The sequence below is a fragment of the Brachyhypopomus gauderio genome, unplaced genomic scaffold (assembly GCF_052324685.1).
Source record: "Brachyhypopomus gauderio isolate BG-103 unplaced genomic scaffold, BGAUD_0.2 sc84, whole genome shotgun sequence".
In the NCBI taxonomy this organism is placed as follows: domain Eukaryota; kingdom Metazoa; phylum Chordata; class Actinopteri; order Gymnotiformes; family Hypopomidae; genus Brachyhypopomus; species Brachyhypopomus gauderio.
The window spans coordinates 290,756-362,844 of record NW_027506905.1 but is presented as its reverse complement, the minus strand read 5'-3'; the positions used below and the strand labels follow the sequence as shown (position 1 = coordinate 362,844).

Genomic DNA, 72,089 nt, shown 5'->3' with positions numbered 1-72,089 from the left:
ACTGGTGAAGTGGGCATTTACTCTTGTGGCTGCTGCTTGTTGCGAGCGTCCCTGCAGTTTGGCTTCCGGTGCCAGTAACCTTTGTTTAGCGGACTCAAGGGTCTCGTTTATGGGCCATACAATGCATTTCCTCCGTAGCCAGGCACCAGTCTTTGATGTTTGTGCCCTTCTGGAGATCTGTTTGGTTTGCTTCCATCCGAGAAGTCTTCATCTTGGTTTCCAGCCTTTGTTTCTAAGGGGGAGAGGCCTGTGACTTCCATTTTGTAGACTAGGGTCAAGCATTACTGCTGGATTACACCAACGTGTTGGTTTCAGTTATACTGGTAGTTGGAATTGTGCTTAATACTGCATTCTGCAATACTACATACTGTTATCTGCTAGTATAATGGCTCATGGTAGCCACTCCAACCATTCTCTTCTCAACACAAAATAAAGTCAAATTATTCATTTTGAAATAAGACATTATTTATGACTTTCATGAAGATCATGTCACATTTTAGAAGCCACTCAAATCTAGATAATTCCAAAGAGTTCATATTTTTTATGCAACTACTAGGTTATGATGTTTACAAGGGAATAAAGTTGTAATCTATATTGGCTGTGTTCTCATGAGGTTGTACTGGAGTAAAAACAGTTCCGCATTCACATCAGCATGCCCCAACACTGACCTGGGACCTGTCGGACACACTGATGCTGCGGTTACACAGTTTAATAAAGTTTTGTTGCTACTGCTTCTGAGGCATAGGTATTTACACTGAGTGGAGATGTTTGTGATATTTTTGTTAGATTTTTTTAAAGTTTTTGTTTTGTTTTTTTGCTGCACTTGTGAAAGTAACTGAGAGTGCGAGGACTGTGTGACCCACGCACACTGAACGGCTTAGTGTGGAAGTGAAGGTAAACATCCAGAGTGAACACGAAGTTCCTGACGCTTGTAAAAGTGTTCACAGAAGAGAAAGCAGGAAAGGTTTGAAAAGTTCTGACCTGTATTCATAAGAAGTGCGTTCCATTAAAAATATCAGTAGCTGATTCTCTTCCTGCTCCCACAGTCCTTATGGAACAAAAACGGTCACAGCCATGTGTGATTCACAGCCTCTAGAAGCCATCACCAAAAACACCGTTTCACTTTTACAAAACGTTTTTTTCCTATTATTTTAGACACTGTATCTTTATCCATTTTTACAAATACAAATTTGTCTATATATGCATAAGTGATATATAGTAGATATTTTAAAGAAGAAAAAAATCCCCCCCACCCCTTTTTTTTGTAAGTGCCGGATGTAATCTCTTGTTTTTACTCATCTACTGCCTAATCAGAGGTATAACAACATCTATGACATTTGTGTTCCTTTGGTTCCCAAGAGCTCCTAGCCATAGCACCAGCTGGAAACATCTGTTCACCAGTCAAGCATGAAAGCACTGAACCCCGAGTTTAAAGCGCTCTCCTCTTGTTTAACTGGCAATCCCCAACTCACAGCCATCCTGGCACTTCCCCTCACTCACATGCCCAGGACAACACCTCCCCCCGTGACCGCTGATGACCACTGCATGTCCTGGGTTTGGTTCTTCTTAGCTCCAGGTCTCTTATTGCGGACGTGCCGCTATGAGGCCGAAAGCTTAATGCGCAAAGCCGAGCACTTTCAGCCCAGCGCTCACGCTTTCTAGAAACGGAGAGGACAATGCAGCGAGCTGGAGAGAATTAAAAAACTTCTTAACAGTTCACTTATTTAAAAAAGAAAGAAAGTAAAAAGATAAAATATACAAAAAGGGATGCATGTGGGGTGGGGGCGGGGGGAGGGTCTTTAAATGTGAAAGACAGCTGAGTGCATCCTCCGAATCTGTATGAAACAGACTTATATTGCGTAGTGATATGAAAGAGAGGTAACTGAGTGGTACTGTAGCTTATCTGAGGTTGAAGTCTTTCCTGGTTTCTATATTACTATTAACATTCAGCAGCTAGTTTTGGAGTATGGAAATGTGTCGGGGGGCTTATTAGGAAAAATTAAATACAAATTAACAAACGGCATTGCTTTCGTTTTTGTTTTTCCACGTGCCACCATCTCATCTCTTATCTAAACATTAAAGTCACTTAATGCAACTGCTAATTAAATGTCTTGACCTGAAAAGTTAATGATTTTTTAGGCCTATCGACTAATTGCAAACATAAGAATTTATCACAAGCCAAGTTGGCACTTTATCAAACAAACACATTAGGAATCTGATTCTAGATCAGACCTGAGGGGGCCCTAACAAAAACAGAACCCGTTTTTTCGAGCCTAGCTACATCTGGGGAGGGGCAGCCCCCAGATCAGGATTAAGATTGTCTCAAGGCAAAAGAACAGAGGACTGCAATCTCCTCTTTTTCCCATAATCACCATCTGGCACAGAGAAGTTTGGCAACTTTAACGTTATTTGACCAAATCATAACATCTCTTTTTTTTTTGTCCTGAATTCTGAAGCTTCACTGTTAAGTTGTACAAAAATATAAAAACTGTAACATATATAAAAGACAGGAAAGGCAAATAAACAAACAGAAAATTACTGCATCCAGTGGTGTGTGAGGTTGTTGGAGTGTGGCTTGTCTTCATTTGTTGACATAACGGTTCAGTTTGTAAAGTGAAGGTAGATGTGGTTTAAAGCGCAGACATTATTCATAAATACCTAAGGAACACTAGCATTCTCTAGTTTTCTAGCATCCTGTTCTTTGCATTTGTTTTGTCATCTTATATCTTTATAGCTGAAGAGAAAAAAAGGCCCATGATTTACTAAAGTATTGGGCCAAATTCTGCTGATCCTCCCCCTTTTTGATTTCGTTTTTGATTTTTTTCTTTTTATATATATAAATCCTGTTTGTTATTCACCAACAGCAGCTTTCCAAAGAGCCAGAGAGCCTTGGCTTCATCGCCTGTTTTGACGCCCTCCGCACGTGCTCAGTGTGAACAGTGAGGCTCGAGGACGTCAACCCCAGATCCCTTTTTTAATCTCCGCCCCCCCACTGTCCAACCGCACGCTCCATATCGAAACCTCACCTGGCCCTTCAGTCGGGCCCAGTGGTAGACACGGACGGTTGAATGCCTTCCCCGAAGGACGACGCCCCTCCGCCTCGGCTGCCCGCCCCGTTGCCCTCTGCCTCCTCCTGGGTGGGCGAGCCATCTTCGTTGGGGCCTCCGCGGGACGTGACGGTGGTGGTGGTGGTCTCGGGCGAGGCGCTGTGGGACACGTCCTGGGGCGCACAGCCCGGATGGTTCTTGCGGAAGTGCTGGTTGAGGATGGCCTGGAAGGGGAAGCTCTTGCCGCAGACGTGACAGTGGAAGGGCTTGTTGCCCGTGTGCTTGCGGATGTGGTACTCCAGCTGGTCCTTGCGCGTGTACTTCTTACCGCACATGCGGCACACAAAGGGTGTGATGCCCATGTGCAGACGCATGTGTCGGTCCAGGCTGCCCTTCTGGTTGAACGACTTGCAGCAGTAGATGCAGGTGAGGCGAGGGTTGTAGCGGAACCAGCGGTCACCCACCTGCTCCCGCAGGTACTCCTCGTAACCGCCCATGTCAAACACGGCAGGTTCTTCCCCCTGGCCGGGAGAAACAGCCAGAACCAAGAGTGTCACTTTTGCATCTGCTTATAATAATATTACTAATATACTGTTTGCCGAGGATCCAGACTGCTAGTGGTGATGGGCCAGTCATGGTCTGGTGGTAGGGAACTGGTCTTGTGACCGGAGGGTCACAGGTTCGATTCCCAGACCTGAGGCCATGACTGAGGTGCCCCTGAGCAAGGCCCTAACCCTCAATTGCTCACTTGTATAAAAATGAGATAAAAATGTAAGTCGCTCTGGATAAGGGCGTCTGCTAAATGCCATAAATGTAAATGTGATGGAATATTTTCAACATCACTATCTTAACCAGGAATTAGGTTGTGCAGTTCAATGAATGCCACGCTTTGGAACTACATGCCATGCTGAGACCCATCAAAACACTGCTCACTCACTCAGTTTAACCTTTCCACCACAGTGGTCAGATCATCATATCCAATACTTAGAACTTAGTGCCAATGAGCAAAAACCACCAGCTCTAAAAAAGGAATCCCTTCATCAGAACTTGTTTAGCTTCTAGTGAGTTCATAGAGTCACAGGAAGATGGGCACAAATATTTTTCTTACAGTTACAGAGAAATGGGATAGACGAGACTGACAAACATGGTGCAAGTAGACAACATAAAAACATGTGATTGCACTGTTGCTAACAGCAGTCATAGGAAGGCTCTGTTACCCAATGTGGTGTTTCATGTGTTTAAAAGAGCAGAGGGGGTAAAAGCTAAAATGAATTCACTGGAGGCCATGACAGCTCGGAAGCAGGTACCAATTACCAGAGTGCCTTCCCTAATTGCAAAAAACAAACAAACAAACAAACAAAAAAGTGCCAAAGATATGATCACACAGCATGTGCAGATTATAACATGTGCAGTTTAGGGATAGGGAGATTCACTGATTCACATCGGTGATTCGGTACACATGTCTGCGATTTGACTGCACCGGTAGATTCAACGTGCATCGGGTTTAATTTGCGGGCGAATTTACGGTGCATCTCCTCTAGCCTTTTTGCATCGGCAAATACCATGGTTAAATCGGGTGTTTTGTTTTCCAGTATCTATTCCTTATTCTAACATATTTACAGAGGCAACATACTTTTTATTGATTTCTTTTTTTTTGAGGCAACATAAATGCACCATCGTGTCCTCAGGTACTGACGCAAACACGCAGACGTACACAACAAAGATGGAGGGAAACGAGAGCATTAGCAACGACAAAGATATTTAATGCACCAAAAAAGACACACAAATCAAACGTGTGGCAATATTTCGGATTTTTTAAGCAATGTGGTCAACTTGACAAGACGCACGCAATCTACAAACAATGCCGTGGGGCTATCAAATACGTTAGTAGCACAACGAACCTGGCGATACACATGAAAAGACGGCACGGTGAGGACATCTCTGCAGTCGCTACCCCCTCATAAGTCTAGCAGACAGTAGTGTTGCAGATCATAATTTTCACTATGTTAATACAGTACTTTTAAAAACTGTTCATCTTATGTTTTAAACGTTTTGTATAAATATAGATGGAGAAAATAACTGAATAATTCACTTGAATAAATTAATGCTCTGTCTGAATATACTGAATTGTGAATTTTTTATATTATGTATTGGTTTTGCTCCATTGAAAACACCAGGGGTGAGTTTCCCGAAACGTTCTTAGCGCTAAGTACTTCTTAACCTCATATGTTTCATACAAGGTTACGAAGCGCTATGAACATTTCAGGAAACCCACCCCAGATGCATACATCCCTTAAATTGTTAGAGAGTAAAGTAGAATTGTGCTATTGAGTTAAGAAAACTGATGGGTTAGGCCAATACATCCTCAAACCTCAACTAACTGTATCGAATGATCATTTATCAAACCGAATCCTCATATAATAAGTCATATCGTTATCAAATCATTTTGAATCGCATCATATCGTGAACAGGAGTGATTTGTATCGCATCGTATCGACAAGGGGTTTCAGAGTATCGCAGTTATATCGTTTCGGTGACAGTGTATCGAGATGTGTATCGAATCTACCTTAGTGGTGAAGATATACATCCTTAGTGCAGTTATATCGGCTCCGACAAACATTTGTGAAACAATGGGTCGCTCTCAGGAGCTCAGTGAATTCCAGTGTGGTAGGATATCACCTGTGTATTAAGTCCTGTCGTGAAATTTCCTGGCTTCTAAACAGAGGTGGGTAGAGTATTCAACAATTTTACTCAAGTAAAAGTACAGTTACTTGAACCAAATGTTACTCAAGTAAAAGTAAAAGTATGCATCCCAAAAATTTACTTGAGTAAAATTTTAAAAAGTATTTTGATTAAAAGCTACTCAAGTAGTGAGTAAATGCATGAGTACTGTCTCGTGTCAGTAAATTACATCATGGGAAATTGAATTACGGGAAACAATGACTTTTAATGATAAAAATAATTTATTATAAATAAATATATATATAAATTATTTATTATAAATAATATGTATTTTTGTTTGTTCCTAATTAGGCCTATGTAACTTTAATGTGTTCCACAAAGGCACTAACTGATGAGACTGTCAGCCAATACGTGTAGCTACAACTTGACACCAACTGAATCAATTTGTAGCAGACTTAATCATCCTATATTGCTAGTGTGTACAATCAGTGTGAGAACTGGTTTTTAGTATTGCACTGCGTTACATTTAATAATTACATCATACAAACGTTATGCCTCAGAGATATAGCATTACACAAAATTATACATACAGCAAACTTATCGCATTGTGTTTCCTCATATTTGATGTTGAGTTCTTGTAGGCTGAAATGTCCACACGTTTGCAGACACAATTGGCAGCGCATTGAGCATTGAGCGTGAGACACACGCATTTGACCGTCTTCACACGCTTACACGCCACACATCCGATTTCTCATGCTGAAAAAAATCTAGTTTATTTACCTCTGATCCATATCTATGATTCAATGAGTTACTAGTTCGCTCTGGCGATCGATCGATCGCGATATAATACTTAATTTGTGTCCATTTTACACCCCCCCCTCAACAATTTACGTTCACCACCCCCACCCCCACCCCGGTTTAAATCTCACTAAATGATCTTGAAAACTTGGCAACCCTGCAGCGCATTATATAACTGTCCTTTTACACGTTTGTAATGTAAACATTGGCTGTATGAGGTCAGGGATGCTCGGTAGGTTTTTCTGTCACTTTCTTGCTACGGTGGAGAAAGTTTGCTTATGTGATCACGTGATTGACCGGCTTCATTTGATTGGTCACTCGTACTCGGGTGACGAGAGGTTGGTCAGTCTTCTCACTGAAAAGACGAATTATTTACAAAACGAAAGTAACGGTAGCGCGCGGCACAAATCCGATTGTAACGGAGTAAAAGTCGCGTTTTTCTCACCACATATTTACTCAAGTAAAAGTAGAAGTCTTTCATATTAAAACTACTCCTACAAGTACATTTTTGTCCAAAAAGCTACTTGAGTAAATGTAACGGAGTAAATGTAACGCGTTCCTACCCACCTCTGCTTCTAAATATTCCAGTCAGCCGTCAGTGGTATTATAACAAAGTGGAAGTGATTGTGAATGACTAACTCATTGCTGAAGTGGTTGGACACGTGAAACGACAGAGCAGAGTCAGCAGATGAGGCACATTGTGCACAGTGGACTCCAAGATCAATCACTACGGACCTCCAAACTTCATGTGGCCTTCAGATTAGCAAGAACTGTGCATAGAGAGCTTCATGGAATGAGTTTCCATGGCTGAGCAGCTGCATCCAAGCACAAAACACAGTGCTGGATGTAATGGCGACACTGGACTCTAGAGCAATGGAGACCTGTTCTCTGGAGTGACCAATCACGCTTCTCCGTCTGGCAATCCGATGGAAGAGTCTGGGTTTGGCATTGCCAGGAGAACGGAATTTGTCTGACTGCATTGTGCCAAGTGTAAAGATTGTTGGGCTTGGCCCCTAGTTCCAGTGAAATGAACTCTTAGCATACCAAAAGATTTTGGATAATTTCATGCTCCCAACTTTGTGGGAACAGTTTGTGGATGGTCCATTCCTATTCCAACATGACATGGACAAGCAAGGTCCATAAAGACATGGATGAGTGAGTTTAGTGTGGAAGAACTTGACCGGTCTGCACAGTCCTGACATCAACCCAACAGAACACCTTTGGGATGAATTCGAGTGGAGACTGCAAGTGAGGCCTTCTCGTTCAGCATCAGTGCCTCACAAATACACTTCTGGAAGAATGGTCAAAAATCCCCATAAACACACTCCTAAACCTTGTGGAAAGCCTTCCCAGAAGAGTTGAAGCTGTTATAGCTGCAAAGGGTCGACATCATATTAAACCCTATGAATTAAGAATGGGATGGCACTCAAGTTCATAGAGGAGCAAATACCTATGGCAATACAGTGTATCTTGTGGGGATAATGTCAGTGCATGAAGCAGAATCTACCTTGCCGGCTTCCGTGAGCTTAGGAGAGACTATGCTGAACTGTAAGCTGTGTTGCTTGACCAAACCAAACAAAATTGTTAGCAAGAGAAAGACCTTCTGGTGGAGGGTATGTGCTCTTGGCAGAATATGGATACCACAGTCATCAGACAGCTAGAACCCATCAGACAGCTAGAACCCATCAGACAGCTAGAACCCAGGGAAAGACGACAGAGCAAAAGTAGCTACCTGTCTCTGGAAAGAAAGTAAGTAGCTAACTTACACTGAAAAAAGTTTGAGGTTTAAATTAAGGAACTCGAGAGCCAGGGCAATAATTGAGGGGTAATAAAATTATTGGGGGTATTACACAGGGTAGCTCGTAAGATCATGCCTTCCATAATAATTTAAAGATAGAGATATCCTCAGCTTCTGCAAGGATGAGACTAGCTGGGTTAAAACAAAGACATCTTGCTGAATAAAGAATGGGATATTGGACAAAGAGGCGACTGCTCAAAAATCACTTTAAGGCCAGTTTTTAGACTGAGCTGTAACAGGCTGTGCAAAGTCTCACTGACAAAAGAACTTTACTGTTTCAGACTTCCAACAGTCCACACAATACAGGCCTACCAACAGGCATTTGGCCGTGTGATTTTAAGAGATTTCAGTACACAGCCCAACAACACTAAGGGTCGAAGGGGTAAAGATGGAGCATTATCGGAGACACAGACTCTCGGTCTAAGTAAAGCATATATTTAGTCACTGAACACCAGTGTCAAAATGTACACAGAAACAGAATGAAACTCTATAGAAGAAAGGGCAAGAATTCAGACAGTAAAGACACTTTGAAAGACTAAGACTAAAATAAAATGTTTGAAAGCTACATTATATTGCTGAAAGTATTCGCTCACCTTCCTTGATTCACATATGAGCTTAAGTGACATCCCATTCCTAATCCACAGGGTTCAATATGACATTGGTCCACCCTTTGCAGCTAGAACAACTTCAATTTTTTCTGGGAAGGCTGTCCACAAGGTTTAGGAGTGTGTTTATGGGGATTTTTGTCCATTCTTCCAGAAGCGAATTTGTGAGGACACATAATGATATTGAACAAGAAGGCCTGACTCTCAGCCTCCATTCTAATTCATCCCAAAGGTGTTCTATCGGGTTGAGGTCAGGACTCTGTGCAGGCCAGTAAAGTTCATCCACACTAGACTCTGCCATCCATGTCTTTATGGACCTTGCTTTGTGCACTGGTGCACAGTCATGTTGGAAGAGGAAAGGGCCAGCTCCAAACTGTTACCACAAAGTTGGGAGCATGGAATTGTTCAAAATGTCTTGGTATGCTGAAGCATTCAGAGTTCCTCTCACTGGAACTAAGGGGCCAAGCCCAGCTCCTGAAAAACAACCCCACACCATAATCCCCCATCCACCAAACTTTACAATTGGCACAATGCAGACAAGTACCGTTCTCCTGGCAATCAGCAAACCCAGACTCGTCCATCAGATTGCCAGATGGAGAAGGACAATCAGTCACTCCAGAGAACGTATCTCCACTGGTCTAGAGTCCAGTGGCAGTGTGCTTTACACCACTGTATACGACGCTTTGCACTGCACTTGGTGATGTATGGCTTGGATGCAGTTGCTTGACCATGAAAACCCATTCCATGAAGCTCTCTGCACACTGTTCTTGAGCTAATCTGAAGGCCACATGAAGTTTGGATGTCTGTATTGATTGACTTCACACTATGTGCTTCAACATCTGCTGACTCCGCTCCGTCAGTTTACATGACCTACCACTTCGTGTCTGAGTTGTTGTTGTTCCCCAACACTTCCATTTTCTTATAATACAGCTGACAGTTGACTGTGGAATATTTAGGAGAGGAGAAATTTCACGACTGGATTTGTTGCACAGGTGGCGTCCTATCACAGTTCCACACTGGAATTCACTGAGCTCCTGAGAGCGACCCATTCCATCACAAATGTTTGTAAAAACAAGTCTGCATGCCTAAGTGCTTACACCTGGCTTTATACACCTGGAAGGCCATGGAAGTGATCAAAACAACAGATTCTGATAATTATGAATTATGCACTGCCAGAAACACCCTAGTGGATGCTAGTGCTTTGATAAGCTTCTTGTTCCACAAGATTTTATTTCTGTATATGCATTAAAATCTTTGAAAATGATAAGCACATTCCTGTAAATGTATTTATGCTGAGCACTAAAATGCACATTTGCTGGCCAATTTGCAAGCAGAGCACAGGTTTATTTCAGAATCTTCAACCCTGTGAAAGGTGTAGCCTGTGGGCAGAGCTTAGACAACACTCATAACTGAGCAAGCAAATTCTAACAAACCTCTCCATCTCTGAATGTTGGTACCAATCCCTTATCACATCCCAAACAATGTCCACTCACCCTGACATTAGCATACATTTCCTTTTTATCTGAATGCTATTCACTTGCAGTTTTCAAGCTGCACATAACAGATCCCACATTGTTTGACAGCTGCTATCACAGCCCACAGCAACTAGCAGGTCAGTTCTACACTAAGACACATTTAAACACCACCACCAAAAACAAACGTATATCTCAAGGTAGATTTTTACTGTTAGATCCCTGTTTCTAAACCTTTCCTACATAACAGGTTATCAAGAGCACTTTTCTACTAAACACTGTGAACAGTCACCTTAAAACAAGGGAAACTGACTTTGTCGGCAGTTTGCAACACTATTAGTTTCATTTGGACCTTAAACATGAGCAGTGTTGTGACAGTACAAGACTAGATTACCCTCATCAGTGTTCATTGTGATACTATGACAAAATACATCACCAAGTCCTGACCAACACTCTTGATTTTATTTGGTGTCGTTTGTCTTGTGGAGTCGGTGTACCTGAGAAGTCGGGTGCCTTTGGTCGTCCACCCTTCCTGGAGACTCACTTTTGGCCCGTGGTCGCTCGGCCATCACCACTACACTTCCTGTTGGGCTGAACCTGCCAGACATGCAGAAAAAAACACCAGCTGGAACTTCTTAAGTGTCTCAAATTTCAGTCAATCACACCATTAGACTTAATATCATGGACAAAACATCACCTTTTCACACTTAAAGGATCAACAACATTCATAATTTATCACTAATGAATTTATGTAATATTCTACAAGCAACCAATTTTTTTTTTGTTTACTAGAGAGTAGTTTTTCCACTTCCTCAACACAAAGCCACTTGTAACATGCCAACTAACTGAACGCTAGCTTGTTTTCATATTTCATTAAGTGCTTTAAGTGCTTTTAAACCATCTCTCCCCTGAGCACGCACCTCTCGGACTCGCTGAAGCTGCTGGAGGGTTGAGAGCTCTTTGCTCTGGAAGCCCTCGTGACAAAGCCCTCCTGCACCAGAGTGCTGCGTCCTGAGGTGTCAATCATCACAGTAGGCCCTTCCTCCGCCCCACTCCCCTCCTCCGCTGATGCCTGAGTCTCCGCCCCCATCCACTCCTCCATGCGTTCGGTCTTGATCCGCAGACTCTCCACCACGCGCACCGTCTCCTCCCCTCCCCTCTCCGCCTCAGGCCCCGCCTCCACGTACCACTGGCCCGCCCGGTTGATGCGCAGTATGGGCTCTTTTCCCGAGCCCACCACCTCAGAACCCAGTCCGCTGTGCTCCACGATCTGCGGGCTCATGGACTCCTCCGGTGGACTGACCTCACGGACCTCTCGCACGTCCATGACCCCCCCCGCACCACCATGGGGCGTGATCACCCTGGAACCGCCGTGTCTGGGGCTGAGGGGGCGGGGCCCTCCCAGCACAGCCCCGCCCCGTTCGGCCTCCATGGTTCGGCTCATGCCCCTGTGGGCCTGCCCTCCCGCCAGCTCCTCTTCCACATCCGCCAGGCTTATCTTAAAGTGAATGCCCTCCAAAATCTGGGTGCACCGGTCGATAATGTGCTGCATCTGAAGGAAGCTAGCAGCCGTCAGATAGCTAATGATGTCAGCCAGCTGCAGACACAGGCGACCGGTGTAGCAGAAAGACAGGAGCTGCTCAAACACACAAGGGTTCCTGATTACCGTGAGTGACACCGTGCTCATCTCGCTGAGTGACATGTGGTCCCTGAAATATGGGGAACTGGCGGCCAGGACCACTTTGTGAGCGCGGAAACTCTGTCCCTGTACGTTAACCACAATATCGCACAGGCGGCCCTGCATGCGCAACTGGTTCAGGTGGGACAGAACGGAGTTGCTGAAGTCCGGAATATCAAGCTGGATGTTTCCTGCTCGGTCCATGCGGACTGACTTATCGCTGCCGCTGAAAGCTGGAGAGGAGAAAACCTCGTGAAGGTCCAACAGTTAAGCATAAATAGTCTATATAATACAGTTATTAACATATATTTAACAAAATGACGAATGAAAACGATAACAGTATGCATAAAGTTTTTAAAGTGTAAAATCCTTCGCTTTTTAACATTTTTTAAATCAGGATCTGACATGACCAACAATTCACTCCACTTACCTTTTTAATATCACAAATCGCGCCCCTAATGTTCGGCACTTGTTTATGGCTACAATAGGCAGTTCGCTGCCAAAACGGTTACAAGATTATTTGCGACTAAAGTTACCATTCTCGGTTGCATAGATTAATTTAAGTGAAAAGCGATATCGGGCTACTTCGAGACGCCTATGTGAGCGTGTGCCATGGTAGTGGGCGAGGGCGCTGTAGTGCGGCAGCAGCGTGGCACCGTGTCGGCCACTGGAACACTGCAGCGCGGTGATGGAGCCTACAGCCCGGCGGTGTTAGCTACAGGGAGGTGCCTTGCCCGGTCACCGTAAAATAATACGAAAATTGACACGACAAAACACACTTTCTTCTCCCTTTGACGAACAACATTTATCGAGTTGCATCAACGTTTCTCCATTAAGTATTTACTGCTCAACAATTTCACTTAATCGCCCGTTGTTTCTTCCCATTTCTTCGCCGCTCTCATATTCCCCATGTATGAAATGAGCCAATGTACAGAAAACACTGGGCATTCTGGGAAGTGGAGTTCTACACACACCTCCTGTGGCAGCGCTAGACAGAGCGGCTGACAAACGAGGACTTATATTCCCATAATGCTTTGTATCGATGTCACAGTTGGGTAAGGGGCTGTAGTTTGGTTGCATTTTTTTGCTATAACCCTTGTTCATTTTTGCTTCTCTGGCCGTATTTATTAGATATAGTATACAAATACAGTTTTAAATATACTGACATGTATTTGCCCATAAGCATTTAGATTTAAATTATCCACCAATGAATAATTTGACCAACAGCAATATTGAACATTAGTACTGTTGTTAAAACCATTAATAATTTAAAACAAGAAAATTAACATGCATTGGGCTAACCATGCCGAAGGTAGTCTTTTTAAATAAAGTTTTTATAAGCTAAGGTAAATAGTGACGTGTAAATTTTAAAAGCTTTGCTTTGTATTTCACTCAGGTATTCGGCTACAGTTAAAATTACGATCTTTGCAAAAGTGCATGCTCACTTTTATTACACGTATTTTTTCCACACTTGTTTACTTCTTCCTAATTACTTCCCTTTTCACTCGTTTCCTCTTCATAAATTATGACAAGACACTAACAAAAGTTCATAATGACCGCCTCTTAGGTTTATTCTTGCTTTGCTTTAAATGGCGAATAGTCCCGGAGCCTTTGACAGAACTCATTTGAAATTAAGTCATCATGGCTTCAAGTTGTTATTCATTTTGCACACAGGCACACAACCTTTTTATCTCCTCATCTTATTTGTCATCGGGACACGAGTATAATGCTCAGATGTAGCCTTGATGAATCTAGTGGTTCTGCTGAGTTCTGCTGTGATGGTTGGGACACAGCTACACTAGTAGTAGGATAGAGCAAATCTAAGTGGTTGTGTGCAAAATTCATAAGAAAATGTCATTCCTGCCTCACCATGTTTATGCAATTTCTTTGTTCCTATTCGCAGGTTTCTGCTCAATTAAATATTGCCCATATTAATTAATAACTGATAAAAAAAAAAAGTTATTGGCATGTATGACTGAATACAGGGTCAAATGCAGGTTTTTTCAATTTTCTCTTTAACTATTGTTTATACTTTAACAGTTCTTCTTAACGTGCCACTGACAGCAAAACAATTCTTTTCACAATTATGACATTTCCAAATAATAAGTATGCAGTATTAAAAGATGTTTATTATTTGACACATCACAAAACACACAAACCAAAGATCGCAAGTGATTAGATAAACACATAAGCTTTGACAGCATTCAGTAATACTGATCTGTTTAGTACTGAAATGTTTAGTTAATTCCACATAAATTATGTTTAAACTATAAATATGTACAAATTAATGACAAAATCAAAATGGTGAATGTAATTAAATACTATTAAATGCTATAATTTAAATGATATTATTTATTTGTAGGAAAAGCCATAATACTTTATGCATGTGTGCATGATTGTGCTTTTAAAAACACTTTCCACACTTCTTTAACTAAAATAATAAAAAGATCTTCAACAGATTCAAAGTATCTAGACTCTGTCTGGACTCTAGAGCAGTGGAAATGTGTTCTCTGGAGTGACGAATCGCACTTCTCTGGCAATCCGATGGACGAGTTTGGGTTTGGCGGTTGCCAGGAGAACGGTACTTGTCTGACTGCATTGTGCCAAGTATAAAGTTTGGTGGAGGGGGGATTATGGTGTGGGGTTGTTTTTCAGGAGCTGGGCTTGGCCCCTTAGTTCCAGTGAAAGGATCTCTAAATGCTTCAGCATACCAATGACATTTTGGACAATTCCATGCTCCCAACTTTGTGAGAGCAGTTTGGAGCTGGCCCCTTCCTCTTCTAACATGACAACATGACTGTGCACCAGTGCACAAAGCAAGGTCCATAAAGACATGGATGGCAGAGTCTGGTGTGGATGAACTGACCTCAACCTGATAAAATACCTTTGGGATTAATTCGAGTGGATACTGAGACCCAAGCCTTCTCGTCCAACGTTAGTATGTGACCTCAAAAATCCCCATAAACACACTCCTAAACCTTGTGGACAGTCTTCCCAGAAGAGTTGCAGCTGCAAAGGGTGGACCAACGTCATATTAAACCCTATGGGTTAGGAATTGGATGTCACTTAAGCTCATTTGTGAGTCAAGGAAGGTGTGCAAATACTTTTGGCAATATATTGTAGATTATTTTAGTCATGTTTGAATACTATGATAGGTGTGTTTCACATATCGTCCACAAAGTGGTGCTCTTTATAAGAATATGAATAAGGGTTCAGTTGGACTATGGACTAAAATGCATGTGCCGATGTTAGTGATGATTGTGAGTAAACAATACTGGTAAACAAATTTACTGTGACTTTATCTGCAGTTTTTATTTCCATGTAGCCGCTCCCACAAGCCGCAAAAAAACAGGCAGTTCATTTGATGATCATACATTACAAGCTTTGGAGGTTACATTTCTGCAGAAATTATTTATTGACAAACTAACACAAAACATACAAATGTTACAATGTGCAAAAACAGACCACAGGGACAAGGTAGGCTCAAGGTCAACTTAGTTGTCAGCATTATTATTCCCATAGGAGGAGAGATCAAAGTGATGTATACCCAAATTTACATTCCACCGTACATCCACCAAGATACTGTGCTAAAAGATGGGAGGAGGCAAATGTCGGAAAGTCTACGATCTTTTGCAACATCCAACTACAGTGAAAGACTCACGCTCCTCGAAGATCTCAGCCACTCACACTGACACTCCTCGTAGATCTGAGCCACACTACATTGCAAATGCAAAGCCCTTCCTATTGTGTGAAGTACATCACACCAGAGAGACCAAAATAACAGACAACGTGCTTTAGCTACCAGGACACATCTGAGCCCTCTCAAAGGAGCAGTAAAAAAATACAACAAAGTCATTTTTGTCTTTTGCCCTTTAACCCTAATCCAAGTCACAAGTTTATTGAACTACCTTAAAGATAAATTAATACTGGGAACTACTGTTGTACAAGTATCTTCTACAACCAGATGAAACATGAGCTCAAACAAATGATCAAAATACATTCTCCATCAGGGGCAGGATAAATCTCACTAAAACCATTGTGTTAAGTCAAAGAAAGACAAGTACCTTTTTGCCTTAATTCTTTAATTTCCATGAAATAGTACGAATGAACAAAACTTTATTTTCTTTATACCAGTCCATTATAAGGAAAGTCAGTAAGGCTTAGCAAGACTCTTGAAAGAGCACTTTCACAACAAGTGCTACTCTAAATGTTTCTCACATTCAAACGTTGTGTGTTTCCATGGGACAGAAGAAAAGCACTATGGGTAATACTGATTAATCACATTTACAGAGCTCAGTTTGTTAAGTGCTTCCTTGGTTTTGTATCGAAATTGGAGGAAGACATTTCAGTGCTGCGTGTACTTCAGAAGTGGCAAAATAAAAGTCTCATAAAAGAGCAGCACTTTCCAGTTCAAGTGAGGGCTTTTAGATCTCGTGATTCAGTCAGTTTATCTCATTTTAGCCCTTTTCTGGTGGCATTTTCATACCTTTCGATGAAGTCCTGTTTAGAAACATTTCAAGCACTTGTAAGACTAATACAAACACACACACACACACACACACACACACACACACACACACACAGATGCTCACTCTTATGCACAATCATTTTACATTCACTACTTAAGAGAGGGGGCGAAAATGAAGAGCAGTCCCTTTAGGAAGAGGAGGTGATGTTGCCCGAGGAGACGATGGTCTCCCTGGGTGAGTACTCGGGCTCGTCCTTGTTCGGGTGTGATGAGTTGTCTGACTTGCTCCGGCTAAACTCGGCTCCCACGATGGGCCTGGAGATCTTGCCGGCCGGCCTAGCGCAGGCACTGCACAGCAACGTCTTGACGAAGGCGCGTCTCATCTCGTTGCTGGTCAGCGTGTAGATGAGCGGGTTCATGGCCGAGTTGAGCACGGCCAGCGCCAGGAACCACTCGGCCTTGTAGAGGACGGGGCAAGTGAGGGTCTCGCACGCCACGTCCAGCAGCAGGAGGATGAAGAGCGGTGCCCAGCAGGCGATGAAACAGCTCAGCACGATGATGACCGTCTTCAGCAGCGCCATGGACTTCTCCGAGCTCTTGCTGGCCCCGCTGCGGCCGTTTGACACCTTGCGGAAGACCAGTTTGCGACTGCGTGTGCGCACCAGGGTGTAGATGCGGGCATAGAGCACCACGATGGCCATGAGGATGACGCTGAAGACGGTGGTGCAGAAGAGGATGTAGGCCTTGTGGTAGAGCGGAAGGACCGTGGAGCACCTGGGCATGTTACGGATGCAGTTCCAGCCCATGACGGGCAGGCCGCCCAAGATGGCGGCGATGAGCCACACCGTGCTGATCAGCATGAAGACACGGCATGTGTTGCCGCTGTTGTGAAGCTTCATCTTCAGCATGGTGAGGTGGCGCTCGATGGCGATGGCCAGGAGGCTGAAGACTGAAGCGGCCAGCGCCACGAACATGCTGCCCTCCCTGAAAAACCATTGGGTGGGGCTCAGTTTATATGTGTTATGTCCTGAGAGCAAGATGTTTGCAGTGTACACCATGCCTGCCAGTAGGTCTGACAGGGCCAAATTCCCAATGAAGTAATACATCGGCTTGTGGAACTTCTTCGTTCTCCAGATGGTGAGAAGGACCAGAACATTCTCCAGAATGATGAAGCAGCACACGATGATGAAGACAACAGAGTCGGCCTTGAGTCCAGGGTCTTTGTCCGCTTTGCGCAATTTCCCTGTGAAGTTGTAGTGCTTGGCTATCAGGTCCGAGTACATTGAGTCAGCCATGGTCCCGCTTTGAGATTTCAAACTCAAGCAATCCACCCTTTAATCCACTGAGGGGCGCTGGCGGACCGAGGACGCGTGGTACCCGACTCCAGTTCGTCAGACGTCACATGTAAGTCCAAGAACCGCATCGTGAAAATCTGCGGAAAATAAATATTAGAATGAGTAAAATATACAATAATATACATTAGGTTACACAAAATGAACATTACCGACACTGAAAATGTGTGTATTTTAGATAACTTCATTAGATTGTTATGTCGTCAGGTTTTTTTTTTTTTGCACAATTTCACAATTTAAACCACTTGAAATACTTGACTAGATCACATTTCGAAATGTAGTAGCAAAAACCCTAACCCTAACCTTAAAAAAATATATAGGCCTATATAAAAATTAAGTTGCTAATTGTTATTAATTTATCATTTATATTATAAATGTGTGTGTGTTCGCACAATGTCTGACAAATAACAAGTAAGAGGCTTTGGACCGTACCTGCTTCTGTCTCACGGCTTCTCCTCAAAGTCATAATTTTACCACATAAATTAAATGAAAACTGAGTTGTAAGGTTGGAAAACACAATTTTCCAAAGCATCTATGTCCCGCTATCTTTGCGTGTATGGACATACCTTATAGTAAAACGTATAGCCCGAGACATTGACATTGAGACTTTAATCATGCGCAGGTGAACACGAGGTCTTAGGTTATATGTGGAATATCACATTTCTTTTTCTTTTTGAGCTACTTATTAGACTTTACAAACTAAGTCGTCTTATCTACATTAGATTTACAAGTATTTTAAATATATGCTTTAAGCTGTTTCATTATATCCATTTTAAGCCACAGAAAGAAGGCTTACCTTACTATGAAAAAGAATCCAATGAAGCCGATTGATTCCGCATAGATGTCGCTTGAAATGTCTGCTGTGTTCGTTGTATCCTGATTGAGTTTCTTGCTTTAGAACAGTCACCGATCCTGAGGGTATGAGACTCTGGTCCCCTGTACAGCTCAGCCCTCCAGTTTAATAGCCCTCCCCTTTACTTTCATCGCTCCTTCATTATCCCGCAATCCATACACACATTCCAAGAAAGATAGTATGCAAAATTCAAGGTTACTTTAAAAAAGACTAAAAACTAAAAATGAGAACGTTGTCAAGAATTGTTTGTTAACGTTTAATTTGGTTATTTTTACGTTTGAGTTGTTTTCGAGAAATCAAAATTCATTTGTAGCCTATAGCGCTTTTTACAACAGTTGTTAAAGCAACTTTATAAGTGTCCGAGTCCAAACCCCCAGTGAGCAAGCCAAGGGCGACAGTGGCAAAGAAAAACCCCCTAAGAGTATGAGGAAGAAACCTTGAGAGGAACCAAGACTCTGAGGGGGGGCATCCTCCTCTGGCCGACGCTGGTCACCATAACAATTAGAGAGATAGCCTACATAAACAAAGAAAAGATGGGAAGGATAAATAATTCTCATCTTTGTCTGTATTTAAATACATGAGTTCTCTATGTAATTCCTATTCAGTCCTAAACTTCTTGATGGTTGGTAATAATAGAAATAGACTCATTTGACTCCATCAGGAATTACATAAATGGTACAGAATGTAATAATGTCAGGAATTAACGAATAAAAGCATAAATGAATAACGTCATTATCATCATCACTGGTAACATCAGTATCTCTATCAGTATCATTGTAGTTATTGTTTATAATTGATTATTTTTGGTGGTGGTATTGAGGTACTGTGTTAATGGTAGTATTGATCCTATAGTTCCTCTCTGGGAATGCCCCAGCTGAGGAGTGACCCCATGCCCCAAACCCCAACACCCTACGGTAGGTCAGCATAATTTGCCCCGCACCTCTTTGCTCCAGTTTCTTCTGCACATTAATCACATGACCTGGCAAGTGTCTCTCGCACCACTGCCCCTCCACCCCAGGGGCAGTAGTGGTGGGCAAATATGGGACTCTGACTGCCATAGATAGTTTGGAGTAGATGGGGGTGGTGGGGGGGGGGGTTGGGGGGGGGGGGGGGGGGTTGGTTGAGGTGTTGCCAAGTTTGAGACGAACACTGCCAGGAACATATAAATGGTTGACCTGGGACAGTGTAGTCATTATATTTAAATTCATATTAATAAACTATTCAACCATTTGCACATTTTTCCCAGGTGCCTTAACCACAGTTATCCCATTCTCTAAACAGCCAACACAGACTGTGAAACAATAACATATCACAAAACACCTCATTCTCTCTGTAAAACAGTAAAATGCGGTAAAACGCAGTATATCTCACTCAAACAGTAATATACAACAGTTCAGCAGTAAACACATACATTTATTCATGAACCACTTACAGGAAAACATGCAATACATGAATCACAAGGACAGAAAAAAAATCACCATTACTCAAAAAAAAAAAAATGCAAGAATGAGAAAGAATGCCTTTATTAGGCATCATACAACATAGTACTGTAAAGCAAAGCAGGTGTATGCAAACTACAAACAGCCACAAGTATGGTATATTATGTAATCTAAAAAAACAAGATTTGCCTTTTGGTCTGTCTGATCCTGACCCTGATGGGGCCACGTGTGATCATATATATTACATTATATTTTGCCTGGTAATAATCTAACCACATGCTCCACATTGGTAATCCTGCTGTGATATCCCTACATGTGTCAGTCTTAGTGTCTAAGAGTGGTAATTGGACAGAGAATGGGGTAATATGCTTGACATCTCCAAGCAAAAACGAGTTCCTCAGTAGGATTGAGTAGAAATATGGAGGTAGACACACAGACATGCCTGGATGAGCCCAAAACCAGTTCCTCACTGCAGACGTGATGGAGCAGACCATGGTCCCATGTGACGGCATAACACCGAGCCATTGACACCGGGCCATTGACACCGGGCCATTGACCAGCAGTGTTGTTGATTGATTTAGAGTTAGAGTCGCAGTCAGCGGTTAAGGAATTACAGGTCAAGCTCAATTTGAGGAAGTGTTTGGTATTAGTAGTTGGCATCTGCAGCCATTGTGGTGTGATTGGTTTGATCAGACACTTTCATGTGATTTTTGTGCTTCCAAATGATCACAAGGAATGAAAAAGTGCAAAAATATTTGCTGCATTGTTCTGTATTTTGAATTGACAACATGCACTGATGGCTTGGCCAGTGTAGTTTAACACCTGAGAAAAAGTGTAATATTTACAGTACATTGACATACGTGGATCTTAATGGAAAATTCTAGCAATCCTAATCCATGGAAATTATTTAGTTTCAATAGTGTTCAATTTAGTTTTAGAAATAACTCAGTTGTTGAATTCTGTCAGTCCAACTCAATCCAAAAAACTTAATTCATGACTAAATGAATTTAGTTTTTTAATTGATTCAATGAAAAAAAATTCGTGTGATTGATTAATTTAATTTTTTTACATTGAGCCAATGCTTTATTTTTTTCAGTGTGTACACCACTTCATCCAGCCACACCCGCCGTCCACCCGCCGCCCGTAACAGCAAGATATGGTGCAGTACGTTCAGGAATCCGTGAGACACAAACGAGACCCTGAGTCCTCGTCCGATAAACCTGCTGCAGCCATCATCTGTGTTTCCCGGCTCAGTGGCCAGAATGGCAGACCACCCCGAGTAGAAATCCAAGTGAGAGAGACTCTGAAGAATGCTTTCTCCTGGAAGCAATGAACCACAGGATCACCCTCATCTGAAGTTACGTCTAGAGGTCAAGGTCACAAAGGTCACATGTCACTGCTTTGGCTTGCCATGTGAGACCACAAGTAGTTGAAAAAAATGTTTTTGAAGGGTTGGGCACTAACTTCCCTGCTGATAAAGGAGTTTAAAGGGGTATAAACACAGAGTAAAAATGGGTATGGAGGACAGAGCAGGAAGGGGAGAGAGACCTGGTTTTTTTGTTGTGGTTGTATTTTCTAAATACCCCCTGCCTTCACATACACTCATGAGTCTGAGAGAGGGTTAGGGGGGGAGACAATGTGGCCATCAGGACACAAGAAGACTGCTGATCTCTCCACACATCCACTGTAAAAATTCTCTCTCTCTCCACTCTCTGTCTCTCCTCTCTTTCTCTCCTTCTCTGTCTCTCCTTCTGTCTCTCTTTCTCTGTCTCTCCTCTCACTGTGTCAATCCTCTCTCTGTCTCTCCTCTTTCTTCTCTCTCTCCTGTCTCTCTCTCTCTCTCTCTACACAGACCATCCTTGCTGCTGCCTGTGTCTCCACATGGCATGTGTTTCCTGTCAGCTCGTGTCCCCTGAGCAACGCTCACACGCTCTGTGTCCATTAAAATGGACCATTACAGAAACATGCAGGGTTCCGGAGCCAAAAGGCGCCGCCTGAGATTCACACATAAATCGGTCAGTGCTAAAATCACAGCAGCCTCCTCGGTAGTAGTTGAAAGTGAAAAAATGTGACGGCAAAGCCCATTTGCAGCACTAATAACATGATCGTGTCTGATAGGACTCCCTGCAGCTGGAACCCCAGTAGAAATAACATGGGAAACATGGCCTGGTCATATTCATAGCAGTATACTGCCTGCAGGACCACAGAGGCAATTCTATTATTGTGATAATATATATAAGAAGTTATTGTTTATTATCAGATTTTTAGACAGCATGACATTATTGTGACTTGGAGTTATGAAAGAGAAGTGGTTACTATTTATGTCTGACCCTGATCATCGTCCTAGACGCTGTGGTCAGTGTTGCAGATTCAGGGATAATATTTGTTTCTCCACCACTGAGACAGACACACACACACCCCCATGCTGATAATTCAAAGGTGAGACATAATGGACAAAACTGACTGAAAAAACGTTCTAGGAAGAAAGATGAAGTGCACACTGTGTTTTCACTGAGTGAGACAGAAAGAAAGAGAGGTGGTGAGACAGAGAGAGAACGAGAGAAGGAAAGAGACAGAGACAGAAAGTCAGAGTGCATTGACCTCAGCAGCTGTATTTGATTTGTGAATTCAGATGATTCCTGAGAGGGCACACTCACACACGGCGTGCTTGTTTGATACTTCAAATAGCTAAATAAACAGCCTCAGGACCTCAAACATCAGGTGGCCAAAAGGTCGACCAAGGAGCAGGAAACTGAGGCCCTCAACCCTCTCGAACCCCCCAGTGCCTCCAAAAAGCCCCTCCGCCATTTGGATATGGTTCCCATCAACAACAGCTCCTCCCAGCAACCATGCCAAACAACTGCCACACATGAATCTCAAGAAGGGTAAAGATGTTCTTACAATACTGCCAGGACACTCAGATATTCACAATATTTAGCAACCTAATCAATAATCCATAAAGAAAAAGAACAGCTGACGTGATACTTTAGCTTTCTGGACAGAGATTCCATCTTTCTTGAACAGACCAGCTGTATATTACAACCTGAGACAAATTCAGGCTTATGACAGGGCTCACTTGGCCATTATCCTGATTAGTGGTTTCTGTCAGACGTGCTGAAGCTACCACTGGCCGCTCTGTTCACTTGCTGCGTTAAATTCCTCTGTGCTAATCAGCACCATATGGCCAGCTGTGGACACCCTGGAATGTGGATTTTCCTTATTCCCAATAGCCATTGTTTTCCAAACTCTGGACAAGGTTCCCATGCCTGATGAGGACAAATTCCCAATCACTCGTCAGGGCCCGATTACAGAGTGACTATTTTCCTGCTGTCTGACCCACGGCATAAGCTGAAGGTTTAAAACCAACAAGCTACCTTTGAAACTCTGATTGTCCATGACATTCATTTATGCATCTTCATTCAAGGGCACTTCACACTCATTTTGGTCATTGGTTATTTATTAATCTGAATCAGAATGACATCATTACACAACAGGTAGGTCCAACTCTGGATATCATAAAGCAGGTTGCTCGGTCGTGTCATCCCGTGATTACACTGTGACATACGTGGCTGAGCTGTGCAGAATGAGAATGGGCGATGAGTCCCCTGCCTTTTGTGGTCCCAGTGAGGTGTGACTCAGCCAGGCGTAAGCCGTCTTGTGCTGCCCGTTTTACTAAAAAGGCTTTACAGACTCCCAAACAATGGAGGACTTTGTGTTTTAAACACAAGGGAAAATAACCACACACACATGGTCTGAGTATTATGTAAGGAGATTTTGGGCCGCAGTCATTTTGAAGAAGAGAGAAAAAGACAGGAAGGATAGAGGTTGAATCTAGCACTGGACTGTAGTTCTGTCCTGGATCTTTAAAGATAGAGATTTTTAAAAGCCAAAAGCAAATATATACTGAAATAATACTCTTATTAAAAAACCTCAAACAACCATGTTTATTTTGGCACTTGATCTGTCAGTGCAGAAAATGTTCTTTATATGACTAAAGAAGACACATGCATACACAAACACACAGACAGCATGTGGTGTAGCCACACAAGTCCACATGTACAGGCAGGGTGCTCAGTGTTATTCTTCCCAGCCTCACTCCTGGACTCTTCATTCACTGCACATTTCAGTGGTCACATGTAGTGCTCTAACAAACCCATTTTAACAGCATGAAGGGCTCATTAATTAGATAATTAATTGAGTCAGGTGTATTGGGAGCAGGAGAACCCCTACCATGCCCTATATTGTAGTCCTGCAGAGCCCTGGTTGGAAAATACTGATTACAGTATTCATTTCCACAATCAACTGATTACAGCCTGTTTATCAAGTGTGCGCAGTGTTGCTGGCAGACTGGTGTGCTAATATTAAAGCTGACAGAACCGCTCGACGGTCATCAAATAGGAAGCTATCTAAATGAATTCCACAATGGGTGTTGAAACAGCTGACTCACTCAATTCATTGTATCAGCCACCTATCTGCCGGGCGACCGTGCCGAACAAACAGAACGGGCCGACGTATTAGGAGCAGCTGTAGGGCTGTGAGGGTCTCAGTGTAGGCTCGTGATTATCACCGCCACTGATATGTGAGCCGGGACGTCTGGGAAAGCGTCTTGGGCGAGAGGAAACGTGGGCGGCTGACAGGAGAGACCTTTACTGCATCGAGACTCTGGTGAGCTTCTCCTGTTGTGGTTCAGCTCAGGACTCGGGAGGAGGTCCGCGCTACTGGACGGGGACGGGGAGAAAAGCCTCTACCCCGGGGCGGCTTTACTGGGAGCGACAGGGGCATAGTGGGAGCAGGGGCCTGCCGTTCTCAGAGCCTCCGTCCAAAGGCCCGTCTCCATGGAGAAGGACAAGCTATGTAGAGTTCTGAAAAGACAGAGCAGTGTTGAGAGGAACAAGGGGTTTTGTTGGAGGAAACCCCCCCTCACCTCACCCCCCCCCCCCCCCCCCAACCCCATCCATTGCTCCTCTCTCCTATTTTTCCTTCTTCTCCATTCTCTCCCGTTCTAAATCTCCCGCAGACGCTCTGTTCAGTGATTTAGAGCTGGGGCTGTGGGTTTGTGGCTCGGTGCAAAGGGCTCCATGTTATTTGGATGAGGACACTTCAATGTTTCTCCGTCAGCCGTCTATAGGTGTGTTATGAAACAGTAAGACTCAATACAGAAATAATATAATAATAATATAATTATTATAATATAATTTATAATGTATTGGTCATAGAAATGGAACACCAAGTATGTTATTTACCTTATAAATGCAGAGACATACATGTGCACATTCACTCACTCACACACACACACACACACACACACACTCACTCACTCACTCACTCACTCACTCACTCACTCTCACACACACACACACACACACACACTCACTCACTCACTCACTCACTCACACACACACACACACTCACTCACTCACACACACACACACACACACACACACACACACTCACTCACCCACACACCCACACACCCACACACACACACACACACACACACACTCACTCACTCACTCACTCACCCACCCACACACACACACACACACACACACACACACACACACTCACTCACTCACTCACTCACTCACTCACACACTCACCCACCCACACACACACACACACACACACACACTCACTCACTCACTCACACACTCACCCACCCACACACACACACACACACACACACACACACTCACCCACCCACACACACACACACACACACACACACACACACACACACACACACACACACACATACACATATGTGTGCATGCATTCAGCACCTGTAAATGCACTGCTGGAAAAGTCTACTCACTTTTACTCTAATGTCTGATGTCTGAGTCATTTATCCCCACAAATCTGACCTCAGATCAGCATATGAGGACGGTTATACCAACAGCTCCTGCAGGCTGTGTGCAGTATGGAGGAAATGGGTGATCTGGATGCAAACTCATGTCCAGTTACTATTACTGGGCTGTTTCATTCCTGTGCCAATATCTGCTGGGTTGACATGATGTGAAACCAAAAATATGCAAAATGTTGATTGTAAAGTGTTGGGTATTTAAAAAGGTGTTAAATACGTGTAGCTACTGATACAGTAACTCTTCATTTATGCCAGCCCTAAATACATAACTCTGATACAGAAAATCTGATATCCAACCATGATGTCCAGAAATTATATTACGTAACAGCTGCTATTCCTTAATCTGCTGGTTCTCCACAGACTCACTCCTAAACCGAGGACTCTTTTTTTTTACCGGTGCTTTGAACATGTTGTGCTACACAAATTGTCTTATTTCCTCTTGCAGATTGATCTCCTTGATAATCACTGCACTCACTCTGCTAAAGCAACATAAGCCTATAGAACCCCCCTGATGTTTTGGACAGGGCCACCCAGCAACACGCCCCGCCGATGCGCCTGACTTGTCCCTGGGTCTGGTTACACTTGATGAACCCTGTAAGACGGAGGGCCAGCCCTGCTACTGTGAATCCCGACACACGTCCCTGCCTGCAGAGGTGAGCCTCAGTCCTCACATAACCCAAATGCATCGCCTGGTTAGAGTCCTCAGCACCTAATAGTGTGAGATTAGTACCGTAGGTCTCCGGAAAGAGGCTGTGCGACACTTCTTTTGTCTTCATCCTACACAAAGCTTTGTAGAAGAGTTGTGGTGTAAACGCTCCATAATACTCTCTAATTTCTCCCTCAAAATACTCAGTGAAGGAAAACTTGAAGTCTACAGATAACCCACTTCCCATGATTAGACCGTATAAACAAGTGACTACAGCTATTGGCTGTTATTACTAATGGCTGGGCTGGCTGGTGCTCGGAACGTTTCAGGGTTTATTTTCCAGGCCTGTTTTTATGTCTATTGTCTTGGCTGTCCTCTGGGCTCTGACCCATGCTCTGATATCAACAGTGAAGCCTGGCTCTGACCCATGCTCTGATATCAACAGTGAAGCCTGGCTTTGACCCATGCTCTGATATCAACAGTGAAGCCTGGCTTTGACCCATGGTCTGATATCAACAGTGAAGCCTGGCTCTGACTCATGCTCTGATATCAACAGTGAAGCCTGGCTTTAACCCATGCTTTGATATCAACAGTGACACCCTGGCATCTCCTCTGACAGAATCAGGGTTCGCAGCTCATCCCTGAACTGACATGTCACAGGAGCGGGAGGGAAGATGAAGTCAGCAGAGGACAAGGTCACAGATACATCATGGCAATAATAAAATATCAACATCTAAATCAAATAATTCAAAAATGGTGAGGGCATCCTCTCTGTGCTGTGTCTCGGGCCCTGGCTCAGGTGTGGGTTCTGATGGAGCACAAATGGAATGGCGTTGTGTGTTGGGCAACGCGTATGAGTCAACGTTATGTGTGGATGATCCAGTACAGAGCAGCTGGCAGCTGATGTCAAACCCAAGACAAAGGCAGCAAGAGGAAATGCCACACCAGCTTTCCTGTCCCAGCTGGGATATAAAACCCATATAGACGTCTGCCCTCCACGACACATCACCAAATTCAATATTAATGACATTCTGATTAAATCCACTAATGCATAATGTATGATCAATAAAAATAATATAGGGTGAACAGAGGCTGTACCAATAAAGGCTTTGATGCAGACAGACTAGACGACGGCTAGACAAACTGATATAAAGATTTAAAATATTACAGAAGCAGAACATTGGTCATTAATAACATTCAAGATACGTTTTGATTAATGTCTAGTTAATTACTTAGTTGCCAGCAGGCACAAGACAATATTCCCTAAACCCAATTAATGATTATGCATGAATGCAGTGATTTGCATATTTTTGACATTCTGTTTGAAGGGGTTTATTAAAATATGAAAGGGCATACACAACACAGGCTGTGTTTCCAGTTACCAAAGTCTTAGTTATGGATTATAAACTGTCAGCAAAATGTAAGAAAAACCCAAACACATATGCTGGGGGTGAATAAGGCATAAATCATCCATACAGATGTCAACATTGCACTCCAGTTCACGCAGCAGGGGGTCTATAATGCATAGGACTCGATCTGATTTTCCAGAAAAAAAGGCGACTCTCTGTGGAGAGAGTGTGGAAGAATCGGCCACTATCAAGCCTGCCAACCAACTCGAGGACCTCGGAAGGAGCGAACAGCTTCATTTGCAGAGGGCTGGAGTCCACGACAGTTTGGGGAATTTCAACACATCCAGATTTAAGAGAGTGGTAGATCAGGGAAAATACCAAATTGTGCTTGTCTCCTTGGGCCAGAATTATGCACTCTTGGTATATAAAAAAAACTTTATCTGATCCATGCCTAAATCCAAACTTTCTAAATTATTCACATGTAAGGTTTGTGGCATACATAAATCAGCTACAGGTTTGAGTGTTACACCTCAGCTTGAAACATCATTTAAAAAAAAAACTACAGCCATGCATACAGCTCAGGGTGCTGAATCCTCTCTGGTCTCTGGAGTGCAATTAGTCCTTTATCTCAAAGAACCAGCTCCTTTTGATTCATTATGCATGCAAATAAAAAAGCTAATTTGATTAGCAGTCCTTACTGTGGAGCTGGCATGGGGCTGGTCACATGATGCCCTGGTCTCCTCAGGATTAGACCACACCCACCTCTCTCTTAGAGGAGGGAAACGGTGTGATGATGAAGTTTCCAGATATACCACTTTGCTGGCTTGAGAGAAGTTTTGTCTGTGATTGAAAAGGAAACCAGTAAAGGTTTTTGATTATCAACTCAGAATATATGTAATCTGATGTAGTATTAGAATATATGTAATCTGATGTAGTATTAGAATATATGTAATCTGATGTAGTATTAGAATATATGTAATCTGATGTAGTATTAGAATATATGTAATCTGATGTAGTATTAGAATATATGTAATCTGATGTAGTATTAGAATATATGTAATCTGATGTAGCATTTGAGCAGATGTTACATGCAAATGCCCCTGAGTCTATTAGCACATGCTCTCCAGGGAACAAGAAATTAAATGAGGAAAAAGACAAGAGGGAATTGTTGGAAGCTTTCAGCCAGAGAATGGAGATCAGAGCCTTCCATCCTCAGCCGGTGTGTGTGGTCATAGGTGAATGTGTGTGTGTGTGTGTGTGTGTGTGTGTGTGTGTGTGTGTGTGTGTGTGTGTGTGTGTGTGTGTGTGTGTGTGTGTGTGTGTGTATTGCGGGGCCCCTGGAGGACCAGGATCGGGGTGATCGAGAGGCAGGGAGGCCGCAGCCTACGGGGAGACGAGCTCCACAGCGAAACCTAACACGGAGCGTGTGACCCCTCTCTCTAGCCGGGGAGCTAGAGGACCGGGACGCGTCTGAATTTAGGAAGACGGAGGTGACCAGGGCCACCTACGAACCTCCAACCACTAATGTCGGCATGAATTAATGAATGAAATGCCTCCTGTGTGTGTGTGCGTGTGTGTGTGTGTATGTGTGTGTGTGTGCGTGTGTATGTGTGTGTGCGTGTGTATGTGTGTGTGTCTGTGTGTGTGTGTATGTGTGTCTGTGTGTGTGTGTATGTGTGTCTGTGTGTGTGTGTATGTGTGTCTGTGTGTGTGTGTGTATGTGTGTCTGTGTGTGTGTGTGTGTGTATGTGTGTGTGTGTGTGTGTGTGTGTGTGTGTCTGTGTGTGTGTGTGTGTGTATGTGTGTCTGTGTGTGTGTGTGTGTATGTGTGTGTGTGTATGTGTGTGTGTGTGTGTGTGTGTGTGTGTGTGTGTGTGTGTTTATATGCAGAGGTTTTGGAGGCTTTGAGGGAGTCTGTATCTGATGTGCTGTTAGCAGTGCTGTTAGCAGTGTGTGGATAGGAGCATGGGGGGGGGGGGGGTATCCTGCCCCACACACAGGTCATCTCAGCCTGAGCAGCACATTAAAGGAGCCACGGGAACGTGGACGGGAACTGCACTGAAGTGTAGCAGCCCAGTAGAGCACACGGCCCGGCCCCCAATGGGAGGAGCCTCCCTGCTCTCTCAGACCAATTAACTAATGAGTTGTCCACTGGGTATAAGAAGGAACACCCACAGGAGCGCTAGGAAATTCGTATGCTGCTCTTAAAAGGTACTGTATCCCATTACACTTCCATCATCTGAGTCATGGCTGGAATATGGAATGGAATATTTCATTAATGACATGTTTATCATTTCCTCTGTGCGTTATGTTAGGTGCCTTTCATATAGCGGAAAAAAATTGACATTCCAAACAGACATGATATGTCCTTGTGAGTAAGTCTGGTCACAAAGGTCTAAACTCATTTGTAGATAGTGGTCTTGAATGCCAGGGCTTTAGTGGAGAGAGGAAGTTCTTTGACTTTAATTATCACCCCAAATGACCATTTCCTGGAGGCCCAACAGTCAGGGCAGTGACATGAGAGAGAGGGGGGGGGGATTAATTCCTTTTCCTGTCTTCGCTCTGATGATGTAATTTTTGAAGATTTTAGATTTGTTCAGAAATACAGATCAATGGGCAATACACTCTTCAGAAACATGAAAACAAAGATTAAAAACAAGAGTTGTGTTGAACCATCCATATATTTAATTTTACAGTCAGTACTATTCTGTGTTAATCCTAGAAATAAACACAACTAGGTCTTTGTGCCCAAGGTACAGGATGCAGGCCCCTACAAGTCTACATTCACCTATATAATAATAACAAGAACTCAAGGTCAATTCAACCTTACACACATCCAAGCAGGGCCTTACACAGGCAGAATGGTGAAATGGGAAACAATTATGGGATGTGAGTCTAGTCACTGTGCCCTGCGGAAGAGATGTTATCAAATTTCATTCGTACCTTTTGTTCTTCTAAAGCAGCCTAGAAACTAAAATGATCTACGTTGTTGACATGTAGTATGAACTGATGTTTTTTTAAGCACAAGCATGCTTCATTTACATGGGAATGTGGGAAAACAGTGAGACTTTATTTATTGTTAAATTAATTAATTAGGAGGCAAAGAAATTAGGAGTGAGAGGAAAAGGAGAAAGATGGGTATTGGGGAGAGAGAGATGAAGGAGAGAAAGAGAGAGAGAGGGAGAATGAGAAAGAGAGTAAGAGAGTGAGAGAGAGAGAGTGAAAGGGAAGAGCAGGAGGGACCCTGGAGTGGGTCCGTGCTGAGTGCCAACATGGGATCCCCATCCAGTGTGTGCCAGGCCTCTGCTGGGAAAGAGAGCTCTGTGGAAGAAAGAAAAAGGAAGGAAAAACTTCAAGCTGTGTGAAATCCCCAGTAAAAAGAATGTGTTAATGACCTGAGGGGCGCGAGCCAGATTGAAAACGGACAGAGGAATGTGTGTGTGTGTGTGTGTGTGTGTGTGTGTGTGTGTGTGTGTGTGTGTGTGTGTGTGTGTGTGTATTATTGTGTGTACATTCTTACTAAGATATGCATACATTTTTGGTACAGCATGTGTGTCACATGGACAATACGCACAAGCACACACACATCAGTGAGGTATCCTGTATGAATGAGTGTGTTGTCAGTGCTTCTTGTAAATGGCCTCAGAGACAAAACGTCCCCAACAAAGGAGATCAAAAGAGAAGATCTGCTGGACAAATGAAGTTGTCAGCACAGCACTCATATGAAAATGCGTTAACCAGTGTGTCTGCACGGGATGCACAGGAGAGGCTTGACAATGAGTATGTCATGCATTAAATATCACATCACTAACTACGCCATTGGCGTACCGATGAACCAGAATCTTATTTGGTCTGAGGTTATGGCAAATGTGTGTCTTATTGTTCACCTTCCCTTTCACTGCTACAGGTACATGCTCAGAGATCAGACATATAGCTGTGGGTCAGATTTGAGATGTCAGATTACAGAGGGTCACATCTGCATCCTGTGGGGCATGTTCCTCCCGTGTCCTGTTCCTGTAAAAGCACCCCCCCCCCCCAAGCCAATTCCTGGAGGTGAACAGCCTCTCCTGTGGGGGGCTGATTTGAACCCTTCACCTAGGATTACGTCTGATCCTAATATTAACACCTTCGTCTACATGCCAAGGCTGGTCAAAATGCTCACTTTAGCTTAACTGTAGCTCTAAACATAATCCCACCTCCATCCACTGAGGATGCCCAAATGACACGTCAGGTGCAGCTTTCCTACAGACGAAATAAAGTATGTTTGTCCTGACAGCTACATCATTCCAGCGAATGTTGGATTCTAATTTGATTGTTACATTAAGTTAAGTTACACTTGTATAACGTGATAAATTAAGTTACAAGTGTGCAACATGAGATCACAGGAAGTGCCTGATCTCCTTTCACTCATATTTGGGGTTGTGATGACCTCATCTCCTTTATCAGTAATCCAGAGTCTGAATATTCTCCCCATTCTGTTACTGGGGCGGCAGCAGCTGGAATGTTCTATTTTGGGAGATAAAATCTGCTTAGCGAAGTGTGACTCTTATTGTCTGACACACAAGCTAAATATATCCAGATCTTTTTTTCAGTTAACTTATATTTATATTGTAGATATAACCATGACATAACTATACACTGCAGTCATGTATAGAAGAAATTCCTATGCCTCTCTGAGTGTACGTTTACTTAATTTACTTAATTAAGTAAACCGCTCTCCCCTCTCTACAAGACATCTACAGCACCCGCCTCACCCGCAGAGCCCTCCAAACAGCAGGTGACTCCACTCACCCACTGAACTGTTTTTTCAACCTTCTTCCTTCAGGGAGGAGACTGCAAAGTTTACGTGCCAGGACCAGCAGACTGAGGGACAGTTATATCCACCAGGCCATCAGAGCTCTGAACTCTCTCCCTGCTGTCCCTCATTTCATCTACACACACATAAACTGTAGACCCTGCCTTCAGCCACAATCCAACTTTCCTCTATCATACAAATGCACTCTGGATTACACAGGTTTTAACTTGATTCATTCATATTTCTCCTTTTAAAAAAGCCACGGACAAACCACTGTGATTAGCACTAGCCACTTTATTGCTCTAAAAGCGATGCCATACATGGTATCAATCACTCGCCACTATTATTATTTTTTTGTACCTTAAATATTAGCATTATTTATCTTATATTTTAAATCTTGTGTTTTTATATTAAACCAGTGCCTGTCCAGTCTTTTGTTACTGTAAAATCTCGGGGTGTAAGAGAAATGCAATTTCAAAACTTTGTATGTCTTGTACATTTGAAGCTTTGACAATAAAGTTGACTTTGACTTTGATAAAAAACATATAAATATGTATGTTCATGTACAAAAATGATCAAAATGCCAAGTAGGAAGGAAGAAGGGAAAAAGTCACACCTTTTCTTGATCTAACAGTGACCTGTGATCTGGGTAAAAGATTCTGACTGAGCTAGTCCACGACCACACACCTCCACTGCTGCTGTGTTCGCGACACTGCTGGCTAGTTGCATTTCTGCTGTGCTTTGGTTAAATATAATGCACAATTCTGCTGATAAAAATCTGCTTTATTCATACAATGATAACAAAATAGCACAAGCTAAGATCAGTGATGCGCCACACCGTGTGCTCAATTGCTTTTTGATGGTTTGATGGCATCCTTTTGTTTTGTTTTTTTTGTTTATCCATCATTTATCGGTTTTTATCAAGGCATCATTGTGGCCAGAATCTCGCTTGCTAAGAGACTCAGACAGTGTTCAAAACAAACCAGAATCAAGCTAATCTGTGCAGATATGCAGATCTCCCCTGCCCTGATGATGCCCTCACACAGGCAGAAACAGGACAGATGCTCCGCGAGACAGCAAGCAGAGGGACCATGTCGCAGCCCTTGGGTAGATGCACTCATGCCGGTGGAGAGAGCTTGCCTTGCCCTCTCCTGCATGTGTGTGCAGCATTGTGGAGGTCACCTATTATGACCTGACACAATACTGTCTGCCTTCCAGCGCTGTACACAGTGGCCACTGTGCCGAAAGGATCAGTGCAGCGAGGGAGCACTTTTGAACAGGATTATCCGTGGTCATCCTGGCTGTTTTGCTACAGCCCCAAAGCAGATAAGATCTCCACATGCTTCTGCAAGATGGGAGCCTTTAAGCAAGCAAATGCATCTGTCGTATTACATGGTGATCTCACAGATGGTGAGGGTCCAGTCATCTGTGTGTGCATGTGTGTGTGTGTGTGTGTGTGTGTGTGTGTGTGTGTGTGTGTGTGTGTGTGTGTGTGTGTGTGTGTGTGTGATGGTGGGGGCGGATGAGGTTGGGAAAAGAGAGGGGTGATGATCACAGCTTCCTATTACAGTAAGCCAGAAATCACTCCACACACTGGCCTGGGCAAGAACCAGTGATTTGTTCTCATGCATCATAATTGACCCGGGTAACTACAGCGATGGGACCAAAGGATCAGCACAGCTGTGTGTCCGAAACTGCAGACAGGGAGCTTAGGACAGACTTGACATATACTGTATCCTACAAACCAGGGTCTGAACAGAGTCCTCTTAATACTTCAAACACTCTGAAGGACTTTGCAACATTGAAGCTTGAACATTCTCATGTAAACAGCTTTCAAATATATACAGAATTTAGCCTTGTGTATAACCACACAAACCCTTCAGACCCTAGTTGGCACCCCAGAAATGAAGACTGTTTGGTTTCTTGGCCTTTATCTTTGATAGGTGTATACTCCCCTGCCAAAATATTATGAAATATGTGATTTGAAAGTTGTATATTCCTATTGAACCCTGTACACTTTGCATTCATTTTGCTGTATGCTGAGGGTACACAACACGTTGGCTATAACTGGAACAAAACACCATTCCCTTACACTGGTGATGATGTCAACAGCAGCATGTCATCATCGTATATCGCGTGACAGCTGTTGAACGCCACTGTTGGGTATTTTTATTTAGCACTGACTCTGCAGACTGGCCTAAACCCATTAAGAAAAAGAAAATATAGCATGACACCCACTCTATAAAGTAAAAAACATGCACGGCCATAACAAAAAAAAAAACTCATATATAGTGACGTTTTGCTATGGTTTGACGTTTCCAAAATGCCCCCATCATAAACAGATTGTCTGGATGCAGGAAATTCCGGAGTAATTCCGGAACTTTTCTTCTCCTGTTCTCGTCACAGTCCCTCATTAGACATAAACAAACAAACACCAAACATGTTCGGGACAAACGTATACACACAGCTAGGCACAGCAACATCTCAATGAAGTAGAACATGTGTTTATAAACAACCTATTGCCTGGGGACATAATCAATTCTATAGTACTCACGACATGCATTTACAAGAAGATAATCACCATCTCGTCTCTTTGTATACTGATCAGTGGTGATGGTGAGATACAGGGCAAGCCCAGTCACGTTTTAGCCACTTTTTCAGCAGGAGCTGATTCTATCTGTAGGCCCGGGGCACCTTGAGAATCAAGGGACAGATGTTAACTTCTTTTAAAGACACATGAATGGTATTAGACAGGAAAATCTGACCTGACTAGAACTCAGCGAAGGACTTAAGCAGAAGCAGCACTGTGGCTGCACACAGTGAGGTGAACAGGGCTAAGTGTAGCCGTACATCCTGTATAGGAAATCAATTACAATGAAGATCAACTTAACACAAGTGCTTTTCCTGTGAATGAATGTAAAGTCAGCAAACTTGTAATGAAATATAAGACTAGCTGTTATCTGCATGAGAGTGTGCTGATTACTGAAGGGAGTCTTGCATACATCACTCGCTACGAGATGCATAGTTATGTACAACATGAAGGTAAATACACGTAAATGAATCATTAGCCTTTTAACTCTGGATAAAACAGAAACCAATCTGTACATGACTGTGTTGAGTTCCCAGCCTGGTAACCAGGTAAAACCCGTCCTCCCATGTTTTATTTGAGAGGCTATAATTTCACTTAATGGTGTTTTCATTGAGATGATGTGAGATTTTCCGTGGTCAACTTCCCAATTTTCCAAAAAGGATGATGCATTTCCAGTAGAGTAACCGCAATGCCTGGGATTCTATTCCACCACACTAGATTGGCAGTGTAAACATATGCATCCAGACAGGACTCCTTTCCTTGGCTTTGTGTTTTGTCAGCTGCGGGTACGGTACCATGGACAGGCTGACTGATACTGCAGACCCAAAGAATTTAGCCATGGAAATAAAATGAGAAAATGATCCATCCAGATGCGTAATTTAATCAGTTTAAACCAATGGCCCACTGGGGGTAAGAAAAAAGCAAAAATCTTCCTAAAGCAAATATCTTACAGCAAAGTTGCATGTGAGTACATCTTTATGCAACAAGTTATGCAAATGTTGGGGAAAACAGAAAGAGGGATGTACTGAAGATAACAAGGACAAACGAGAAATGTGAGGAAAATGAAGAGATGAGAGAGACACAGAGAGAGAGACAGAGAGAGAGAGAGAGAGGCCCTGCACTCCTTTGTCAGTAACACTGAGCGATCTCCAATTACTACACAAAAGGATCCCATTCAGCAGGCATAGACTCCAACACTGAGGCTTTGCATGTATAATGAGTGCCATGCTGCATGCTAAGAGGAGCCATTCTGCACACACACACTCTCCTCTCTGATACACACACACAACACACACACACACACACACTCTCTCCTCTCTGATACACACACAACACACACACTCCTCTCTGATACACACACAACACACACACACACACTCTCCTCTCTGATACACACACACAACAGACACACACACACTCTCCTCTCTGATACACACACAACACACACATACACACTCTCCTCTCTGATACACACACAACACACACACACACACTCTCCTCTCTGATACACACACAACACACACACACATTATCATGGGGGGTGAGAAGCGCATTGGAAAAATATTGATCCATTTCTGTTTGTGGAGGTTTAAAGATCATGAGCAACTTCTTCCAGACTACCCCTGCTTTCACAGTATTTCTAATATACAATGTACCAAGTGGCACAGCCTACATTTAGTCCTAACTTGAATCCCATGTTCACTCTGAAGTGACCCCAGCAGGGTGTCTGTGTGGAAGGATGCAGCAGCTGACAGACACGCTAGTGAAGGTAGACCTGCACTTCTTAGCACATTACTCACTCTTAGCACATTACTCACTCTTAGCACATTACTCACTTCTTAGCACATTACTCACTCTTAGCACATTACTCACTCTTAGCACATTACTCACTTCTTAGCACATTACTCACTCTTAGCACATTACTCACTTCTTAGCACATTACTCACTCTTAGCACATTACTCACTTCTTAGCACATTACTCACTCTTAGCACATTACTCACTTCTTAGCACATTATTCACTCTTAGCACATTACTCACTTCTTAGCACATTACTCACTCTTAGCACATTACTCACTTCTTAGCACATTACTCACTCTTAGCACATTACTCACTTCTTAGCACATTACTCACTCTTAGCACATTACTCACTTCTTAGCACATTACTCACTTCTTAGCACATTACTCACTCTTAGCACATTACTCACTCTTAGCACATTACTCACTTCTTAGGACATTATTCACTCTTAGCACATTACTCACTTCTTAGCACATTACTCACTCTTGCCTGCACATCCCATACCTGCTGAAACTGGTGTCACTCAAGTCACTTTTCATTTTTCCTGAACGCCCCCATCAGGTGCCTCGCGCTATGATGCAGATCAGTATATAGTATGATTTGGCATTCCTTGTGGACAGGATCACGAAAAAAGGAAAGAAAAGAATAAAAAGGGAAATGAGGGGAAAATGAAATTTCTCCAGTGTCATCAGAGCCGGCAGTACTGGGCTGTTGTTTCATGCCCCCAACACTCAGATGCCTCATTTCCTTAGACTGGTGCCCTGGCTGTCACATACCGCAGTGGCGTACAGACCGGGGACAGTTGCTCTGTGAGGCTGGAGTTTAATTAGTTGTGTTTACACTGCATGCAATGGAAAAGCCTCGTAATGGGCCATGCCTGTAATAGTGTTGGGTTTCCTAAAAGAACATGATTAATCATGTCATGCAGTCAGAATTTCATCCAAACAATATACATGTAGGAAATGAAAGGAAGTGTTTATCTGACAAGTGGCATGATCACATGGTTCCATGGAATTAGTCCATGGCCTGTGGTATAAAGGTATCACTCGTAACCAAAAAAGAAAACAAGTTCTCATCTCTCTCTCTCTCTCTCTCTCTCTCTCTGTGTGTATCTCTCTCTTTTTCTCTGGTTATTTTGCACTCCACTACCCGGGGGCTATTTTAAGAGTTGCCTCTCTTATGTGGAAAACCTCAGGAGAGGACGTGGGGATGGAGACACAGAAGATATCACAACCCCAAAATAGGGCATTCTTTAATATTCCCCCAACACTTCCGTCGCTCTGTGAAACACAGAGCCAGGGGACGACAACACGAGTGGTGGGAGTGGCAGAGACCACTGGGAAACATTTACTTCATACTCAGACTACAGAATAAGGAAACAGGGGCAACCGTCCCTCCATTCACTTGTTTGGAAAGTATTTATGTGTTCTTTAGAAATACAGAGCTTCCAACATGTTGCCTTATCTGAGTACATGTTTTGTTAAATGTCAAAGGTACTCCTTTGACATTGGACAGAATGTTTAATATACATAATGATACCATGCATTTTTGCAATGACACGAAAGAAAAACCACTGCAGAAAACTCAGTCTGGTTTTGAAGTGGTTCGTAAGACAAAACAGTAACTAAAAGTTAAACAAATCCAGAATGTTTGTTATATAGGATCCCAGCCTTATGCCTCAAAGACCCAAATGAAAAATTCTAGTCAATTCAAACCACTCAAGTACAGAAGAATAAAGCATTATTCCCTATGCAAATAAAAACAAAACAAAAACATAATAACAAAAAATTAGCCTCAGAATATGTGAATACTTCCCTGCACCTCCCAATTTGCTGCCCCTCCCATGCTATATCCCTCCCACATCATTGCTCCTCCCACTTCGTTGCCCCTCCCACTTCCCTGACCTCTCCTGCAATTTGTTTCGCTCTGCCACCCCTCCAGCAGGAAGGAGGGGCTGCACAGAGGGAGCCCCACCCAGGGAAACTGTCCGCTCTGTCGGGGAGACTCTCTTGCCGCTGCCTCACCAGATTGGCGCTGACTGCTAGGACAATTTGCCACTGGCTCACTGGTCTCAAACAAAACCAGGGGGAAGGGAACTGGAAGCCCAGTGGAGCCTGGCACAGTTCAGTAGTCCTCAAACACTCGACATGGGAGAGCCATTACATAATCACCCCCACAACAACAATATTCAGCCCTGCTAATTGACGTGCAGTGTGAGGAGTGTTGCATACATCACTCGCTACGAGATGCATAGTTGTGTACAACATGGAGATAAGTACATGTACACACCCTTATATGTGAGGAAACCTTACTAACTAAACGAGGAGACAATTATAAGCTAAAAATTAACTTATTGCCTTCTGATGATGTAACGTTTTTGTGCATCAGTGCTGGCTGTTTGGGAGACGAGTCTGTTGTTTTATCTTGGCAGGCGCATTTCATTGGAGGAAAAGCTGAAGAACTACAAGTACATTCCTTCAGAAGCTCTCACACAAACGTTTCGGGCAGCGCATGACAAGTATGTGAGGCCTCGATACCTCATTGCTTCCTCTAGCAGTCTGTTTCCCTCATGCACGCTCTCTCTCCCTCACCACCACATTACACCCCCCCCCCCCCCAATTTCCCACCATTTACACAAAGTAAATTCTCATTAAGTGCCAAATTGTTTTCAGATGTTGGTCTGGTGGAGTTGCCATGGCAACGGACCGGGAGGGGGTAGGCAGTCGGGTGCCGATCAGAGCGAAGGAATCAGGCACTTTGGGATCCAGAGTCCTGCCGCAAAACGTCCCTCTGCCAGGCCTCAGTAAGCCCATTCTACAGGGCACAATACACGCTGACAGAGCGCTTTCAGAAGCTAACAAACAACTAGGAAGCGCCACTGGACATGCCTTCTGACGAGTCACTCTTCTGTATACACCCACCCACCTAGACACACAACCACACACTCACACACCTCTTATCTAATATATTTAATAATAATATCATTATAAATATATTGATAATAATAATATAATATATTTCGTTTTGGTTGATATTAAAAGTAACTGACGATTGTGTGACATGAAGTTGAAATGAGCTTGTGATGGAACCCCAGGATGAACAATAAGTCTGCTTAGATTGCCCTACTCATTGTGACCGCACTGAAGGGGTGTGGCTTGTAGGCACGTGGGGATCAGATGGTGCTTTTGTCCTTAGGGCTATGAAGCATATTATTTAGAGTATGGACCTTTGACTCCAGACTGTGTCCTTTCATTGCAGGTATCAGCTGCATTAGCATGGAGGTCAGCACTTTAATTCAGAGCCTCTTAACCTGTGAATAAAGCAGGTCAAGCTCAAGGTGTAATGAACATGATTAATCATTATCTACGATGCAGTCTCTCTGCCTTTTTCTTACCTTCTGCCTTTTTATTACTTTCTGCCTTTCTTCTGGCTTCTTTTCCTCCTCCTGCTCTTTTTATATAGGTGCCACTCCCAATTTTAGCCACTCCATCTCAGGCCACTTCATATTGGCAGTTAATATCACCCCACATGAAGCTATCAGTTCCAGACAATCTTTCCAGTCTGTGCCTTGGTGATATCAAACTCTCCCCACCCCACCCAGAAGCAACAAGCTTGTCAAGGGACTCATTAATGAGTTGTTAAGTTCTACCACTGCCTCTTGGAAGTGAGACTTTCTCTGCGTATTTTTTGTAATATTCCCTTTGTAATGCAGTTACTACAGAAACTCAGAAATGTACCAAATATAAAGTCAAAGTCAAATTTATTTATATAGCGCTTTTTACAACACATGTTGTCACAAAGCAGCTTTACAATCGTATGGGTCCAGATCCCTAATGAGCAAGCCAAAGGCGACAGTGGTGAGGAAAAACTCCCTATGATGGTGGGAAATTGGAAGAAACCTTGGGAGGACCAAGACTCAAAAGACAACCCATCCCATCCTTGGGCGGCCCGTTAGCACAAATGCGTATTTGTGGTCAAAGGGTGGTTCTATAGTTATAGTTGTGGTTCTAGTTCCCAGACCAAGTAGTCACAGTCCTTTCAGTGCAGATGGTGAGCCTCAGGTAGGAGCTAGCATCAGCACGTTGTTTTACAGCAATGGCACATCCAACCCCGGCATCAGTACATCCACTGGCACGCCAGACCATCTCCCAGGAGCTTGTAGGTGCTTGCATGTAGAGGTCTGCACTCCCGCGGTAATGTTAGAATATCTTGCGGCGCGGGACAGAATTTAATTGTTATTGGCGGGAGCGGGAGTTGAATTAGTCCAGGCGATGCGGGAGCGGGACCACATATACATGTAGAAAAATCCCGCAAATTAATAGTCTAGAAAATTATAATAATAACAACGCAATAATTTCCATGCATAAGGAAAATAACTAATCATTCAGTAAGTAGCCAATAAACTCATTCAAAATATTGGCTAAGCAACTGATTGTCACGTAGGGCAACGCCCCCTCTCGTAGCTGTCACTCTGGGTTCCCTCATGTCCGTGTTCCCTGCCTGTTTGTCCCGCCCTGCTCGTTGGTTTTGATGGATTCCTTGTTTGTTACCACGCCCCTGTGTCATTGTCATCACCTGTCCCTAGTTTAGTCCTGTGTATATTAGTCCCTGTGTCTCCCAGGTCTAGTTGTCGGTCTTTTTGTTTATGCCTGTGAGTTGTCAGATCTCGTTCATCGTGAGTACTGCCGTGTTTGCGCCTTGTGTTACCCGTCACCCGTGTATTTTGCCTGTCCTTCCGTAGTCAGTCTGCCTTGTTGTTTTCTTTGTCCGTGTTCATGCCTTTGTACATTTCATGTCAGGATTGCCAACCCGTTATGACCCATGCCCGTTACATCGACTCTGCCTATGGTATTTCCCGTAATAAATCTCGCTCTCCTCAGCGTTTGTGTCCGTCTACCTGTTCTGCCCCGCGCAGATCGTTACACTGATCACGTGAACATGAAGTGGGCGTCATTTCGTCATTTTGATACCGAAATGGCAGAGACTGTAGGCGGTCAACCAGTTTCAGCTGTGGAAAATTAAAACAGGCGAATACACCACAATTAAGCCAACTACAGGAAAGTCTGATGTATGGAGGTCATATTCCATTGTAATTAATGGAGATGGAAATCGTCTACCATGTGCTTGTTGTGATAGATGTCAGAAAGTGTTGGTGTACGTCACCTGATGGCATGTGTTTGGACTGTGGTAAGAAATGGGACAGCGCGATCCATCGCTATATTGCTGTTTTAATAAATACATAAAAAAATTTCAAGTACTGCATTTAATTAATTCAATTCGTATTAGGATTGCGGGCGGGGGTGGGATTAAAACAAGCGATTTTTTTGACCGGAGCGGGCGGGATCGGGACTAAAACAAGCGGGAGCGGGATTAAAAAAGCAGTCCCGTGCAGACCTCTACTTGCATGCAATCATCTTAGGTAGAAGCATGCAAAAAGATAAACAATACAGGCTGAGTGTGTGGACATCAATTTAAACAACCATTGATTTAAACATAAATAGCTCACGTGCCTGTGATTGTTATTAGCATTAGCTCGTGGGTAGTCATGGTCTGGCGGTTAGGGAACTGGTCTTGAGACCGGAGGGTCGTGGGTTCGATTCCCAGACCTGAGGCCATGACTGAGGTGCCCTTGATCAAGGCACCTAACCCCAACTGTTCCCGGGCGCCAGGCTAGGGCTGCCCACCGCTCTGGGCACGTGTGATCCACAACCCCCTAGTAATCACCAGTAGTGTGTGTGTGTGTGTGTTTGTGTGTTCTAACTGCACCGATGGGTAAAAAGCGGAGGACAAATTTCGATTGCGGTGAAAAATCACAACTGACAAAATATGGCACATTTACATGTACATTTATGTGGCTCCGGCAGGCTAATCTATAGCAGCATAACTAAAGGGAGGGGTTCAGAGGTGACCACAGTCATGAGGGCTCACTGAGACATTGCTTTCCAGTCAAGTTATTGTCACAACTAGAGTGATGCCATGACACAGCTGGATGACAGTATCAACATCTCAGTTTACCAGATTACCAGAAGGCCCCCGAGCCCCACACCTTACAAGGGGAATATTAGCTGAAGGCTTGATTAAATAGGTGAGTCTTAAGTCTAGATTTAAAGATTGGAATTGTGTCAGAATCTCGGATTGGAGCTGGAAGGCTATTCCATAATTGAGGGGCTTTAAAAGAGAAAGCTCTGCCTCCGGCTGTAGTCTTACAAATTTTTGGAACTAAGAGAATCCAGCATTTTGGGAGTGCAAAGGGCGAGATGGGTTGTAGTAAGCAATGAGTTCACTCAGATATTGTGGGGCAAGACCATTTAACACCTTATAGGTCAACAGAAGAATTTTTAATTCAATTCGATATTTAATCGGAAGCCAGTGTAATGCCATGAGAGTGGGACTAATATGGTCAAATTTTCTAGCCTTAGTTAGGACTCTAGCTGCAGCATTTTGTACAAGTTGTAGCTTCTTTATTGACTGTTTAGAGCAGGGGTACTCAACTGGCGGACCGCGGTCCGGATCCGGACCCGAACGCAGTCCTGTCCGGACCCAATCTCATTCCTGATTAACTGGATACGGACCAAAACAAAACCGTAGCATTTATTTCAGGGCTATTGAAAAAACACTCCGTTACGAGTGTTACGTTCGCCCCCCCCTATTTTAACCTAAATTCCAGCACTTTTCAAACCTGAAACATATAGCAACATTAAAATTGGTCAGGTAAATGTTCATTCCCCTGTTTTGAGGGGTGTTTCTACCACATATCGTACCCCCCCCCCCCCCCCCCCCCGCTCAACAACTTACGTTCGCCACCCCCGCCGCACCGGACCTCAGGTCACAGGTATCTGCCAAAATTGGACCGCGGACAAATTTAGTTGAGTACGCCTGGTTTAGAGCATCCAATTAGACGACCATTACAGTAGTCCAATCTTGACAAGACAGAAGCATGGACCAGCTTCTCTGCATCAGCTAACGAAAGTAAGTGTCTCAGCTTGGCAATATTACTTAAGTGGAAAAAGGCAGCCTTAGTGACATTGCATATATTTGTGTCAAATGAAAGATCTGAATCAATAGTGGCACCTAAGCTTTTTGCGGTAGATTTAGGTGTTAATGAAAAACCATCTAGTGTAAGGGGAATATCAGCCCAATTGCTTCTAGCAGCTTTGGGCCCAAGAATCAGCACCTCAGTCTTATCGGAATTTAGTTGAAGAAAATTAGGCGACATCCAGTTTTTAATGTCCTGGACGCAGTTCTCAATCTTGACAATAGTAGTAATATCATCCGGATTGGAAGATATATACAATTCAGTATCATCTGTGTAGCAATGGAAGCTAATACCATGTCTACGAATGATAGTGCCCAGTGGTAGCATATATAACGAGAATAATATGGGGCCCAGTACAGATCCTTGTGGGACACCATATTTTACCTTAGTACGTTCTGAGCGTTCATTATTTACTAGTACAAATTGGTAACGATCTGTCAGGTAGGACCTGAAGCAGGAGAGTGCTTGACCTCTTATGCCAATGAGTGTCTCCAGCCTATTTAGTAGAATATTATTATCAATGGTGTCAAAAGCAGCACTGAGGTCTAGCAGTATGAAAAAATAAATGTGTCCTTTATCAGTGGAAATTAAGAGATCATTCAGTTCTTTAGTCAGTGCCGTTTCAGTGCTGTGATGGGGTTTAAATCCAGACTGAAATAACTCTAAGACATGTCCTGCCTGTAAGAAGAGAGTTGCAAAGAAACTACTTTCTCTAAAATTTTGGATATGAATGACAGGTTAGAGATTGTCCTATAGTTGGACAGTTCTTGGGGATTAAGACCAGGTTTTTTTTATTAGCGGCTTGATGACTGCAAGTTTAAATGAACTGGGAATGTAGCCCAGGCTCAGAGAATAGTTAATTATGGTAAGCAAATGTTCTACATTGCTATGCAGTAATTCTTTAAGTAGATGAGTTGGTACAGCATCTATACTATACTGATTATACTAAATCTGACTATTTCTGTTTGCACCAACAACCACTGTTAAGTTAATCTAGGTGTCGGTAAAAACTGATGTTAGAAGACGAGCGGTTAGCTAAACAGAATACAGATGTATTAAATACTTATATATGTTGTGTTCTTCATATTGGACATAAACTGTTAAATGAATTCGTGTTTGCTGTAGTTACTTAAAATTTGTAATGGTTGTGCTGTTCGGTACCGCATGGACACCGAGGGGGATTGTTATTCAGTAGTGCGTGCATGTAACGGCTATGATCCTCATTAACCAGTTCACTGAAAAACTTCACAACTAATATAATGCTATTTATATTTTCCATCCATCTATAGATGCATATCACGGTTTTGACAGACGCTTTCTCAGTTGTGCAGTGCACTACATGTTGCAGTAAATACCACTGTCCATTCTGCACACCTGAAGTGTACCGTCCTAACGAAAAAAGTAATTTTTATTAAAGGTAAAAAAAAAATGATATATTACATATTTAAGAAATGTACTGTACTTTATTATGTTGGCAATCACAGATCATTATTCCTGTCCACTTTTACGTTTTCTTGTAAACTTAAAAAAAACGTGTATTTTGTTATTTAAATAACATTCAAAGAACATTTTGATCTTTAAACGGTAAAAGGGTGAATTTATTGAATTTCTATTTCCTGGTCGGAAAACGTAAGCGACACGTAGAAGGAGTTGGATTAGATGCAGCTCCGCCCTCTGAACCATTGATTCTGCAGCGACAGGTACTTGCAAATATGCACCAACAAATACATACTGTAACAAAATGTTATTTTATTTTTAGTTTATTGTAAATGTTATTTTATTTTCACACACATCAAAATACTATATTTTTATTGTTAACTAAATCTACCTAATCTCTATCTCTATCTCTATCTCTATCTCTATCTCTATCTATATTAAATTCAGAGCTTGTGAGATGTTATTTCACATATTCCTAGTCGTCGTTTTAAATCCATTGACGCAGGTGGATCATTCGGTCACACGTCATGCCGTCAAGTGTGGGTTATCGCGGACTGCGACAGTGCTGTAAAACTACTTTGCTTTACGGCAAGTCGCATGTTGGTTAGTAGCTCTTGCAGGATCACATGTGAGCTTCGTGGAAGGAAAACATGTTTCAACAGTGCAGTTCTTAAGCTTTCACAACACATGTTTTGTGAATCTTAACTGTGTTCGGTAACATTAAAAATATGGTGTTCTGGTGTGTTCCAATCAGATGTTAACTAAGAAGAAAAAAGTATCTTGCCTTGCTAGGACAGCTAGCAGCTAAGTAAACTAGTATTGTAATGTATGATGGTGTGAGCGGCTTGTTGTACTGAGTTAACGCAACAATGTTGTATTTAATCGGTCTTGGTCTTGGGGATGCGAAGGACATTACTGTAAAAGGACTAGAAGTTATCAAACGATGTAGTCGTGTGTATTTGGAAGCCTACACGTCCGTCCTGACCGTGGGGAAGGAAGCGCTGGTGGGTACAGCTGGAGCTTTTGCTCGTATTAATAAACTAATAATAATTAATAAACTATTTTTGTTTCGTAAACGAGGTTTCGGTAGTTAATTGGCATGTAGTTATTTTAGCTAACTAACGCTACACAAGTTGCCATATAACTAACCCAGTAGGCTCGTGATAAATTCACTTTCCTGTCTAATTCCAAGCTCAGGCTGTCACATTTAGTCTATACTAACACATTTACACGTATAGTTCATGTACATATAATTTAAGTGGTGGTATTACTGTATGTTACTGTATGTGTGTAATTGCAGGAAGAATTCTATGGTCGCGAGCTGCTGTTGGCAGACAGAGAGATGGTGGAGCAGGTGGTGGATGAGATCCTGAAAGGGGCTGATGTCAGTGACGTGGCTTTTCTGGTGGTGGGCGATCCATTTGGGTAAGGGGACATGCAGCGCGATGCTGACTCTTTATGTCATTGTCCTGGTGCCTTTTCCTGTGTTTTATTTACCAGCTCTGCCTCTTTATTTGTATAGCTTTGAAGGATGTGTCATCTTTCATTAACTGTTTTCTGGTGACAAGTGACATGCAGCTTAGTCGGAGGTCTGAGTTCATAAGGAGTGGCTGTGGTTTAGTAGATTAGTAGTGCTCTGTCAGAAGTGGAGTGTTGCTCCCTTTAAAACCCAGCCAGACAGCGTAGCTACTTGCTGTCTCTTCCCTGCTGATGACAGCTTCAGCGTTGAGCAGTGTGAAACGCCAACGTTGTCCTCACACCTTAACCCACCTCGTTCCCACACAGTTATCGCACCCACACAGTTAAGGTCCCTAAAGCGATTGGTTGAACTATTGTTTTTTTTATTATGAGATATACATTTACGTGGATATCCGTAGGGTTTTTTCTTAGGGTGTTTCTTTGAGCTACAGATACACTGCCTTGCACTGTTTCATGTCATTGCTGGTTTAAACAGAGAATCTGTCGTTCTCACTCAGCACGTACTGTTGTATCACTGATGGCTATTGAATAAAGAAGACCCGATTGCAGTTACAAGGTCTTTTCGTTGCTTTCAGAAATTGTGTTCCTGTGCTAATTGAGCACTGTTCGGGTATTACTAAAAGGCAGCTCTCCGTCCCACTAATTGCTGGTTTTACAAACTGGGCTTAACTTTCCCTCTCATCTTGTGGGAGGCGGAGTGTGCTTTGAGGTTTCTGTTAACTGTGCTGTGTCCCATTTTTTCTAGTTTGGAGACTTTCATGTCAAATAAAATTGATGCCAACATGAGAACTGGTATGTTATCCAGTAAGTTATAAGGTCTTCATGATTCTGCTTCTCACTAAGGATTCCCACTGCACACATGGTAGAATATAACTGGCTCATATACTGTGTAATTTAATCCAGCAGTTCTGAGTTGTGATGCTTGGCTTTAGAGTTTGGCAGAGCTAGAATGTAGAATCTTTGTTATTTTATGGAATTCTTTTCAAGAGTGTCACTAGCATGTTAAGTGCTACAGTTTGGAAGCCTGTATTCTGGAAGCCTGTATTCTGGATATGTTCCATGGCACTGCAGAGTTCCCCTTGCTTTAGGACACTCGAATGAACTCACTATTATCAGTGATCAGGCCCTTCATGAGTGGCTGCCGGACATTTTGTGATACTACACCTGACTGAGGTGGCCCTACCATAGTTCAGTTCCACATCACTGTTCTAGAGAAGCCATGTGAAAACACTTTTTTTTGTCTTAACAGGCACTTAACTTTTGTCTTAACTGCCTGAATTCAGTTGAAAAGTTATTTGAAAGTGTTTCCACTGTTAAGATGTTTGTCACTTTAACAGTTATTTGCCTGCTGTTAGGCTTAAATCTGCTTTTGTCCTGTTGGATCTCTTCATAATATTGACTCTAAATTACACCACATTTGACTTGATGTTTTCTCTCGGTCCTTTGACTCTGGCCCAGTTTTAAGGTTTGCAGTTCCTCCAGCGTTCATTTGAGAGTGTACTTTCAGCACATAGCTGCCGAGTCTGTCCGCCACAACGCTGTCAGCGCAGTCTGTCGCCTTCCGTGGCAATGTTCCTTAAACGTTCTGTAGACGTTCCGTACACCCTCGTTATAACAGAACACGTCTGATGGGAATGATGTTCCGATTCTCAAAGTTCATGTGGTCAGATGTGAACCCTGAACTGAACACCACGGGGTGGTTCAGCGGTTAGACTCTGGGGGCTTGTGGTGATCGGGCTTGTTAGGAGAATAATATCAGCTCTGTGTGAATGCAGAACATTCTGGAAGGATGAACTGGTTGCAGTTTGCTCCCAATCCACTGTTGTGACATGGAGCTCTGTTGAGTGGTTGCATTTTTTATCTGTCCAAAAACTGTTCAGAGTTTCATGAGGAGTCTCTTTATTTTCATATCTGGGGAAAGTCTTGGTTTAATAAAGTTTAATGATATATTTTGAGACCAGGGCTTCAATTTGATGGTCTAATTTCTGCTTTCTCTGCACTGTAAGTAGTTGACTTTTTTTTTGTACTTAGCATTAGTGTTTTGTTTAGCATATGCAGGGGCAGTCATAGCCTGGTGGTAGGGAACTGGTCTTGTGACCGGAGGGTCGTGGGTTCGATTCCCAGACCTGAGGCCATGACTGAGGTGCCCTTGAGCAAGGCACCTAACCCCAACTGCTCCCCGGGTGCCGGGCTAGGCCTGCCCACCGCTCTGGGCACGTGTGCACCACAGCCCCCTAGTAATCACTGGTGTGTGTGTGTGTGTGTGTGTTAACTGCACAGATGGGTAAAATGTGGAGGACAAGTTTCGATTGCCGTGTAAAAAATCACAATTGACAAAATATGGCACATTTACATTTACATATACTTTGTTTGACAGATGTTCTCTAGTGCCTTGCTTGGGTTCCTCATCCATTTTGTTTTCACATTATAATAACACTGTATAAACTGTAATTTCACTTTTTTTCTGTTTTATCAGAGCAACAACCCATAGTGACCTGGTCCTGAGAGCAGTAGATGCAGGAATACAGTACCGCGTCATCCACAACGCCTCCATTCTGAATGCAGTGGGAACCTGTGGACTACAGGTAGGTCTTCGCTAAGCCCCGCCCACCTCCCTGCCCCCGTCGCAGGCTTGTCCCACCCACTTGTGAAGATCAGAGGGGGCGGTCGTGGTAGCCGTCCACTGCCCGTCCCCATGAGCAGGATGAAACGCAGCAGTGCTCTTGGGCATTCGGGCGGAGTGCGCCACCCTACCAAGGACAGTAGCTGCGCGCTGGGGCCGGCACATCAATAACGCACTCCGGCATTGAGCTGTCAGAGAGCCATTGTGCTCATTGAGACCCCAGCTGTTGAGACACAGCGCTCTGCTGCAGGGCTCGAGTCTTCGGTGCGCGCCTACACTGACTTGAGAATGTCTTTCTTTGTAATCTGGCTCTCCGTGTTATCTCTCTCAGCAGAGTTTTGGTAAGTAGAACTGATTGTAGATCAGCCAAGAGGCGTTTGCCTAACCAAAGTGCTGATGGCTCCTTTGGCTGGTTGGGGATTGGCTGCGTTAGCGTTAACCTAGCAGACATTACCACTGCAGCTCGGGAGCACATACAGACACTAATTGGAAGTGATCTGCAACACAAAGAACCACTGGCGAGCAACGGCAGGACAGCAGACCCTCGCTTTTTTAATTAAGTGGTGACTGTGCCCAGAGGGGCAGGCCCCCCCCACCAACACAAGTGTGTTGTTTTGGTTTGTCTGACTAACCAACCATCTGTTGTTTAAAAGAAAGAAAGAAAGAAAGAAAGAAAACACCATTAGACATTATTTTTGTGTGAAAAGATTTATCACAGGCAATACATCGTTGCTCATTGTGAATGAATGTCTTTAAGTGCCTGTGTAAGCTTCCATTGTATAGGCTCGATAGGATAAACATTAGCAGACGTGTGCGTTGTTGATGATGTCATGTTGGCCGTATGGAGTCCCGCCTCCAGGCTCGGTCCTGCAGCGGGGAGTGATGTCATACTCGCTGAATAACAGGAAGCACCTTGTTGCTAGCACGTTATGTCACTAATCTGCAGCAGCAGTCAGAGCAGACGAAACCCACACCTGATATGTATGTCTCATACATATTGAACAGTAACCACAGTGCAACCCAGAACAGACTGATGAGCACAAGGACCATTTCTCCATCCAGTGGTCCTCACTGTGAGCCTCAAACATACTCAGCACTGTAGCCAAAATCAGCTTGAGCACAGGTGTCCAGTCGATGCCGTTTGTTTTGATGAAATTATACCTCTGTTTCAAATGACTTTGGCTTTTAGACTTTTAGAATCTACCAAACTGCATCCAAAGTAATCCTAAACCACCACAATAAAGAACCTACATTTGAATGCTGACTGAACATGTTGGATTATTATTTTTTTCCATAGCTGTACAACTTTGGCGAAACTGTGTCCATTGTATTCTGGACAGACGGCTGGAGACCAGTGAGCTTCTATGATAAGATCAAGAGGAATAGAGAGATGGGCATGCACACACTGTGTCTGCTAGGTGAGTGATCTCCACTGGCCTGGAAGCCTCTTCTATATGGACTGCACGCTCATGATGAGTGTATGGCCTAAATTAGATGGTTAAGATGAAGTCATGACTACACGACGAGGTCCCGACTCTCCGGTTTGTCCCCTGGGTCCTATATTCCTCCAGGCCTGCAGGCCACCAGAGCATGTGCCAGTCACCATGGCGATAAACATGACTACGCCAGACCCCCAGTGCCTCCCGGGTTTTGCCCCAGGGACCTGCAGGATGACATTTCCCTTCTGTATCATCCCTGGGGTGCATATTATACCATCCTAATTCAGACACACAAAAGAAGTAAAAGAGGGAGTGCGTCTCTGGCGGGAGACTGTGTCCCGCGGTACCTGAGGAGGCAGATGGTCTGCATGGGGAATGAAGGTTTAGGGTTATTGGTGTGTGGTCAATAAATCTCAATCCCCCATCCCAGGAGCACGGTGCCCCCCCCCCCGAGTGGGATGGGTGGAGTCCCCAGGTGCGCTCCAGATGAGGAGGGAGGGAGAAGAGGGTGGAACCCGGTGGAGAAATATGGGAGGAGCAAGAATAGGGACAAAACCAAAGAGAGCAGTGAGCAGTGTTATTAACGTCATTATTCATTAGCAAGAGGCTTGGCTGAGGCCTCACACCAATAAGGCACAAACACAGAGGGCCCACAACGCCACGGGCTGACTAGATCATCTGCCATTACCTATGATAACAAGACTTCATCAAACGGACAAAGATTACCATACAAGATCACACCAGGTCATTATTGTAACTGTACAAGATCACACCAGGTCATTATTGTAACTGTACAAGATCACACCAGGTCATTATTGTAACTGTACAAGATCACACCAGGTCATTATTGTAACTGTACAAGATCACACCAAGTCATTATTGTAACTGTACAAGATCACACCAGGTCATTATTGTAACTGTACAAGATCACACCAGGTCATTATTGTAACTGTACAAGATCACACCAAGTCATTATTGTAACTGTACAAGATCACACCAGGTCATTATTGTAACTGTACAAGATCACACCAGGTCATTATTGTAACTGTACAAGATCACACCAGGTCATTATTGTAACTGTTGAAAGCAGTAAGTGAAGAGCTCTCCGTAGATAAACTAGTCTGTTTCGTCTTCTGCCAGCAGATATGTTGAATGTATTCACATTTTAAGTCACTTCCGTTTAAAGAACAGACTTGTCCTGCAATTGGCTACATCCAGTGTTTATTCTTTCCCAGCACAAGACAGCAGTTCCCAGTGAAGACCAACCTGCTCTATAAACACAGCTGACACACGAATGTGCAGGATTAACACCTGTCTCTTCCATCTTGCAGATATCAAAGTCAAAGAGCAGTCCATGGAGAATCTAATGAGGTAAGACCTGTTTTTCATACTGTACACTGGGAGGGAGTGGAGCCACTGATTTATCTGCTCTGTGGTAGTTGTCAGAAGAGGGCCTCCGAGTTTGAGGTTTATTGCAAACATCCACTTAACATACATTCATACATGCTGTTGGCCAGGACCCAGGCACGTAGAGAAAAGAAAAAAACATGTTTGTATGACTTGGATTTATGGTCTACTGTCACTGTAATGGCCTGGACCACTTCCAAAAGCGCCATGTTATAATTATTCCATCCAAGTACTCACAAAAAATTTCAAATTTACAGTGAGAGTTAAATATACCCTCTTTGTCTTCTGCTTTCCAAATTAACTGACCTGTCAACATTATGGTGCCACATTTTATTCGATTTTGATACTCAAGTCCATATGAACTGGGTTCAAACTCCTTGCTTACTTTACTGGGTCTGGTAATGATGCCTCCATTGGGCACACACTATAATTTTACATCCCATTTCACGTGAGCCCAAATGTTTTCCATGGTTTTTCTTTTTACCCATATGGTGAAAGCAGCAGAGCTTTAGTCCAAGATTGAGTTCCTAGGCAAAAATGGCGGCTCTCTTAACTACTGCTGTAGTTGGACTGTTATTATTCAGAAATGGAGCAAACGCTGTATGGGGTTTTGGTCAGAGCAGAATGTCTATTCAGTGAAGCCACTGGTCTTCACCATGCTGAAAGGAAAAAAAAAATCAAAGCATGTTTCCCATTTCCACTACAGCCTAATTGAAAGACATAAAATTAAAGACATGCACTATATGCCAAGAGCAGACACCTCATCACAAGTATAAGCATGTTGGACATCCCAACCCCTCCCCATGCGGCTGTAAACGCCTGCACTCTTCTGGGATGAATTTGTTATAGTGCGTTTCAGGACATTTGTGGCCATTCAGTCAAAAGAGCATTTGTGAGGTCAGGCACTGATGTTGGATGAGAAGGCCTGGCTCAGTCAATATTCCAGTTCATCCCAAACGTGTTCAATGGCCTCTGGAGTTCCTCCACATCAAACTCATCAAACCATGCCTTTATGGATTGAGCTTTTTGCATGGGTTACTGTCATGATGGAGCAGGAAAGGTTTCCTAAACAGTTTCCTTATGTGTCATAAAGCTAAAAGCACAGAATTGTCTATGTATGATATACACTCACCGGCCACTTTATTAGGTACACCTTGCTAGTACCGGGTTGGACCCGCTTCTCCCTTCAGAACCGTCTTAATCCTTTGTGTTATAGATTCAACAAGGTACTGGGAACATTCCTCAGAGAGTCTGGTCCATATTGACATGATAGCATCACACAGTTGCTGCAGATTTGTCAGCTGCACATCCATGATGTGAATCTCCCGTTCCACCACATCCCAAAGGTGCTCTATTGGACTGAGATCTGGTGACCGTGGAGGCCATTCGAGTACAATGAACTCATTGTCGTGTTCAAGAACCAGTCTGTGATGATACACACTTTATGATGTGGCATGTTATCCTGCTGGAAGTAGCTATCAGTAGATGGGTGCTCTGTGGTCATAAAGGGATCGAAACAATACTCAGGTAGGCTGTGGCATTGACACGATGCTCAATTGGTACTAATGGGCCAGGAAAATATCCCCCATACCATTGCACCACCAGCCGAACAATTGATACAAAGCAGGATGGATCTATGCTTTCATGTTGTTGATGCCAAATTCTGACCCTGCCATCCGAATGTCACGGCAGAAATCGAGACTCGTCAGACCAGGCAACGTTTTTCCAATCTACTATTGTGCAAATTTAATGAGCCTGTGTGAATTGTAGCCTCAGTTTCCTGTTCTTAGCTGACAGGAGTGGCACCCGGTGTGTCTTCTGCTGCTGTAGCCCATCCACCTCAAGGTTCAACGTGTTGTGTGTTCAGAGATGCTCTTCTGCATGCCTCGGTTCTAACAGCTCAAACCAGTCTGGCCATTCTCCTCTGACCTCTGGCATCAACAAGGCATTTGCCCCCACAGAACAGCTGCTCACTGGATATTTTCTCTTTTTCGGATCATTCTCTGTAAACCCTACAGATGGTTGTGCATGAAAATCCCAGTAGATCAGCAGTTTCTGAAATACTCTGGCACCAACAATCATGCCACGTTCAAAGTCACTTAAATCACCTTTCTTCTTTGATTCTGTTGCTCGGTTTGAACTGCAGCAGATCGTCTTGGTCATGTCTACATGCACTGAGATGCTGCCATGTGATTGGCTGATTCGATATTTGCGTTAATGAGCAGACGGTGCAGGTGTACGTAATAAAGTGGCCGGTGAGTGTAGTATAAATATGACATTTCACTGGAGCTAAGCAAGCTAGCCAAACCCCTGACAAATAGTCCCAAACGTTACTGCTGGCACACTACGTTCCAGGTGTTGTTCTCCTGGCACCTGCCAAACCCAGACTGTCTGATGGTGAAGTACAATTCATCACACCAGAGAACTCACTTCCAGAATATAGCAACAGCAAACTTGACATCTGGCTTTGCGTATAGCGATCTTGGGCTTGTGTGCAATGGCTCAGTCATGGAAACCCATTTCACAAAATTTCTGATGGACAGTTTCTTGTACTGAAGGTGTCTCCAGAGGAATGCTTGGATCTCTGTAGTAAGAGATGAGTGTTTTTGAGCCCTGACTGGCCCCACTCTGTGGGTTAGTTTGACCTACTGCTTCAGGGATGAGCTATTACTCCCAGACAGCTCCAGTTCACATTAATAGTACAGTTGATTGGGGTAGATCTAACAGGCTAGACATTTCACAAACTGACTTGTGGAAAAGGTGACATCCCACGTCAGTGGCATTTTTCAAGTCATATTTAGAGTTCTTTGTTAAGACCCACCATCAGTGTTTGTGGAAACTGAACTGGTATGGGCTTAGTTTTATGCCTGTTATTAATGGGCTTGGCTGAAACATCCAAATTCAGTAATTAGCAGGTGTGCCCACATGCTTTTGGCCATTGTCTGTGTACAGTTAAGATGAAACACAATCTGTTTTCACTTTAAAACGCTCACTCTTAGTAATGTTTACACAGCAGAAAAGCAAATGGTATAGGCTAGAATTATTGCACTCAGCTCTTTCTTATAGCACAGCAAGACATTAATAGCACCGAATCTTGGTGGACGTTATCTGATCTCACTTAAGCATGCAAACTTAATGCTTCCTGTCTTGTGAGCACACGCTATAAGAACGAGGGGAACAGGCAGACAAGTACACAGTCTATTAGCAGTAGGGCATTTGTTTTCATCAACACTTAAACTGACTGCGTTTGCTATTCGTCTCTTCTTTAAAGGGGTCGTAAAATTTATGAGCCGCCCAGGTTCATGACTGTGGCTCAGGCTTCCCAGCAGCTCCTGGAGATACTGGAGAACCGGAGGGAGCAAGGGGAGAGACTGGGTGAGACATCGATAATGTGTTTCTCGTGTGTGTTTCTCGTGTGTGTATTCACACTACCGGTTTTGTACATTCATGTGTGCATTAAATTCAGGCTTCTTGGCTAAATATGTAATATTTTACAGTAATAGTACAGCCTCTTTGGGGTTTCCCTGATGCCCCTGATTCAGCTAATCAAGTCATCAGGATCACCCTTATCTGATTTACTGAGAAACTTCCAATATAATAAAAGTTAAGAGAAACGGCCTGGTGCCTGGACCATCTGCCCTGGTCAAAAAACCCCAATATCTGTCAAGCACTGCATGAAAATCTGATTACATTTGATTGAAAACGTTTGAGCATTTGATTAAATATTATTCAATTTATGCACGTTTCACCTCTCATCACTGCAGCAATCACAGAGGAGACAGTGTGTGTGGGTCTGGCAAGGGTGGGCAGTGATGACCAGGCCATTCGTGCAGGCTCTCTTCGCGAGATGGCTTCATACGATCTGGGCGGACCACTGCATTCCATGATCATCACTGGCCAGCTCCACCCTCTTGAAGTGGACATGCTCAAGCTCTTCTGTGGCCCTGATGGTCTCAACAACCTGAAGATGACAGACAGCTCCACATACACCTCCTGAGATCATCTGGAGAACTTGCCAGAACAGTGGGCTTTAGTAAACTGCTTGGTTAATGTTCGTGCCAGAGTCTGTGTGCGAAGGAAAGCGATTAAAGCGCAAACCACGCGAATTACATAATTGTTATTGCAGGTCAAACAGAACTGCTCCAGTTCCCACAGGAACAGCCAGGCCGAGCTTGCATTTCATTATGGGATGTGACCAGGGCCACTTAATTCGCTTCATGTGCGGCTGCTGCATGCATTGTGCGTCAAAGAATGGCATGACAAAATTGCACAGAATGAACTGGGAAAAAAAGACTTGAATTTAGGGAAGCATTCCTGTAATTTGGAATCATGCATTTGAACTGATGCTTTCCTAAATGCAAACGATTGTGAAGAATGTAAACAATTTATTATTGGTGAAGTGTCCATGTCAACTTGTACTACAACTCAACGTGATGCTCAGGACATGGTTTGGTTCTTAAAACTAACGATTCCTTTTTTCTGGCTGGTATCCTGTACTCCCACACCCAGAATTAATCTCACCTGTCACTGGATTTTGTTTTTGTCGGTCTCTCCCCAGTTAATTTGTCTCTGTATGACCGTTTCGATCATTACAATGGAAACAGTTTTCCAAATGGCATGGAAGAAAATGTGTTGTCTTTTGTATTATTTTATTATTACTGTTATTTTTGTCTGTCAGCGTGAACGCAGACAACCCACATAGAACTTTGATCTGAGTAGTTTTCAGATGTTCAAGTGTAGCTGGTATAGTTCATTTCTCAGAATACTCCACTGCAAACAGTGGAGCATTTACTTGGAATCCATTTTAGGGAGGGACTAGAAGGTAGTGATAACTGGCAGGATCAAAATATGTCCTTTGAAGCAGTTTACTTGTTCTGTTCATCCATTACCTTCCTTAAATGGTTTCTCGTTGAACAAGCAACTACCTTTCAACCTGATCAAAAATCTTTTAAATCTTTTATAATAGAAAGCTGCATTACAGCATTACTTCACATGAGTGTCCTTGTCAAAAGGGGGAAAAAGAGAATCTTACATCCTTTATTACATTGCACAAATATTGTACTGGCCACTGGCATTGGTGGATTGTTCGAGGAAAAAAAATCCATGAAGGTAATTAAAGCACAAACTTCCTCTTTCCATCACGTTTGAGCAGGACATCAGGTCCATTTATGGCTGTTTGAAGCTGGTGTGCTTCCTGGAGATGACATGAGTGGATATGAGTATCTGACACTATGTACAGAGGCAGCCCAACTACAAAGGAACTGTATCCATTAAAACCAGCCCGCTCCCAGTGTACAGGGAGAGCCGCGTGTCGACTCGGAGCACACTGGATATGGTTCCAGGTGTTGGACGGTTGTCCGAGGTCCACCGTAAAAAGGCACTTCGGAGATCACGGGGCAATAGCAGGATTGAAGCAACTGATGTCACAGGTTACTGAAGTCTGCGTGTGCTGGCTAGCAAGACATCAGAGGATATGATAACATGAATCACTTTTTTTTTTTTTAAAGAAGAAGAAAAAAAAAAACCCCAAAATGTTCATGGACCATTGTACATATTCATACCAGATTAAAAAAAAATTAAACCCAATTTTGAGCCCATAAAGAGATGGGACGACACAAATGTCTTTGAAGATTAAACACAACAGGAAAAGGAAGATGATGAACTGTTGGCCAAGGGCTCCAGCGCTGGTTATCCTCATGATGAAAGATCTCGTTTCCTTTTGACGAGTCACATTCTTGGCAAGTTGTTTTCACGTCTGTTTTTGTTTGTTTGTTGTTTTTTTGGTCAAGAGTCAGTGTACAATACTGCAGTCACTCCAGCTTGGTCCGCAGGGGATGATGGAACAGTAGGAACCCAGAGTCAGACAGGGAGAGAGACAGACAGAGAGAGGACGACAGGTTTTGGTGGTGAGCTTCCCCAGAGAAGCACTCGTGGCTTTGGTCCCTGGACTCCTGAGTCATCTCGCTGCAACTCCTACATTGCAGCCACGTCTATCTGAACGTACAGCTGCCTCACACCCGCCTGCACAGAGAAACACATCAGCAAAGTCAATCGCAAGGATTGTAACTCTGGACAGTTTAGCACCTCTCCCGGGCTTTTTTTTGTTTAATTATTAACTGGTTGGACGTGTCTAGACTCCAGGTCTGGAATTTAATGTCTCAAACCTGCCAAATGTCCATAGCAGTCATGTCCTCACCCACCACCTCACCCACCACGCGCCCTCACCCACCACGCTCCCTCACCCACCCTCACCCACCACGCTCCCTCACCCACCCTCACCCACCACGCTCCCTCACGCATGTCCTCACCCACCACGCTCCCTCACCCACCCTCACCCACCACGCTCCCTCACCCACCCTCACCCACCACGCTCCCTCACCCACCCTCACCCACCACGCTCCCTCACCCACCCTCACCCACCACGCTCCCTCACCCACCACGCTCCCTCACCCACCCTCACCCACCACGCTCCCTCACCCACCCTCACCCACCACGCTCCCTCACCCACCCTCACCCACCACGCTCCCTCACCCACCCTCACCCACCACGCTCCCTCACCCACCACGCTCCCTCACCCACCCTCACCCACCACGCTCCCTCACCCACCACGCTCCCTCACCCACCACGCTCCCTCACGACTGCAGGCCTGATAGTTTTCAGGCGCCACGCCGGAATTCCGGTGTACCGACATGTCCGCAAGAAAAATGAAATTGGGGGGGGGGGGGGGGGGGAATCCGTCAAATCATAATAATAAATCACAGGCGCGCGCATGCTATCTGTTTTGAGGAAATATGATCCTGTCACTGGATCATCAGCTGGATGGATGACGGCGGTGTCGTTTGATTGACTTCGGGTCATCCCGCCTTCTGATTTACGGACATTACGTAGAAAAGTTTCCTCCCTCCTGCCTTAAGTCCAGTTTGCTTTGGTCAGTTTGTTTTCAACTTGTTTGGTCGTGCCGAAGACATTAATGCTCCAATTCAATCGACATAAACATCATACAGGCGGTCCAGGGGTTACGAGGTCCCCGAGTTACGATTTTCCGTGGTTACTACACATCTCCCATTTACTGTATAAAGCCTCGTTTGGACTTAAGTGGTTCTGTGTCGTAAACGGAACTTGATGTTTGGTGTGCGCGGCGTCAGGATTAGTTAAATGCAGCTATGGATAAAGGTATTTGCTAGCTTTAGGATAGGATAACTGTGTATAGTACGTTATTTACGTACAGTATGTACGTATGTTCCGATTTACACCGAAAATCGATTTACGACGGATCAACGTCATAACCTGGGGACCGCCTGCATCGGAAGAGCTTCAGAGGTAGACACAAGATAAATTCAGTATTTTATCTTTATTCTGATTAAGTTAAATTTTATCAGAAATATAAGAAAGTGGTTTTTTTGAGCCAGTACAGGTGGTCAGACGATCTGATTCATCATGGCCGCCTGTAACTTACGGCGTAAGGTGTAATACATTTTGTGCTTTTGTTCATGTATGTCCTAATAAACCAACACAAAATATTAAATATTTTATAAATTAAAACTAACTATAATCATAATACTTGTAATTCTTTTAAACTTTATTTGCATAATTTCTTTGAGTTGTCTGGTATCCTATAATTTACTAACAATAATGAATAAATAATCATGCCTGTTTTTAACATATTGTGTCTAATTGCGTTAACAATCTTTAGGTTACAGCATTTTCTCAGAATATTATTTTTTATTTCACTATAATGATTACCTGACTTATTTATTATTCATTAATTTAAAGATTAATTATTAAATATTCTAAATATGGTACACTTCCACTCCACCACCACCCCCCCCCGTGCTCAGAAAAAGTTCAGGTTCAGGAATTTTTCCCACTATCACCCCTGCGCATGTCCTCACCCACCACGCTCCCTTACGCATGTCCTCACCCACCACGCTCCCTTACGCATGTCCTCACCCACCACGCTCCCTCACCCACCACGCTCCCTCACCTGTGTGAAAATGTTGTGCGTCTGGCTGAGGATCCACCGGGTGTCTGCGTCGGGGGCAACCAGGAGCTTGAGAGTACCGATGTAGATGTCCGTACATAGCGTCCAGAAGTGTGGATCCTGCAAGTTATAGACACCCTGCAACTGCTGCACCTGCAAAGATCAACAGGAACCCACAAGCCATGATTAAAGACACAGATCAACCAGAAAAAGACAATGACAATGTGGTTAGCAATAAAGAGAAGGCAAACAGTCACACAATGAATATATTAATGAAAATTATTAATATGGACATTTATCTAACTGCATTTATCTAACTGGTGACCTTCTCCCAATAATCAGTCTGCTCAAACCATTAACATTCTTCCACCATATTACCCCTTTAAAAGGGGAACAATTTAGCAAACTTTCATTGGTTTAGATGTAAAAGTGGTTTAGATGCGTTTTTTTTTTTTTGGTGAAACTCAGTATTAATGACTTTGTTTACATCCAAACCAATGAATGGTGATACTTTTGCAATATCAATGGTTTGTCATCAAGCAGACGTGTCTTGGGGAGCCCTCCACAGCGCTGGGCAACTCACCCTCTGATAGCACTCTGGAAGTGCATAGTCCAGGGCAGGGGGGGTTCTTTGCATCAGAATCCCTATGGACTCCCTGAGTAGAGGAACCACACTGCAAAAGACAACAGGCAAGGGCTGTGTTATTTTCCTCCCATTTCCTGGAGTTTAAAATACAATCCCATATTAGTACATAAAAAGCACCAATGCTTTGAAAATGTTTTCCTTAATATAATGTAATAATGGTACAGAAGAAAACAAGGGCAGGAATAGCCAACGTTCTCCAGGCCTTCCTCTTCTACCGGGACACGTGCTAACCTGGCTGACTTGGGAATGTTCAGACACACTGGCGTGTGGTACCAGAAGGAAGCAGTAACAGCTAAACAAGAGGCTTCAGGCTCCGTAGAAACCACTCGCCATTTCTTATTAATCAGTCGACCCGTCTGAGCAAAAAAAGGCCCATTAAACCCCAATGAGATGGATTTGCTTAGATACACAAAACCTTAGTGGGAAGGCAACCTTGATGTCATCCAACCTAAACACTAGCCTCCTGGTGGAGCAGAGGTCTGACCCCCCCCCCCCCCCCCCCCACTGGAGCTGAAGTCATGCTGTGGGGTGTAGCTACTGCCCTTGAGGTGGCTAGCATGACTGAGGTGTGATGTCACAGCCGGGGGGGGCGCTAGGCTAACCACACAAGGCGCTGTATCCCTCCCTCACTACACATGGCCTCCCAAACCCTCAGGCCCAGCCGCAGCACATATGGGAACCATCAGAGGGCTGCTGGGCTTGGACTGTTTTCCTGTGACCTCGTGTATTCTGTCCCCCTCAACATGCACTACCTTTCAGTCCAACTAGAAACACCATCTTCTCTTCAATATCTCTGTTGTGGCCAAATCTTTCAGCCACGATAATAAGCAGTGTCATGATTTCACAATTGTGTTTTGACATTCAAGACCAAATGTTACAAACACCCCCCCCCCCCCCCCCAAATATATATATATATATATATATATATATATATATATATATATATATATATATATATATTTATACCATTTCTGTTTTGAAACAATCCAACACAAATCATGTCATGGTCAGGCTGTCTACGTGATCTTTCCAAACAGGCACCTTGTGCAATAACTTCCTGAGAGACGCCCGTTACCTGTCTGTGTGGCCAATCAGTGAATGACTGTGTAATGCCTCTTAGCCTGAGCATTTATCCATTAAAGCAGGTCCCTATGTAATCCATACACATTTGTGAGCTCAGCACTTCTGTCCTGTAAAAACTGTCTGTGGTCGAGTAGCAGCAGTGTTTCAAGCATTTGGTCTCGAGGTTAGAACGGTTTAGCCATTGCTGTGTGCTATCAAATGAGTTAGGGTGAGGAGAGAAACATATTGGAACACTTAAATATGGGCAAATTACTCGTTTACAAGATATCCAATTTCAACTATAGACTAAGAGCAGAATATTGGCAGAGAACACAATGTTCTTCAGTTACTATATACATAACCATTTTACTATACACATAACCATTTTTACTTGTACAAATTGTTTCATCCTTTCCTACATTCCCCATATTCATAAACACACAGGACATGCCTGCCCACCCCAGCCCTCATGTTGTGTCTCACCCCACCCCTCATTTGGACAACGAAATAAAAACAGGAAATAGATGCACGAGGGGACCTACAAGCTCTGACATCATGACATTGTTCCTGGCCTTCCTGTGCAGTGACGGCGGGGTACTCTCCACGACAACAGGCCGGACGCCGAGCACCATATCGCTTACTCAGAGTGACTCATTCTGGAGACTATCGTCATTCTGGGGACCGTTTAGATTGGAAAGATGGTTGGAATTACATGACTCATGAACTGAGCAGTGAGAAGTTGCAGAGGTGGTGGTGGAACCAACCTAACCTTAACTATTCTTGCACGTTAGCACATGAACTAATCAATTGGCAAACGCAAGTGGAGAAGAAGAAAGTTCGGCTTCACCCATGGCATTCTGCTACAACAGCAGATGTGTGTGAAAAGTAGCAAACTTCTCTAGCCACGTAGTAATAGAAAGTTATTACAGAGTCAACCTGAACTCTCGTTAAGGAAACTGAGCTCATTTACAACTCCATGCTTAACCACAATAGTAGTGGGACCCACTGAGGAGCCTGCAGTAAACAGAGACCCAAAAGAATGAGCGAGAAGATCCATAAATTATACAGATGGTAGAACTCCCCCCGCCCACCCGCCCCGCCCACCCCACCCCACCCCGCCCCGCCCCGCCCATTTCCTTAACATGACCAGTAAGCAAAAAGACTCAAATCCCACCACTGTCTGGTCATCAAGTTAAACGTCGATGCCTTACCGAGTGAGCCAAGCCCCAGAAGGCATTTCCAGTCTAATCTCAAAAGTAGGGGAAGGTAAACTTTGCGGAACGTGCAGATTAGGAGATCGTGTTAAAATGAGAATAACCACAAACGAGCAAAGTAGACTACAACAGCTAGACATTATTCATGAGTTTAAAAATAAGGACACCAATAGGGTATCAAAATGTTGAAGTGTCCCTCTGCTTTACCTTAAATTATGAACCCAAAAGAACACAAGCGCTCCAACACACTACTGGAATCCAACACAATGCAAGAGGGCCTGTGGTGGTGCTCACACAGTGGCAGAACCTTCTGTGTCATTTCTTCTGCAGTAAAGTCTTGGCACGTCTAACGCTAACCTTCATAGGCAGTGTGTGTACTTGCTGTTCAAATCCGATGCACACTTTGACAACTAGACCATCTGGCCAAGTTTCATGCATGATCGTTTGGATGCAGATATGAAAACTGTGTCCAGCGGTCAAATGAGTGTGAGAGAAAGTACTGACATTTAATCGTAAACAGGCGTATCTTTGGGAAAAGGCATCACATTCTGACAGGACTGTGAAACAGATTCTTTTATGTACAGCTGTTTGTTCTATTTACTGTATTTGACAATGCAGAAATGGAATAAACCAAGACAAGTTTGGAAAACTACAGCTGTCTGCCATGACATCTGGATTTGGCCTCATATGGAACCAAATAACTAATCTGAGGAGAGAGAATCTGACACTGATGCCTTGAAATAGCTTCTCCCAGATCCGTCTTCCTAACCAGATCATGCCATCGCAGATTCACAGCTGACCATTGAAAAACACTCAAGCCATCAAGAGACCAAATATAAATGACAAGTGAAACCTTCTGTGAAACGGACCTCTGCCAATGGGAGCACAGTCGAGGGACAGCACGGGATTACCAGAGCAGCTCAGAGCGCAGCCGTTGGCCAAAGCCCACTGTAACGCAAACCCATGCATTTCAAAGACCCAGCTGGGCAGAGTCTGTCATTAGACAAACTGGAGCTGCTGGCATCATCCAGCATGTGGCATGTGCTCATCCGACCGTAAGCTGTACCCACAACAAACACAAAACTCACCAGACCCTCCCAAAGCCAAAGTCCACAGGCATGTCTGTTGGAGATCCATTATGCCTACTTGCACAGTTCGGCTTGTAGATTTCAGTACGAGAAGGGTAACAGGTTTAAAGGCTAGCTAATCTAAACCGTTCATGACAAGGGTTTCAGAAAAGTAACTCATACAAAGACTATAAGGCCGTGAGGTTCAAGGACGTCTACAGGGCTTACAGCAGCGGGGGCGCTCTGCATGTGGCACTTCAACCACTGATTTACACACTAATCAACCAGTGTGCACACAGCTCCAGGAGCCACAGACATCTCAGCTTTGTCCCCGCAGCTGGGGGGGGGAGACCCCAGACTGGACAGAGCTCCACACGTGGCCGCCTACATCCAGCACGGGGCCCTCACTGGGAGACGCATCCGATGGTCACGTGCCGAGGTAGAGGAGTGCGTTCTGTCACCTAGCGAGAGAGTCTGCGTCCAAGAGGGGTCGACGTCTCTCTCTGGAGCCTAGGGTTAGGGTTAGGGTTAGGGTTAAAGGGGTCGACGTCTCTCTCTGGAGCCCCATCAAACCCTAACCCTGAGGGTTAGGGTTAGGGTTAGGGTTAGAGGGGTCGACGTCTCTCTCTGGAGCCCCATCAAACCCTAACCCTGAGGGTTAGGGTTAGGGTTAGGGTTAGAGGGGTCGACGTCTCTCTCTGGAGCCCCATCAAACCCTAACCCTGAGGTCCGAAGGGAGAACGCAGACTGCGGCTCTCCAGAAAGAAAAACGACCGTGCCGGAGTTCCAACTATGGTGACCACAGGCATTCCCACAGTCATTATGGTGCACGAACATTCAAATGACGGATGACTCCAGCCGACCAAAGTCGATCTCAAGAGTGGACAGCCAGGAGAGGCAGAAGCTGAGGGGAGTTTAGCGTACTTACACAACAGTGTCTTAAACCCTTAACAACAAATTTCAGGAGAGGCTATTGAACAGATACTGCAGCTCTCGACAATATGGAGCGTTACTATGGGCTGGAAGAATTCCAATTAAAATAGTTACGCAGAGTGAAGCTAAGTGCTTCAGACAAGAATCATTTTCCCTTCCTTCAATTCACATAATCCTCAAAGAAATTTAAACAAACTTGCTAAAATGGCTCAGAGCAAGATGTGCGTTCAGCAATATATCAAGGAACTCTCATCTGAATACCTCTCTCTCATTTGCAACTCCGCACCTGTTTCTAGTCATTCAGGTTTTAATGATCTCCTCTGGCGGTGTAACTGCATTGTAAGCCTGACTATGCTGAGCACTGCTCTCACCAGGCAGTGTCTGTAGTGAAGGACCCCCCCCCCCCCCCCCCCCCCCCCCCCGGTCCGGTCTTCATGGTTTAGGTATGAGCAGTAGGGAGGGCTTTACAGTCAGCCAACCCAGCGGTTCGTTTCTTTGCGTTTTACGAAGTGGCTACTGAAAAAAGAAGGCGGGCTCTCGGGGACACATACCCCTCTCTCTTTCAGTTTCAGGAGGAGGGAAAATCCATCTTAAAAAGATTCCTTTGTTCCTACATTTTTTAAAGTAACAGTCACATATCACGGCCGCATTCCAGAGGGACGAGAAGAAAAGCCTTGAACAGAGAAGGGGGACAGATGAACGTGTGGCAGAGTCTGCCCTGAACCAGGCCTCCGCAGGAGGAGGCCCCTGTCTCCCCCATCACAACTTCTTTCAAACTCTGTTATATTCAATTTGTGCTGAGCACAGAGAGGCCTGTAAAGTTCTACAAATTTACACACAACTTCCAGTCTCTCTTTCCAGTCTGGTATAAGCAGAATTAAACCTTTTTAAATAATTTTTAATAAGTTTTTATAATAAACAAGATATCCAGAAAACCATTAAAAACTGCAACCATTAAAATGTTCCTGAGGTGAAAATAATAAGGGCTTAAAAACAAACAGGAAGAGGCTAAAAAGCACAACAGAAGATGCCACCTGCAAATTATCTGGTGCTTGTCAGCACCAGCAGTTAGAATAACAGTAGATAAGGGAGTTAACCACTGTTCTGATTTTACCACATGCAACAGCACCCTACTCCACCCTGTGTGTGTGTGTGTGTGTGTGTGTGTGTGTGTGCGCACGCGTCCTGTAATTCAAGTGTCTGGGGTGCCCACAGAAAGATGGTCTACTGTGAAGTGGCTTCACTCTGCTCGGTGTTAGGTGCTGCTGTAGGTTTTGGGTGGAGCAGAGGGTGGAGGTTTAACTGCAGAATGTTACGTTACAAAGAGCTCTGATACTTAGAATAGCTGGGCGTAGAGCCCAAAGACACGTGTATGAAAGTAAAAGGAAACAAAACGACCTCATTTTGAGTCACTGATGGTACAAGTTTGAAGTTTGCAAAAAGCAAAAAGTGACCTAATTTAACTCAGGAAACATGAAAAATATATCAAAATATTTAGGAATTAACTGAACATCTTAATTTTTTTATTAATAAAACCAAATCCAGGTTTAAAACCAAACTTTCAAAAGGCAAAACTAAACCAAGAAAAAGAAGACATCCTGGTCCTCACTTCATTGCAAATCATTTAAAAGTTATGCAAGTCAAATTTTGTTCTTTTGGATCCTTTGTAAAGCTTTTATAGGCCTGCACTATGCTGCTGTGTCACTGTGAGTTTGTTTGTTTATGTATGCGTGTGTGTGTGTGTGTGTGTGTGTGTGTAACGGTGTGTGTGTGTGTGTGTGTGTGTGTGTGTAACGGGGGGTGTGTGTGTGTGATAAGTGTGTGTGTGTGTGTAACGGGGGGTGTGTGTGTGTGCATGCGCGTTCCCACCTGACTCCAATGAGAATTGAGATGAGCATGGAGCAGATGGGATCAGCGATCATCAGATCATACTTCTGCATGAGGAAGGCGGAGATGATGACACCAACACTGCCCAACGTGTCCGCAACGATGTGCAGAAAAACTCCTGCAAGACACACACACACACACACACACAGACACATGCGCACACGCGCACACGCGCGCGCGCGCACGCGCGCACGCACACACGCACACACACGCGCGCACACGCGCGCACGCGCGCGCACACACACGCACACGCACACGCACACGCACACGCACACGCACACGCACACGCACACACACACGCACACACACACGCACACGCACACGCACACGCACACACACACGCACACACACACGCACACACACACGCACACACACACGCACACACACACGCACACACACACGCACACACACACGCACACACACACGCACACACACACGCACACACACACGTGTTTGTTCCATCACTTTTAGAAAAAAATCCCTACCAGGTCCAAATGAGTAATGCAGTGGTTACTTCACAAGCGAGGCTACAACACACACGGAGAGCCAGAAAGCGTCTGAGCCCGAATCAGCGACTTTGCGAGACACGTCATGCTAAAGTCGTGCAAAGGTCGTGGTTTGTGCTACTGGGAATGACCGGCATCCAGACAGTTGTCTGAATATCTGCGCTATGACAAATGTCAAAATAAATCTTAAACTGGATAGTAATAAATACCCCCCTGAACTGAACACGTCACGATGGCGGTCTCTTTCCCAGAATGCACGACCACAGTGAGTGAACGGAGGCCAAATTAAGCCCATCCAAGTTCACAGAGAGCACCACCAGCAAAACAAACAGGAACGCTAAAGGCCTTGCGAAGCAAGAATCCTCTTCACGGGGAGACACAAAAGAACACGGGAGAGGTTCTGAGGGCTTCTGGAGAGGGCGGATAAAATTGACTCTCAATTCATCACAGGGACAGACAAAGGCGCAAAGGTCTCTCAGCAAAGGCAAAACGCAGGACGGAGGGGCACTGTAACCTTTTGCACTGTCACCCCCTCCCTCCTCCTGCCCCCTCCTCCCATTGGACGCCCCTTCCCCCCAGCAGGCCTCCCAAAGGACCCATTCTCTCAGTCTGTGTGCCAGGGTGCCGGGGACAAACTCACTTTCTCTTCTCCACTCTTTTCCCACACAGGCTCATACAAAGAATTTTAAAGTGACAGCGCTCCTATGCTCTCTCAGATGTCAGCGTAACCCAGTTAGCCATGGGTCAAAGGTCAGCCTGCTGGGCTGGTCTGACCCATCACCTTGCTACAAATAAAACTCCATCCACCGATCTATCTCACGATAATAAAAGGGGTCACGTGAGGACTCACCCTTACTGGTTAATTCAGGTTGTTCTGATTGGCCACACAGCACACTTGCAGATTTCTGGGGAACATTTTACAAACTGTGCCATAGAGAAAATACAATATGGACATGGCTGTTCTATGCATCAAATGCATAGAAAACTCAGGTCGGCTGTATGATGCAAGATTTGGACTCTGGTCCCATCTGCTGGTGAACGTAGGTATTAAGTGCTTGCTATACCTTGTAAAATCTGTTTGCTTGATCCTTTTCCTGGTGTGTGTAAATGATCATCTGGAAAGAGAAGAACGTTAGTTACTTGTGTAAACCAAACAACAGGCAAATGACATGTAGGAAACGGATCATCATTATCTGCATAGATTCTGGAAGCCAAAACTATGTGATGACTGGACATCACAGGACATCAAGGATGAGGGCTTTACTGAAATTATTATGTTCAATAGAACAGCACATTTGAATGTTCTGTGAACGCAACTCTGTCGCCTTACCGTGACAGTGTGGCTCCTCATGCGAATGGCCGTGCCCATCATGACTGTGCCCACCGTGACTGTGCCCACCGTGACTGTGCCCATGGCCAAGATCGTGCCCATGATCGTGTCCACTGTGCCCATGTTTGGCCTCATGACTGTGATCATGGCTGTGCCCACCATGACTGTGCCCGTGGCCCACACTGCCATTGAACAGCGAGTGGCTGTGACCATGGCCTAAGCAAATAAGAAATGAGAACTGTACTGTACAAAGCAGCATTCTGCACTAATGCACTGCTATTATACCTGGATTAGTGATCTAGTGATAGACTCAATTGTAATGTCATTACTGCAATTACCACAGAAAATAATTCCCTTTTAGTATGGGTTAGATTTATTCTGGTGTAGGAAGCCATATATTTCAGTTCGGTGAATCCGAGGAGGACCTTAATTGTTGTTTAGCAGTTGTCCGAGGTCTAGAACAGAGGATGACTCAAACTCCTGTCCTGACAGGCAGCAGAAATGCACAGTTCCATCAGCTCATCACCACACTGAGTTGCATGAGAAGTGAAGCCACGAAGCTGTACGGTGCTGCCACCTGCCAGAGTTGGGAGTTTGTCTGTTTATAGACGGAGTGCTAAACCTTCTTCTCCATGAGAGTGTCCATGTCCTCCGTGCTGGAACACGAAAACACCTACGAGGTTCACCAACAGCCCCGCTATGGACACTGGCAGCAAGCGCTCATGATGCACGTCGGGAGGTTCCAGCGCCCTCTGGAGGAGAAATGGAGCGGTTACACACACTCCACATATCAAACCCCCAGCCAGGGCACACGGGGAGGTGAACGCCGTCGCAGCAGGGGTCTGTACTCACCTCCACTCCCTCCGAGAAGATAAAGAAGGCAGTGAAGATGAGAAACAGGCCGTTCACAAAGCCCGCCAGCACTTCTGCTCGGACATACCTGCAAAGCAGAAGCATGTTCAATTGCCCCCCGGGGATGAATAAAGTTTTCTGAATCTGAATGAAAGCAGAAGCATGTGACTACAAAAACCCGGAACAGACACCTCTAAGGCCATTGCAAAATATGGCACTTCTTTATATAGCACTAATGCAAAAGAGTAATTAAACTCCAAGCTCCACAGTTTCAAACAAATCTGACAAATGTGAAATCACAGTTAAACCTTGAAAAGGCTACAATAGGTCTGTGCTTTTACCCATATGAGAAGGAGTCATTAGACCTCCACCGAGAGATCACTGAAGCTGCCAGGCCTGCCAAAAGAGCCGTGCAGTCGAAGAACATGTGAAAAGAATCTGATATCAATCCTAAACTGATATGGACAGGGAGGAGGAGGAGGGGTGGAGAGAAACAGAAAAACAACACTTAAGAGAGGTTTTAAAACTACAATTTTTTCTATTTAATAAATAAATAGAAATAAAATATACATTTTAAATATAAAATTCAACCTTCATGGAATTTTGGCGCAAAAAATCATCAAGCCAGCGCATGTTTTGAAAGGCGTCGTTCTGATTCCCAATCACAGGTCTGTTTCTCCAGGTTAGAAATGATCACAGTTCCCAACTCAGTTCTAGCTAACAAATGTCAAAGGAGGGGGGGCTGCCTTATCGTCTGTCGTTCATTTCTTACTATAACATGTCAAGTAATCGCTACACAATCATCATCTCTCCCTCCCGAGCTAACCGGCTAGAAACAAACCCGCTCCACACACGTTTAGACCTACGTGGCACATCCGGAGGTCCGAGCTTCCCCTCGGCTAGCGCGCCTAGCTCTTACCTGTTACTCCATATGCCATACAGCAACTCCACGAAGGCGAACGACAGATTCAGACACAGGAAGAAAAACAGATTCCGAGATGTTTTATCAGCGAGAATTGATCTGAAAGAGAGAAGACGAGATTATTAACGGTGTCATTTCACCTCGGCACAAGATTCACCCAGCTCACTTACAACGACCTTAGCGCCAGCTAGCCACACACACCAGACCCACAGCACCGTCCGTAGAAGCTGTTAAACGGTTTAGTCCGGATGGTTTAGTTGTGATGGTTTAGTTGTGATGGTTTAGTTATATGATACTGTATAAACGTGGATGTGTTGGTGTTAGCTTGACCAGCTATTCAAAACTAGCCTAGTTTGCTAGTAAGCTAGCTAGCACTGTAACTTACTGGTTAGCTAACTAGCAAGCTGCCCAGCAAACGTATGATTGCCAACGTACTACTGTAAAGATCAATATAACATATTTATCATAACATTATATCACACACATAACTAATTAAATATGTTAAAACCACCCGTGTTTAGACGACCTAGTTACATACACTGCAGTTAGTTGAACAGGCGAATTATGCATGCTAGCTAGGTTAGCATGCTAACCATTTGGCTAGACAACTAGCTTGAGATGATGTTTTATTTTAAAAGGCGCTAAAATGAAACAACATTAATCCTCATTACCTGAACCATCCTGATACTTTGACGAGCAAATTGAATTTTGCTGGTTTATATTCGTCATCTTTAATTGATAATGGTAACATCTTAGCTGGCCAGCACCGTCACCTGCAGCTTTGGCACTGAGCTCTTACGTTCCCAAATATTTGACGTAAAGAAACCTCAGAATGACGTCTACACGATAACGTCATCATCATCATCATCATTATCATCATCATCATCATCATCATCATCATCATCACAACGCCGATCAGCGTCTTTTACATAATCTATCTATCTATCTATCTATCTATCTATCTATCTATCTATCTATCTATCTATCTATCTAAAATGGGTATTATTTGAATAAATATACATATGTATGTAAAGCTA

The 72,089-nt window shown here is 43.9% G+C and overlaps 4 protein-coding genes across 6 annotated transcripts in view; 1 reads left to right on the top strand and 3 right to left on the bottom strand.

Annotated features, from left to right (window-relative positions):
* Positions 1-13,034, bottom strand: part of zbtb37 (zinc finger and BTB domain containing 37) — a 16,955-nt gene extending 3,921 nt beyond the window's left edge. Inside the window, exons 1-4 of the mRNA XM_076991639.1 lie at positions 12,511-13,034; positions 11,323-12,313; positions 10,900-10,999; positions 1-3,568 (exon numbers count right to left, since the gene is read on the bottom strand). The exon at positions 1-3,568 is cut by the window's left edge and continues 3,921 nt beyond it. Of these exons, the coding sequence (XP_076847754.1) occupies positions 3,035-3,568; positions 10,900-10,999; positions 11,323-12,284 (1,596 nt within the window). The 5' untranslated portion in view covers positions 12,285-12,313; positions 12,511-13,034 and the 3' untranslated portion in view covers positions 1-3,034. The remainder of the gene's footprint in view (positions 3,569-10,899; positions 11,000-11,322; positions 12,314-12,510) is intronic.
* Positions 13,035-15,366: 2,332 nt separating this feature from the next.
* Positions 15,367-19,165, bottom strand: s1pr1 (sphingosine-1-phosphate receptor 1). 2 transcript variants are annotated; one of them, XM_076991666.1, is made up of 2 exons: positions 18,702-19,165; positions 15,367-17,980 (listed from the first exon to the last, which is right to left on the bottom strand). In XM_076991666.1, the coding sequence occupies exon 2, from the start codon at positions 17,841-17,843 to the stop codon at positions 16,737-16,739; it is 1,107 nt and encodes a 368-aa protein (XP_076847781.1). In that variant the 5' UTR covers positions 17,844-17,980; positions 18,702-19,165; the 3' UTR covers positions 15,367-16,736. The 2 variants fall into 2 exon arrangements, with proteins under 2 accessions (XP_076847781.1, XP_076847780.1); XM_076991665.1 differs by having other exon boundaries at positions 18,697-19,164.
* Positions 19,166-46,278: 27,113 nt separating this feature from the next.
* dph5 (diphthamide biosynthesis 5) lies at positions 46,279-56,777 on the top strand. The gene is made up of 7 exons (XM_076991699.1): positions 46,279-46,708; positions 47,005-47,129; positions 49,660-49,768; positions 51,104-51,224; positions 52,577-52,616; positions 55,924-56,027; positions 56,417-56,777. Exons 1-7 carry the CDS (start codon positions 46,574-46,576, stop codon positions 56,647-56,649), a joined length of 867 nt encoding a protein of 288 aa, XP_076847814.1. The 5' UTR covers positions 46,279-46,573; the 3' UTR covers positions 56,650-56,777.
* An 817-nt stretch (positions 56,778-57,594) lies between these two features.
* slc30a7 (solute carrier family 30 member 7) lies at positions 57,595-71,868 on the bottom strand. Of its 2 annotated transcripts, none has more exons than XM_076991696.1 (11): positions 71,724-71,868; positions 71,050-71,151; positions 70,472-70,585; positions 70,131-70,218; positions 69,901-70,030; positions 69,279-69,494; positions 69,013-69,063; positions 67,425-67,560; positions 61,217-61,307; positions 60,637-60,786; positions 57,595-58,673 (listed from the first exon to the last, which is right to left on the bottom strand). In XM_076991696.1, exons 1-11 carry the CDS (start codon positions 71,801-71,803, stop codon positions 58,626-58,628), a joined length of 1,206 nt encoding a protein of 401 aa, XP_076847811.1. In that variant the 5' UTR covers positions 71,804-71,868; the 3' UTR covers positions 57,595-58,625. The 2 variants fall into 2 exon arrangements, with proteins under 2 accessions (XP_076847811.1, XP_076847813.1); XM_076991698.1 differs by having other exon boundaries at positions 70,472-70,580; positions 71,724-71,858.
* Positions 71,869-72,089: the final 221 nt, after the last annotated feature.

Excerpts from the sequence above, each read along its gene's own strand:
- s1pr1 (XM_076991666.1), bottom strand. The coding sequence starts at position 17,843 with ATGGCTGACTCAATGTACTCGGACCTGATAGCCAAGCACTACAACTTC.
- slc30a7 (XM_076991696.1), bottom strand. The coding sequence starts at position 71,803 with ATGTTACCATTATCAATTAAAGATGACGAATATAAACCAGCAAAATTC. Across the intron at positions 70,219-70,471 it reads AATGACTCCTTCTCATATGG|GTATGTCCGAGCAGAAGTGC; the intron begins GTAAAAGCACAG and ends TCTGCTTTGCAG. Across the intron at positions 69,495-69,900 it reads ACACTCTCATGGAGAAGAAG|GCCATGGTCACAGCCACTCG; the intron begins GTTTAGCACTCC and ends TTATTTGCTTAG.
- dph5 (XM_076991699.1), top strand. The coding sequence starts at position 46,574 with ATGTTGTATTTAATCGGTCTTGGTCTTGGGGATGCGAAGGACATTACT. Across the intron at positions 46,709-47,004 it reads CCGTGGGGAAGGAAGCGCTG|GAAGAATTCTATGGTCGCGA; the intron begins GTGGGTACAGCT and ends GTGTAATTGCAG. Across the intron at positions 52,617-55,923 it reads TCCATGGAGAATCTAATGAG|GGGTCGTAAAATTTATGAGC; the intron begins GTAAGACCTGTT and ends TCTTCTTTAAAG.